At 40.1% G+C, this 72,089-nt stretch overlaps 7 non-coding genes across 7 annotated transcripts; all 7 read right to left on the minus strand.

Annotated features, from left to right (window-relative positions):
• Positions 1 to 21,348: 21,348 nt before the first annotated feature.
• TRNAH-GUG (transfer RNA histidin (anticodon GUG)) lies at positions 21,349 to 21,421 on the minus strand. The gene has a single exon. It is a non-coding gene; the product is annotated as a tRNA-His (tRNA).
• A 5,219-nt stretch (positions 21,422 to 26,640) lies between these two features.
• On the minus strand, positions 26,641 to 26,713 carry TRNAH-GUG (transfer RNA histidin (anticodon GUG)). The gene has a single exon. It is a non-coding gene; the product is annotated as a tRNA-His (tRNA).
• A 74-nt stretch (positions 26,714 to 26,787) lies between these two features.
• TRNAH-GUG (transfer RNA histidin (anticodon GUG)) lies at positions 26,788 to 26,860 on the minus strand. Its single transcript has one exon. It is a non-coding gene; the product is annotated as a tRNA-His (tRNA).
• Positions 26,861 to 27,820: 960 nt separating this feature from the next.
• On the minus strand, positions 27,821 to 27,893 carry TRNAH-GUG (transfer RNA histidin (anticodon GUG)). The gene has a single exon. It is a non-coding gene; the product is annotated as a tRNA-His (tRNA).
• Positions 27,894 to 28,555: 662 nt separating this feature from the next.
• TRNAH-GUG (transfer RNA histidin (anticodon GUG)) lies at positions 28,556 to 28,628 on the minus strand. The gene has a single exon. It is a non-coding gene; the product is annotated as a tRNA-His (tRNA).
• A 2,835-nt stretch (positions 28,629 to 31,463) lies between these two features.
• Positions 31,464 to 31,536, minus strand: TRNAH-GUG (transfer RNA histidin (anticodon GUG)). Its single transcript has one exon. It is a non-coding gene; the product is annotated as a tRNA-His (tRNA).
• A 956-nt stretch (positions 31,537 to 32,492) lies between these two features.
• Positions 32,493 to 32,565, minus strand: TRNAH-GUG (transfer RNA histidin (anticodon GUG)). Its single transcript has one exon. It is a non-coding gene; the product is annotated as a tRNA-His (tRNA).
• Between the last annotated feature and the right edge of the window lie 39,524 nt (positions 32,566 to 72,089).

Consider the following 72,089-nt stretch of genomic DNA (forward strand, 5'->3'; position numbering starts at 1 on the left):
TTTTTCTTCTTCAAGATACAAAATCCGTGACAACGATTTCTTATTGAAAAATTTAATTTTAACAGTTTTTTGATTGAATATCGTTACATTTGCTTGAATTAAAGCAAAAAGTATAAAAATAATGGTTTCCGTGAACATATTTGAAAATAGTGACGAAATACTCAAAGTAAGCTTCTTTGGCCGTGAAACGTCGATTTTGAAAATGTTATTAAAAATCGAGGTAAATTTTTAATTATTGTTCAATCGAGATGAAATCACTTTCAATGAGTGTTTTATAGGGAATTAAGCTGAATTCGGTCAAACATTTCTCCAGAAAAAAATGCATTCAAAAAAGTACCGAAAAAATCGCATGTTTTTCTTCTTCAAGATACAAAATCCGTGACAACGATTTCTTATTTAAAATTGAAATTTAACAGTTTGTTGAATGAATATCGTTACATTTGCTTGAATTAACGCAAAAATTACAAAAATAATGGTTTCAGTGGTTATATTTGAAAACAGTGAACAAATACTCAAAATGTTTTTCTTAGGCCGAGTTACGTCGATTTTGAAAATGTTATTAAAAATCGAGGTACATTTTAATTTATTGTTCAATCGAGATGAAATCACTTTTAATGAGTGTTTTATAGGCAATTAAGCTGAATTCGGTCAAAAATTTCTCCTGAAAACATGCATTCAAAAGTGTACCGAAAAAATCGCATGTTTTTTTTCTTCAAGATACAAAATCCGTGACAACGATTTCTTATTTAAAATTGAATTTTAACAGTTTGTTGAATGAATATCGTTACATTTGCTTGAATTAACGCAAAAATTTCAAAAATAATGGTTTCAGTGGTTATATTTGAAAGCAGTGAACAAATACTCAAAATGTTTTTCTTAGGCCGAGTTACGTCGATTTTGAAAATGTTATTAAAAATCGAGGTACATTTTTATTTATTGTTCAATCGAGATGAAATCACTTTCAATGAGTGTTTTATAGGGAATTAAGCTGAATTCGGTCAAAAATTTCTCCAGAAAAAAATGCATTCAAAAAAGTACCGAAAAAATCGCATGTTTTTCTTCTTCAAGATACAAAATCCGTGACAACGATTTCTTATTGAAAAATTGAATTTTAACAGTTTTTTGAATGAATATCGTTACATTTGCTTGAATTAAAGCAAAAAGTATAAAAATAATGGTTTCAGTGAATATATTTGTAAATAGTGAACAAATACTCAAAATGTTTTTCTTAGGCCGAGTTACGTCGATTTTGAAAATGTTATTAAAAATCGAGGTATATTTTTATTTATTGTTCAATCGAGATGAAATCACTTTTATTGAGTGTTTTATAGGGAATAGGGCTGAATTCGGTCAAAAATTTCTCCAGAAAAAAATGCATTCAAAAAAGTACCGAAAAAATCGCATGTTTTTTTTCTTCAAGATACAAAATCCGTGACAACGATTTCTTATTTAAAATTGAATTTTAACAGTTTGTTGAATGAATATCGTTACATTTGCTTGCATTAAAGCAAAAAGTATAAAAATAATGGTTTCAGTGGTTATTTTTGAAAATAGTGAAGAAATACTCAAAATATGCTTCTTTGGCCGTGAAACGTCGATTTTGAAAATGTTATTAAAAATCGAGGTAAATTTTTAATTATTGTTCAATCGAGATGAAATCACTTTCAATGAGTGTTTTATAGGGAATTAAGCTGAATTCGGTCAAAAATTTCTCCAGAAAAAAATGCATTCAAAAAAGTACCGAAAAAATCGCATGTATTTCTTCTTCAAGATACAAAATCCGTGACAACGATTTCTTATTGAAAAATTTAATTTTAACAGTTTTTTGATTGAATATCGTTACATTTGCTTGAATTAAAGCAAAAAGTATAAAAATAATGGTTTCAGTGAACATATTTGAAAATAGTGACGAAATACTCAAAGTAAGCTTCTTTGGCCGTGAAACGTCGATTTTGAAAATGTTATTAAAAATCGAGGTAAATTTTTAATTATTGTTCAATCGAGATGAAATCACTTTCAATGAGTGTTTTATAGGGAATTAAGCTGAATTCGGTCAAACATTTCTCCAGAAAAAAATGCATTCAAAAAAGTACCGAAAAAATCGCATGTTTTTCTTCTTCAAGATACAAAATCCGTGACAACGATTTCTTATTTAAAATTGAAATTTAACAGTTTGTTGAATGAATATCGTTACATTTGCTTGAATTAACGCAAAAATTACAAAAATAATGGTTTCAGTGGTTATATTTGAAAACAGTGAACAAATACTCAAAATGTTTTTCTTAGGCCGAGTTACGTCGATTTTGAAAATGTTATTAAAAATCGAGGTACATTTTAATTTATTGTTCAATCGAGATGAAATCACTTTTAATGAGTGTTTTATAGGCAATTAAGCTGAATTCGGTCAAAAATTTCTCCTGAAAACATGCATTCAAAAGTGTACCGAAAAAATCGCATGTTTTTTTTCTTCAAGATACAAAATCCGTGACAACGATTTCTTATTTAAAATTGAATTTTAACAGTTTGTTGAATGAATATCGTTACATTTGCTTGAATTAACGCAAAAATTTCAAAAATAATGGTTTCAGTGGTTATATTTGAAAGCAGTGAACAAATACTCAAAATGTTTTTCTTAGGCCGAGTTACGTCGATTTTGAAAATGTTATTAAAAATCGAGGTACATTTTTATTTATTGTTCAATCGAGATGAAATCACTTTCAATGAGTGTTTTATAGGGAATTAAGCTGAATTCGGTCAAAAATTTCTCCAGAAAAAAATGCATTCAAAAAAGTACCGAAAAAATCGCATGTTTTTCTTCTTCAAGATACAAAATCCGTGACAACGATTTCTTATTGAAAAATTGAATTTTAACAGTTTTTTGAATGAATATCGTTACATTTGCTTGAATTAAAGCAAAAAGTATAAAAATAATGGTTTCAGTGAATATATTTGTAAATAGTGAACAAATACTCAAAATGTTTTTCTTAGGCCGAGTTACGTCGATTTTGAAAATGTTATTAAAAATCGAGGTATATTTTTATTTATTGTTCAATCGAGATGAAATCACTTTTATTGAGTGTTTTATAGGGAATAGGGCTGAATTCGGTAAAAAATTTCTCCAGAAAAAAATGCATTCAAAAAAGTACCGAAAAAATCGCATGTTTTTTTTCTTCAAGATACAAAATCCGTGACAACGATTTCTTATTTAAAATTGAATTTTAACAGTTTGTTGAATGAATATCGTTACATTTGCTTGCATTAAAGCAAAAAGTATAAAAATAATGGTTTCAGTGGTTATTTTTGAAAATAGTGAAGAAATACTCAAAATATGCTTCTTTGGCCGTGAAACGTCGATTTTGAAAATGTTATTAAAAATCGAGGTAAATTTTTAATTATTGTTCAATCGAGATGAAATCACTTTCAATGAGTGTTTTATAGGGAATTAAGCTGAATTCGGTCAAAAATTTCTCCAGAAAAAAATGCATTCAAAAAAGTACCGAAAAAATCGCATGTTTTTCTTCTTCAAGATACAAAATCCGTGACAACGATTTCTTATTGAAAAATTTAATTTTAACAGTTTTTTGATTGAATATCGTTACATTTGCTTGAATTAAAGCAAAAAGTATAAAAATAATGGTTTCAGTGAACATATTTGAAAATAGTGAAGAAATACTCAAAGTAAGCTTCTTTGGCCGTGAAACGTCGATTTTGAAAATGTTATTAAAAATCGAGGTACATTTTTATTTATTGTTCAATCGAGATGAAATCACTTTTAATGAGTGTTTTATAGGGAATTAAGCTGAATTCGGTCAAAAATTTCTCCTGAAAAAAATGCATTCAAAAAAGTACCGAAAAAATCGCATGTTTTTCTTCTTCAAGATACAAAATCCGTGACAACGATTTCTTATTGAAAAATTTAATTTTAACAGTTTTTTGATTGAATATCGTTACATTTGCTTGAATTAAAGCAAAAAGTATAAAAATAATGGTTTCAGTGAACATATTTGAAAATAGTGAAGAAATACTCAAAATATGCTTTTTTGGCCGTGAAACGTCGATTTTGAAAATGTTATTAAAAATCGAGGTACATTTTTATTTATTGTTCAATCGGGATGAAATCACTTTTAATGAGTGTTTTATAGGGAATTAAGCTGAATTCGGTCAAAAATTTCTCCTGAAAAAAATGCATTCAAAAAAGTACCGAAAAAATCGCATGTTTTTCTTCTTCAAGATACAAAATCCGTGACAACGATTTCTTATTGAAAAATTTAATTTTAACAGTTTTTTGATTGAATATCGTTACATTTGCTTGAATTAAAGCAAAAAGTATAAAAATAATGGTTTCAGTGAACATATTTGAAAATAGTGACGAAATACTCAAAGTAAGCTTCTTTGGCCGTGAAACGTCGATTTTGAAAATGTTATTAAAAATCGAGGTAAATTTTTAATTATTGTTCAATCGAGATGAAATCACTTTCAATGAGTGTTTTATAGGGAATTAAGCTGAATTCGGTCAAACATTTCTCCAGAAAAAAATGCATTCAAAAAAGTACCGAAAAAATCGCATGTTTTTCTTCTTCAAGATACAAAATCCGTGACAACGATTTCTTATTTAAAATTGAAATTTAACAGTTTGTTGAATGAATATCGTTACATTTGCTTGAATTAACGCAAAAATTACAAAAATAATGGTTTCAGTGGTTATATTTGAAAACAGTGAACAAATACTCAAAATGTTTTTCTTAGGCCGAGTTACGTCGATTTTGAAAATGTTATTAAAAATCGAGGTACATTTTAATTTATTGTTCAATCGAGATGAAATCACTTTTAATGAGTGTTTTATAGGCAATTAAGCTGAATTCGGTCAAATATTTCTCCTGAAAACATGCATTCAAAAGTGTACCGAAAAAATCGCATGTTTTTTTTCTTCAAGATACAAAATCCGTGACAACGATTTCTTATTTAAAATTGAATTTTAACAGTTTGTTGAATGAATATCGTTACATTTGCTTGAATTAACGCAAAAATTTCAAAAATAATGGTTTCAGTGGTTATATTTGAAAGCAGTGAACAAATACTCAAAATGTTTTTCTTAGGCCGAGTTACGTCGATTTTGAAAATGTTATTAAAAATCGAGGTACATTTTTATTTATTGTTCAATCGAGATGAAATCACTTTCAATGAGTGTTTTATAGGGAATTAAGCTGAATTCGGTCAAAAATTTCTCCAGAAAAAAATGCATTCAAAAAAGTACCGAAAAAATCGCATGTTTTTCTTCTTCAAGATACAAAATCCGTGACAACGATTTCTTATTGAAAAATTGAATTTTAACAGTTTTTTGAATGAATATTGTTACATTTGCTTGAATTAAAGCAAAAAGTATAAAAATAATGGTTTCAGTGAATATATTTGTAAATAGTGAACAAATACTCAAAATGTTTTTCTTAGGCCGAGTTACGTCGATTTTGAAAATGTTATTAAAAATCGAGGTATATTTTTATTTATTGTTCAATCGAGATGAAATCACTTTTATTGAGTGTTTTATAGGGAATAGGGCTGAATTCGGTAAAAAATTTCTCCAGAAAAAAATGCATTCAAAAAAGTACCGAAAAAATCGCATGTTTTTTTTCTTCAAGATACAAAATCCGTGACAACGATTTCTTATTTAAAATTGAATTTTAACAGTTTGTTGAATGAATATCGTTACATTTGCTTGCATTAAAGCAAAAAGTATAAAAATAATGGTTTCAGTGGTTATTTTTGAAAATAGTGAAGAAATACTCAAAATATGCTTCTTTGGCCGTGAAACGTCGATTTTGAAAATGTTATTAAAAATCGAGGTAAATTTTTAATTATTGTTCAATCGAGATGAAATCACTTTCAATGAGTGTTTTATAGGGAATTAAGCTGAATTCGGTCAAAAATTTCTCCAGAAAAAAATGCATTCAAAAAAGTACCGAAAAAATCGCATGTTTTTCTTCTTCAAGATACAAAATCCGTGACAACGATTTCTTATTGAAAAATTTAATTTTAACAGTTTTTTGATTGAATATCGTTACATTTGCTTGAATTAAAGCAAAAAGTATAAAAATAATGGTTTCAGTGAACATATTTGAAAATAGTGAAGAAATACTCAAAGTAAGCTTCTTTGGCCGTGAAACGTCGATTTTGAAAATGTTATTAAAAATCGAGGTACATTTTTATTTATTGTTCAATCGAGATGAAATCACTTTTAATGAGTGTTTTATAGGGAATTAAGCTGAATTCGGTCAAAAATTTCTCCTGAAAAAAATGCATTCAAAAAAGTACCGAAAAAATCGCATGTTTTTCTTCTTCAAGATACAAAATCCGTGACAACGATTTCTTATTGAAAAATTTAATTTTAACAGTTTTTTGATTGAATATCGTTACATTTGCTTGAATTAAAGCAAAAAGTATAAAAATAATGGTTTCAGTGAACATATTTGAAAATAGTGAAGAAATACTCAAAATATGCTTTTTTGGCCGTGAAACGTCGATTTTGAAAATGTTATTAAAAATCGAGGTACATTTTTATTTATTGTTCAATCGGGATGAAATCACTTTTAATGAGTGTTTTATAGGGAATTAAGCTGAATTCGGTCAAAAATTTCTCCTGAAAAAAATGCATTCAAAAAAGTACCGAAAAAATCGCATGTTTTTCTTCTTCAAGATACAAAATCCGTGACAACGATTTCTTATTGAAAAATTTAATTTTAACAGTTTTTTGATTGAATATCGTTACATTTGCTTGAATTAAAGCAAAAAGTATAAAAATAATGGTTTCAGTGAACATATTTGAAAATAGTGACGAAATACTCAAAGTAAGCTTCTTTGGCCGTGAAACGTCGATTTTGAAAATGTTATTAAAAATCGAGGTAAATTTTTAATTATTGTTCAATCGAGATGAAATCACTTTCAATGAGTGTTTTATAGGGAATTAAGCTGAATTCGGTCAAACATTTCTCCAGAAAAAAATGCATTCAAAAAAGTACCGAAAAAATCGCATGTTTTTCTTCTTCAAGATACAAAATCCGTGACAACGATTTCTTATTTAAAATTGAAATTTAACAGTTTGTTGAATGAATATCGTTACATTTGCTTGAATTAACGCAAAAATTACAAAAATAATGGTTTCAGTGGTTATATTTGAAAACAGTGAACAAATACTCAAAATGTTTTTCTTAGGCCGAGTTACGTCGATTTTGAAAATGTTATTAAAAATCGAGGTACATTTTAATTTATTGTTCAATCGAGATGAAATCACTTTTAATGAGTGTTTTATAGGCAATTAAGCTGAATTCGGTCAAATATTTCTCCTGAAAACATGCATTCAAAAGTGTACCGAAAAAATCGCATGTTTTTTTTCTTCAAGATACAAAATCCGTGACAACGATTTCTTATTTAAAATTGAATTTTAACAGTTTGTTGAATGAATATCGTTACATTTGCTTGAATTAACGCAAAAATTTCAAAAATAATGGTTTCAGTGGTTATATTTGAAAGCAGTGAACAAATACTCAAAATGTTTTTCTTAGGCCGAGTTACGTCGATTTTGAAAATGTTATTAAAAATCGAGGTACATTTTTATTTATTGTTCAATCGAGATGAAATCACTTTCAATGAGTGTTTTATAGGGAATTAAGCTGAATTCGGTCAAAAATTTCTCCAGAAAAAAATGCATTCAAAAAAGTACCGAAAAAATCGCATGTTTTTCTTCTTCAAGATACAAAATCCGTGACAACGATTTCTTATTGAAAAATTGAATTTTAACAGTTTTTTGAATGAATATTGTTACATTTGCTTGAATTAAAGCAAAAAGTATAAAAATAATGGTTTCAGTGAATATATTTGTAAATAGTGAACAAATACTCAAAATGTTTTTCTTAGGCCGAGTTACGTCGATTTTGAAAATGTTATTAAAAATCGAGGTATATTTTTATTTATTGTTCAATCGAGATGAAATCACTTTTATTGAGTGTTTTATAGGGAATAGGGCTGAATTCGGTCAAAAATTTCTCCAGAAAAAAATGCATTCAAAAAAGTACCGAAAAAATCGCATGTTTTTTTTCTTCAAGATACAAAATCCGTGACAACGATTTCTTATTTAAAATTGAATTTTAACAGTTTGTTGAATGAATATCGTTACATTTGCTTGCATTAAAGCAAAAAGTATAAAAATAATGGTTTCAGTGGTTATTTTTGAAAATAGTGAAGAAATACTCAAAATATGCTTCTTTGGCCGTGAAACGTCGATTTTGAAAATGTTATTAAAAATCGAGGTAAATTTTTAATTATTGTTCAATCGAGATGAAATCACTTTCAATGAGTGTTTTATAGGGAATTAAGCTGAATTCGGTCAAAAATTTCTCCAGAAAAAAATGCATTCAAAAAAGTACCGAAAAAATCGCATGTTTTTCTTCTTCAAGATACAAAATCCGTGACAACGATTTCTTATTGAAAAATTGAATTTTAACAGTTTTTTGAATGAATATCGTTACATTTGCTTGAATTAAACAAAAAGTATAAAAATAATGGTTTCAGTGAATATATTTGTAAATAGTGAACAAATACTCAAAATGTTTTTCTTAGGCCGAGTTACGTCGATTTTGAAAATGTTATTAAAAATCGAGGTATATTTTTATTTATTGTTCAATCGAGATGAAATCACTTTTATTGAGTGTTTTATAGGGAATAGGGCTGAATTCGATCAAAAATTTCTCCAGAAAAAAATGCATTCAAAAAAGTACCGAAAAAATCGCATGTTTTTTTTCTTCAAGATACAAAATCCGTGACAACGATTTCTTATTTAAAATTGAATTTTAACAGTTTGTTGAATGAATATCGTTACATTTGCTTGCATTAAAGCAAAAAGTATAAAAATAATGGTTTCAGTGGTTATTTTTGAAAATAGTGAAGAAATACTCAAAATATGCTTCTTTGGCCGTGAAACGTCGATTTTGAAAATGTTATTAAAAATCGAGGTAAATTTTTAATTATTGTTCAATCGAGATGAAATCACTTTCAATGAGTGTTTTATAGGGAATTAAGCTGAATTCGGTCAAAAATTTCTCCAGAAAAAAATGCATTCAAAAAAGTACCGAAAAAATCGCATGTTTTTCTTCTTCAAGATACAAAATCCGTGACAACGATTTCTTATTGAAAAATTTAATTTTAACAGTTTTTTGATTGAATATCGTTACATTTGCTTGAATTAAAGCAAAAAGTATAAAAATAATGGTTTCAGTGAACATATTTGAAAATAGTGACGAAATACTCAAAGTAAGCTTCTTTGGCCGTGAAACGTCGATTTTGAAAATGTTATTAAAAATCGAGGTAAATTTTTAATTATTGTTCAATCGAGATGAAATCACTTTCAATGAGTGTTTTATAGGGAATTAAGCTGAATTCGGTCAAACATTTCTCCAGAAAAAAATGCATTCAAAAAAGTACCGAAAAAATCGCATGTTTTTCTTCTTCAAGATACAAAATCCGTGACAACGATTTCTTATTTAAAATTGAAATTTAACAGTTTGTTGAATGAATATCGTTACATTTGCTTGAATTAACGCAAAAATTACAAAAATAATGGTTTCAGTGGTTATATTTGAAAACAGTGAACAAATACTCAAAATGTTTTTCTTAGGCCGCGTTACGTCGATTTTGAAAATGTTATTAAAAATCGAGGTACATTTTAATTTATTGTTCAATCGAGATGAAATCACTTTTAATGAGTGTTTTATAGGCAATTAAGCTGAAATCGGTCAAAAATTTCTCCTGAAAACATGCATTCAAAAGTGTACCGAAAAAATCGCATGTTTTTTTTCTTCAAGATACAAAATCCGTGACAACGATTTCTTATTTAAAATTGAATTTTAACAGTTTGTTGAATGAATATCGTTACATTTGCTTGAATTAACGCAAAAATTTCAAAAATAATGGTTTCAGTGGTTATATTTGAAAGCAGTGAACAAATACTCAAAATGTTTTTCTTAGGCCGAGTTACGTCGATTTTGAAAATGTTATTAAAAATCGAGGTACATTTTTATTTATTGTTCAATCGAGATGAAATCACTTTCAATGAGTGTTTTATAGGGAATTAAGCTGAATTCGGTCAAAAATTTCTCCAGAAAAAAATGCATTCAAAAAAGTACCGAAAAAATCGCATGTTTTTCTTCTTCAAGATACAAAATCCGTGACAACGATTTCTTATTGAAAAATTGAATTTTAACAGTTTTTTGAATGAATATCGTTACATTTGCTTGAATTAAAGCAAAAAGTATAAAAATAATGGTTTCAGTGAATATATTTGTAAATAGTGAACAAATACTCAAAATGTTTTTCTTAGGCCGAGTTACGTCGATTTTGAAAATGTTATTAAAAATCGAGGTATATTTTTATTTATTGTTCAATCGAGATGAAATCACTTTTATTGAGTGTTTTATAGGGAATAGGGCTGAATTCGGTAAAAAATTTCTCCAGAAAAAAATGCATTCAAAAAAGTACCGAAAAAATCGCATGTTTTTTTTCTTCAAGATACAAAATCCGTGACAACGATTTCTTATTTAAAATTGAATTTTTACTGTTTGTTGAATGAATATCGTTACATTTGCTTGCATTAAAGCAAAAAGTATAAAAATAATGGTTTCAGTGGTTATTTTTGAAAATAGTGAAGAAATACTCAAAATATGCTTCTTTGGCCGTGAAACGTCGATTTTGAAAATGTTATTAAAAATCGAGGTAAATTTTTAATTATTGTTCAATCGAGATGAAATCACTTTCAATGAGTGTTTTATAGGGAATTAAGCTGAATTCGGTCAAAAATTTCTCCAGAAAAAAATGCATTCAAAAAAGTACCGAAAAAATCGCATGTTTTTCTTCTTCAAGATACAAAATCCGTGACAACGATTTCTTATTGAAAAATTGAATTTTAACAGTTTTTTGAATGAATATCGTTACATTTGCTTGAATTAAAGCAAAAAGTATAAAAATAATGGTTTCAGTGAATATATTTGTAAATAGTGAACAAATACTCAAAATGTTTTTCTTAGGCCGAGTTACGTCGATTTTGAAAATGTTATTAAAAATCGAGGTATATTTTTATTTATTGTTCAATCGAGATGAAATCACTTTTATTGAGTGTTTTATAGGGAATAGGGCTGAATTCGGTAAAAAATTTCTCCAGAAAAAAATGCATTCAAAAAAGTACCGAAAAAATCGCATGTTTTTTTTCTTCAAGATACAAAATCCGTGACAACGATTTCTTATTTAAAATTGAATTTTTACTGTTTGTTGAATGAATATCGTTACATTTGCTTGCATTAAAGCAAAAAGTATAAAAATAATGGTTTCAGTGGTTATTTTTGAAAATAGTGAAGAAATACTCAAAATATGCTTCTTTGGCCGTGAAACGTCGATTTTGAAAATGTTATTAAAAATCGAGGTAAATTTTTAATTATTGTTCAATCGAGATGAAATCACTTTCAATGAGTGTTTTATAGGGAATTAAGCTGAATTCGGTCAAAAATTTCTCCAGAAAAAAATGCATTCAAAAAAGTACCGAAAAAATCGCATGTTTTTCTTCTTCAAGATACAAAATCCGTGACAACGATTTCTTATTGAAAAATTTAATTTTAACAGTTTTTTGATTGAATATCGTTACATTTGCTTGAATTAAAGCAAAAAGTATAAAAATAATGGTTTCAGTGAACATATTTGAAAATAGTGAAGAAATACTCAAAGTAAGCTTCTTTGGCCGTGAAACGTCGATTTTGAAAATGTTATTAAAAATCGAGGTACATTTTTATTTATTGTTCAATCGAGATGAAATCACTTTTAATGAGTGTTTTATAGGGAATTAAGCTGAATTCGGTCAAAAATTTCTCCTGAAAAAAATGCATTCAAAAAAGTACCGAAAAAATCGCATGTTTTTCTTCTTCAAGATACAAAATCCGTGACAACGATTTCTTATTGAAAAATTTAATTTTAACAGTTTTTTGATTGAATATCGTTACATTTGCTTGAATTAAAGCAAAAAGTATAAAAATAATGGTTTCAGTGAACATATTTGAAAATAGTGAAGAAATACTCAAAATATGCTTCTTTGGCCGTGAAACGTCGATTTTGAAAATGTTATTAAAAATCGAGGTACATTTTTATTTATTGTTCAATCGGGATGAAATCACTTTTAATGAGTGTTTTATAGGGAATTAAGCTGAATTCGGTCAAAAATTTCTCCTGAAAAAAATGCATTCAAAAAAGTACCGAAAAAATCGCATGTTTTTCTTCTTCAAGATACAAAATCCGTGACAACGATTTCTTATTGAAAAATTTAATTTTAACAGTTTTTTGATTGAATATCGTTACATTTGCTTGAATTAAAGCAAAAAGTATAAAAATAATGGTTTCAGTGAACATATTTGAAAATAGTGACGAAATACTCAAAGTAAGCTTCTTTGGCCGTGAAACGTCGATTTTGAAAATGTTATTAAAAATCGAGGTAAATTTTTAATTATTGTTCAATCGAGATGAAATCACTTTCAATGAGTGTTTTATAGGGAATTAAGCTGAATTCGGTCAAACATTTCTCCAGAAAAAAATGCATTCAAAAAAGTACCGAAAAAATCGCATGTTTTTCTTCTTCAAGATACAAAATCCGTGACAACGATTTCTTATTTAAAATTGAAATTTAACAGTTTGTTGAATGAATATCGTTACATTTGCTTGAATTAACGCAAAAATTACAAAAATAATGGTTTCAGTGGTTATATTTGAAAACAGTGAACAAATACTCAAAATGTTTTTCTTAGGCCGAGTTACGTCGATTTTGAAAATGTTATTAAAAATCGAGGTACATTTTAATTTATTGTTCAATCGAGATGAAATCACTTTTAATGAGTGTTTTATAGGCAATTAAGCTGAATTCGGTCAAATATTTCTCCTGAAAACATGCATTCAAAAGTGTACCGAAAAAATCGCATGTTTTTTTTCTTCAAGATACAAAATCCGTGACAACGATTTCTTATTTAAAATTGAATTTTAACAGTTTGTTGAATGAATATCGTTACATTTGCTTGAATTAACGCAAAAATTTCAAAAATAATGGTTTCAGTGGTTATATTTGAAAGCAGTGAACAAATACTCAAAATGTTTTTCTTAGGCCGAGTTACGTCGATTTTGAAAATGTTATTAAAAATCGAGGTACATTTTTATTTATTGTTCAATCGAGATGAAATCACTTTCAATGAGTGTTTTATAGGGAATTAAGCTGAATTCGGTCAAAAATTTCTCCAGAAAAAAATGCATTCAAAAAAGTACCGAAAAAATCGCATGTTTTTCTTCTTCAAGATACAAAATCCGTGACAACGATTTCTTATTGAAAAATTGAATTTTAACAGTTTTTTGAATGAATATCGTTACATTTGCTTGAATTAAAGCAAAAAGTATAAAAATAATGGTTTCAGTGAATATATTTGTAAATAGTGAACAAATACTCAAAATGTTTTTCTTAGGCCGAGTTACGTCGATTTTGAAAATGTTATTAAAAATCGAGGTATATTTTTATTTATTGTTCAATCGAGATGAAATCACTTTTATTGAGTGTTTTATAGGGAATAGGGCTGAATTCGGTCAAAAATTTCTCCAGAAAAAAATGCATTCAAAAAAGTACCGAAAAAATCGCATGTTTTTTTTCTTCAAGATACAAAATCCGTGACAACGATTTCTTATTTAAAATTGAATTTTAACAGTTTGTTGAATGAATATCGTTACATTTGCTTGCATTAAAGCAAAAAGTATAAAAATAATGGTTTCAGTGGTTATTTTTGAAAATAGTGAAGAAATACTCAAAATATGCTTCTTTGGCCGTGAAACGTCGATTTTGAAAATGTTATTAAAAATCGAGGTAAATTTTTAATTATTGTTCAATCGAGATGAAATCACTTTCAATGAGTGTTTTATAGGGAATTAAGCTGAATTCGGTCAAAAATTTCTCCAGAAAAAAATGCATTCAAAAAAGTACCGAAAAAATCGCATGTTTTTCTTCTTCAAGATACAAAATCCGTGACAACGATTTCTTATTGAAAAATTTAATTTTAACAGTTTTTTGATTGAATATCGTTACATTTGCTTGAATTAAAGCAAAAAGTATAAAAATAATGGTTTCAGTGAACATATTTGAAAATAGTGACGAAATACTCAAAGTAAGCTTCTTTGGCCGTGAAACGTCGATTTTGAAAATGTTATTAAAAATCGAGGTAAATTTTTAATTATTGTTCAATCGAGATGAAATCACTTTCAATGAGTGTTTTATAGGGAATTAAGCTGAATTCGGTCAAACATTTCTCCAGAAAAAAATGCATTCAAAAAAGTACCGAAAAAATCGCATGTTTTTCTTCTTCAAGATACAAAATCCGTGACAACGATTTCTTATTTAAAATTGAAATTTAACAGTTTGTTGAATGAATATCGTTACATTTGCTTGAATTAACGCAAAAATTACAAAAATAATGGTTTCAGTGGTTATATTTGAAAACAGTGAACAAATACTCAAAATGTTTTTCTTAGGCCGAGTTACGTCGATTTTGAAAATGTTATTAAAAATCGAGGTACATTTTAATTTATTGTTCAATCGAGATGAAATCACTTTTAATGAGTGTTTTATAGGCAATTAAGCTGAATTCGGTCAAAAATTTCTCCTGAAAACATGCATTCAAAAGTGTACCGAAAAAATCGCATGTTTTTTTTCTTCAAGATACAAAATCCGTGACAACGATTTCTTATTTAAAATTGAATTTTAACAGTTTGTTGAATGAATATCGTTACATTTGCTTGAATTAACGCAAAAATTTCAAAAATAATGGTTTCAGTGGTTATATTTGAAAGCAGTGAACAAATACTCAAAATGTTTTTCTTAGGCCGAGTTACGTCGATTTTGAAAATGTTATTAAAAATCGAGGTACATTTTTATTTATTGTTCAATCGAGATGAAATCACTTTCAATGAGTGTTTTATAGGGAATTAAGCTGAATTCGGTCAAAAATTTCTCCAGAAAAAAATGCATTCAAAAAAGTACCGAAAAAATCGCATGTTTTTCTTCTTCAAGATACAAAATCCGTGACAACGATTTCTTATTGAAAAATTGAATTTTAACAGTTTTTTGAATGAATATCGTTACATTTGCTTGAATTAAAGCAAAAAGTATAAAAATAATGGTTTCAGTGAATATATTTGTAAATAGTGAACAAATACTCAAAATGTTTTTCTTAGGCCGAGTTACGTCGATTTTGAAAATGTTATTAAAAATCGAGGTATATTTTTATTTATTGTTCAATCGAGATGAAATCACTTTTATTGAGTGTTTTATAGGGAATAGGGCTGAATTCGGTCAAAAATTTCTCCAGAAAAAAATGCATTCAAAAAAGTACCGAAAAAATCGCATGTTTTTTTTCTTCAAGATACAAAATCCGTGACAACGATTTCTTATTTAAAATTGAATTTTAACAGTTTGTTGAATGAATATCGTTACATTTGCTTGCATTAAAGCAAAAAGTATAAAAATAATGGTTTCAGTGGTTATTTTTGAAAATAGTGAAGAAATACTCAAAATATGCTTCTTTGGCCGTGAAACGTCGATTTTGAAAATGTTATTAAAAATCGAGGTAAATTTTTAATTATTGTTCAATCGAGATGAAATCACTTTCAATGAGTGTTTTATAGGGAATTAAGCTGAATTCGGTCAAAAATTTCTCCAGAAAAAAATGCATTCAAAAAAGTACCGAAAAAATCGCATGTTTTTCTTCTTCAAGATACAAAATCCGTGACAACGATTTCTTATTGAAAAATTTAATTTTAACAGTTTTTTGATTGAATATCGTTACATTTGCTTGAATTAAAGCAAAAAGTATAAAAATAATGGTTTCAGTGAACATATTTGAAAATAGTGACGAAATACTCAAAGTAAGCTTCTTTGGCCGTGAAACGTCGATTTTGAAAATGTTATTAAAAATCGAGGTAAATTTTTAATTATTGTTCAATCGAGATGAAATCACTTTCAATGAGTGTTTTATAGGGAATTAAGCTGAATTCGGTCAAACATTTCTCCAGAAAAAAATGCATTCAAAAAAGTACCGAAAAAATCGCATGTTTTTCTTCTTCAAGATACAAAATCCGTGACAACGATTTCTTATTTAAAATTGAAATTTAACAGTTTGTTGAATGAATATCGTTACATTTGCTTGAATTAACGCAAAAATTACAAAAATAATGGTTTCAGTGGTTATATTTGAAAACAGTGAACAAATACTCAAAATGTTTTTCTTAGGCCGAGTTACGTCGATTTTGAAAATGTTATTAAAAATCGAGGTACATTTTAATTTATTGTTCAATCGAGATGAAATCACTTTTAATGAGTGTTTTATAGGCAATTAAGCTGAATTCGGTCAAAAATTTCTCCTGAAAACATGCATTCAAAAGTGTACCGAAAAAATCGCATGTTTTTTTTCTTCAAGATACAAAATCCGTGACAACGATTTCTTATTTAAAATTGAATTTTAACAGTTTGTTGAATGAATATCGTTACATTTGCTTGAATTAACGCAAAAATTTCAAAAATAATGGTTTCAGTGGTTATATTTGAAAGCAGTGAACAAATACTCAAAATGTTTTTCTTAGGCCGAGTTACGTCGATTTTGAAAATGTTATTAAAAATCGAGGTACATTTTTATTTATTGTTCAATCGAGATGAAATCACTTTCAATGAGTGTTTTATAGGGAATTAAGCTGAATTCGGTCAAAAATTTCTCCAGAAAAAAATGCATTCAAAAAAGTACCGAAAAAATCGCATGTTTTTCTTCTTCAAGATACAAAATCCGTGACAACGATTTCTTATTGAAAAATTGAATTTTAACAGTTTTTTGAATGAATATCGTTACATTTGCTTGAATTAAAGCAAAAAGTATAAAAATAATGGTTTCAGTGAATATATTTGTAAATAGTGAACAAATACTCAAAATGTTTTTCTTAGGCCGAGTTACGTCGATTTTGAAAATGTTATTAAAAATCGAGGTATATTTTTATTTATTGTTCAATCGAGATGAAATCACTTTTAATGAGCTGAATTCGGTCAAAAATTTCTCCTGAAAAAAAGGCATTCAAAAAAGTACCGAAAAAATCGCATGTTTTTCTTCTTCAAGATACAAAATCCGTGACAACGATTTCTTATTGAAAAATTTAATTTTAACAGTTTTTTGATTGAATATCGTTACATTTGCTTGAATTAAAGCAAAAAGTATAAAAATAATGGTTTCAGTGAACATATTTGAAAATAGTGACGAAATACTCAAAGTAAGCTTCTTTGGCCGTGAAACGTCGATTTTGAAAATGTTATTAAAAATCGAGGTAAATTTTTAATTATTGTTCAATCGAGATGAAATCACTTTCAATGAGTGTTTTATAGGGAATTAAGCTGAATTCGGTCAAACATTTCTCCAGAAAAAATTGCATTCAAAAAAGTACCGAAAAAATCGCATGTTTTTCTTCTTCAAGATACAAAATCCGTGACAACGATTTCTTATTTAAAATTGAAATTTAACAGTTTGTTGAATGAATATCGTTACATTTGCTTGAATTAACGCAAAAATTACAAAAATAATGGTTTCAGTGGTTATATTTGAAAACAGTGAACAAATACTCAAAATGTTTTTCTTAGGCCGAGTTACGTCGATTTTGAAAATGTTATTAAAAATCGAGGTACATTTTAATTTATTGTTCAATCGAGATGAAATCACTTTTAATGAGTGTTTTATAGGCAATTAAGCTGAATTCGGTCAAAAATTTCTCCTGAAAACATGCATTCAAAAGTGTACCGAAAAAATCGCATGTTTTTTTTCTTCAAGATACAAAATCCGTGACAACGATTTCTTATTTAAAATTGAATTTTAACAGTTTGTTGAATGAATATCGTTACATTTGCTTGAATTAACGCAAAAATTTCAAAAATAATGGTTTCAGTGGTTATATTTGAAAGCAGTGAACAAATACTCAAAATGTTTTTCTTAGGCCGAGTTACGTCGATTTTGAAAATGTTATTAAAAATCGAGGTACATTTTTATTTATTGTTCAATCGAGATGAAATCACTTTCAATGAGTGTTTTATAGGGAATTAAGCTGAATTCGGTCAAAAATTTCTCCAGAAAAAAATGCATTCAAAAAAGTACCGAAAAAATCGCATGTTTTTCTTCTTCAAGATACAAAATCCGTGACAACGATTTCTTATTGAAAAATTGAATTTTAACAGTTTTTTGAATGAATATCGTTACATTTGCTTGAATTAAAGCAAAAAGTATAAAAATAATGGTTTCAGTGAATATATTTGTAAATAGTGAACAAATACTCAAAATGTTTTTCTTAGGCCGAGTTACGTCGATTTTGAAAATGTTATTAAAAATCGAGGTATATTTTTATTTATTGTTCAATCGAGATGAAATCACTTTTATTGAGTGTTTTATAGGGAATAGGGCTGAATTCGGTCAAAAATTTCTCCAGAAAAAAATGCATTCAAAAAAGTACCGAAAAAATCGCATGTTTTTTTTCTTCAAGATACAAAATCCGTGACAACGATTTCTTATTTAAAATTGAATTTTAACAGTTTGTTGAATGAATATCGTTACATTTGCTTGCATTAAAGCAAAAAGTATAAAAATAATGGTTTCAGTGGTTATTTTTGAAAATAGTGAAGAAATACTCAAAATATGCTTCTTTGGCCGTGAAACGTCGATTTTGAAAATGTTATTAAAAATCGAGGTAAATTTTTAATTATTGTTCAATCGAGATGAAATCACTTTCAATGAGTGTTTTATAGGGAATTAAGCTGAATTCGGTCAAAAATTTCTCCAGAAAAAAATGCATTCAAAAAAGTACCGAAAAAATCGCATGTTTTTCTTCTTCAAGATACAAAATCCGTGACAACGATTTCTTATTGAAAAATTTAATTTTAACAGTTTTTTGATTGAATATCGTTACATTTGCTTGAATTAAAGCAAAAAGTATAAAAATAATGGTTTCAGTGAACATATTTGAAAATAGTGAAGAAATACTCAAAGTAAGCTTCGGCAACGATCCCCCAAAGTCCTTGATCCAATAAGGCGCTCTTCATGTCTACCTTCCAATCCGTATAATTGTCATCTGATAATTTCATAAATTCGAAAGCAGGCATTCCTCTACCACTATCGTACCGTTCCGCCATGATTCCACGGTCTTGTTTGGGCTTGCTTGTTGAGTGCCGCTTTGGGGGGGGGTGGCTCTTAGTTACTTCCACCGCTTGACATGAGAACTTCTTGCATGCAGCCGGGCCTTGGGTTCATTAACAACGAGGTTCCGCGCTCGAACCACGCTCTGCTACCATGTTGAAATAATCTATTCTAGTGTCGTTGTTAATGAATGAGTTTTATTTAATTCAAGTTAAATTATAATAAAGTATAACATTAGTAGAAATAAATAACAAATTAACTAAGCCTAACCATAGCCTAACCGGCAAACACCAGAACTCGGAAGCAACTACCTTACACCCCAAAATGGGAAACATCAAGTAAACAAAGGGGGCGTGGCCAACCGGGGTCAAGGGTCTAATTTCGTAGCTTATCTCTAGTCTACAAAAAAACATTATGTCTAATAAAAACCTTGACTTTTTACGTCACATCTGAGACCTCACAACACCGCTCCCGGATGGGCTCGAACCACCAACCTATTGGTTAACAGCCGAACGCGCTAACCATTGCGCCACGGAAGCCCAAAAGTTAAATGCTCGTCAGGTATTGTGTAAAAACCTTGACTTTTTACGTCAAATCTGAGACCTCACAACACCGCTCGCGGATGGGGTCGAACCACCAACCTATTGGTTCACAGCCGAACGCGCTAACCATTGCGCCACGGAAGCACAAAAGTTAAATGCTCGTCAGGTATTGTGTAAAAACCTTGACTTTTTACGTCACATCTGAGACCTCACAACACCGCTCCCGGATGGGCTCGAACCACCAACCTATTGGTTAACAGCCGAACGCGCTAACCATTGCGCCACGGAAGCCCAAAAGTTAAATGCTCGTTAGGTATTGTGTAAAAACCTTGACTTTTTACGTCACATCTGAGACCTCACAACACCGCTCCCGGATGGGCTCGAACCACCAACCTTTCGGTTAACAGCCGAACGCGCTAACCATTGCGCCACGGAAGCCCAAAAGTTAAATACTCCTCAGGTATTGTGTAAAAACCTTGACTTCTTACGTCACATCTGAGACCTCACAACACCGCCCCCGGATGGGCTCGAACCACCAACCTATTGGTTAACAGCCGAACGCGCTAACCATTGCGCCACGGAAGCACAAAAGTTAAATGCTCGTCAGGTATTGTGTAAAAACCTTGACTTTTTACGTCACATCTGAGACCTCACAACACCGCTCCCGGATGGGCTCGAACCACCAACCTATTGGTTAACAGCCGAACGCGCTAACCATTGCGCCACGGAAGCCCAAAAGTTGGTTGCTCGTTAGGTATTGTGTAAAAACCTTGACTTTTTACGTCACATCTGAGACCTCACAACACCGCTCCCGGATGGGCTCGAACCACCAACCTATTGGTTAACAGCCGAACGCGCTAACCATTGCGCCACGGAAGCCCAAAAGTTGAATGCTCGTCAGGTATTATGTAAAAACCTTGACTTTTTACGTCACATCTGAGACCTCACAACACCGCTCCCGGATGGGGTCGAACCACCAACCTATTGGTTAACAGCCGAACGCGCTAACTATTGCGCCACGGAAGCCCAAAAATTAAATGGTCGTCAGGTATTGTGGAAAAACTTTGGCTTTCTACGTTACATTTGAGATCACACAACACCGCTCCCGGATGGGCTCGAACCACCAACCTATTGGTTAACAGCCGAACGCGCTAACCATTGATCCACGGAAGCTCAGAAATTAAATGGTTGTCAGGTATTGTGGAAAAACTTTGGCTTTCTACGTTACATTTGAGACCCCACAACACCTTTCCCGGGTGGGCTCGAACCACCAACCTTTCGATTAACAGCTGAACGCGCTAACCATTATGCCACGGAAGCCCAAAAATTAAATGCTCGTCAGGTATTGTGTAAAAACCTTGACTTTTTACGTCACATCTGAGACCTCACAACACCGCTCCCGGATGGGCTCGAACCACCAACCTATTGGTTAACAGCCGAACGCGCTAACCATTGCGCCACGGAAGCCCAAAAGTTAAATGCTCGTCAGGTATTGTGTAAAAACCTTGACTTTTTACGTCAAATCTGAGACCTCACAACACCGCTCCCGGATGGGGTCGAACCACCAACCTATTGGTTCACAGCCGAACGCGCTAACCATTGCACCACGGAAGCCCAAAAATTAAATGGTCGTCATTTATTGTGCAAAAGCTTTGGCTTTCTACGTTACATTTGAGATCCCACAACACCGCTCCCGGATGGGCTCGAACCACCAACCTATTGGTTAACAGCCGAACGTGCTAACCATTGCGCCACGGAAGCCCAAAAATTAAATGGTCGTCAGGTATTGTGGAAAAACTTTGGCTTTCTACGTTACATTTGAGATCACACAACACCGCTCCCGGGTGGGCTCGAACCACCAACCTATTGGTTAACAGCCGAACGCGCTAACCATTGCGCCACGGAAGCCAAGAAATTAAAAGGTTGTCAGGTATTGTGGAAAAGTTTTGACTTTTCACGCTACGTCTGAGAACCCACAACACCTCTCTCGGGTGGGCTCGAACCACCAACCTTTTGAATAACAGTTGAGCGCGCTAACCATTGCGCCACGGAAGCCCAAAAGTTAAATGCTCGTCAGGTATTATGTAAAAACCTTGACTTTTTACGTCACATCTGAGACCTCACAACACCGCTCCCGGATGGGCTCGAACCACCAACCTATTGGTTAACAGCCGAACGCGCTAACCATTGCGCCACGGAAGCCCAAAAGTTAAATGCTCGTCAGGTATTGTGTAAAAACCTTGACTTTTTACGTCACATCTGAGACCTCACAACACCGCTCCCGGATTGGCTCGAACCACCAACCTATTGGTTAACAGCCGAACGCGCTAACCATTGCGCCACGGAAGCCCAAAAGTTAAATGCTCGTTAGGTATTGTGTAAAAACCATGACTTTTTACGTCACATCTGAGACCTCACAACACCGCTCCCGGATGGGCTCGAACCACCAACCTATTGGTTAACAGCCGAACGCGCTAACCATTGCGCCACGGAAGCCCAAAAGTTAAATGCTCGTCAGGTATTATGTAAAAACCTTGACCTTTTACGTCACATCTGAGACCTCACAACACCGCTCCCGGATGGGCTCGAACCACCAACCTATTGGTTAACAGCCGAACGCGCTAACCATTGCGCCACGGAAGCACAAAAGTTAAATGCTCGTCAGGTATTGTGTAAAAACCTTGACTTTTTACGTCACATCTGAGACCTCACAACACCGCTCCCGGATGGGCTCGAACCACCAACCTATTGGTTAACAGCCGAACACGCTAACCATTGCGCCACGGAAGCCCAAAAGTTAAATGCTCGTTAGGTATTGTGTAAAAACCTTGACTTTTTACGTCACATCTGAGACCTCACAACACCGCTCCCGGATGGGCTCGAACCACCAACCTATTGGTTAACAGCCGAACGCGCTAACCATTGCGCCACGGAAGCACAAAAGTTAAATGCTCGTCAGGTATTGTGTAAAAACCTTGACTTTTTACGTCACATCTGAGACCTCACAACACCGCTCCCGGATGGGCTCGAACCACCAACCTATTGGTTAACAGCCGAACGCGCTAACCATTGCGCCACGGAAGCCCAAAAGTTAAATGCTCGTTAGGTATTGTGTAAAAACCTTGACTTTTTACGTCACATCTGAGACCTCACAACACCGCTCCCGGATGGGCTCGAACCACCAACCTTTCGGTTAACAGCCGAACGCGCTAACCATTGCGCCACGGAAGCCCAAAAGTTAAATACTCGTCAGGTATTGTGTAAAAACCTTGACTTCTTACGTCACATCTGAGACCTCACAACACCGCCCCCGGATGGGCTCGAACCACCAACCTATTGGTTAACAGCCGAACGCGCTAACCATTGCGCCACGGAAGCCCAAAAGTTAAATGCTCGTTAGGTATTGTGTAAAAACCTTGACTTTTTACGTCACATCTGAGACCTCACAACACCGCTCCCGGATGGGCTCGAACCACCAACCTTTCGGTTAACAGCCGAACGCGCTAACCATTGCGCCACGGAAGCCCAAAAGTTAAATACTCGTCAGGTATTGTGTAAAAACCTTGACTTCTTACGTCACATCTGAGACCTCACAACACCGCCCCCGGATGGGCTCGAACCACCAACCTATTGGTTAACAGCCGAACGCGCTAACCATTGCGCCACGGAAGCCCAAAAGTTAAATGCTCGTCAGGTATTGTGTAAAAACCTTGACTTTTTACGTCAAATCTGAGACCTCACAACACCGCTCGCGGATGGGGTCGAACCACCAACCTATTGGTTCACAGCCGAACGCGCTAACCATTGCGCCACGGAAGCACAAAAGTTAAATGCTCGTCAGGTATTGTGTAAAAACCTTGACTTTTTACGTCACATCTGAGACCTCACAACACCGCTCCCGGATGGGCTCGAACCACCAACCTATTGGTTAACAGCCGAACGCGCTAACCATTGCGCCACGGAAGCCCAAAAGTTAAATGCTCGTTAGGTATTGTGTAAAAACCTTGACTTTTTACGTCACATCTGAGACCTCACAACACCGCTCCCGGATGGGCTCGAACCACCAACCTTTCGGTTAACAGCCGAACGCGCTAACCATTGCGCCACGGAAGCCCAAAAGTTAAATACTCGTCAGGTATTGTGTAAAAACCTTGACTTCTTACGTCACATCTGAGACCTCACAACACCGCCCCCGGATGGGCTCGAACCACCAACCTATTGGTTAACAGCCGAACGCGCTAACCATTGCGCCACGGAAGCACAAAAGTTAAATGCTCGTCAGGTATTGTGTAAAAACCTTGACTTTTTACGTCACATCTGAGACCTCACAACACCGCTCCCGGATGGGCTCGAACCACCAACCTATTGGTTAACAGCCGAACGCGCTAACCATTGCGCCACGGAAGCCCAAAAGTTGGATGCTCGTTAGGTATTGTGTAAAAACCTTGACTTTTTACGTCACATCTGAGACCTCACAACACCGCTCCCGGATGGGCTCGAACCACCAACCTATTGGTTAACAGCCGAACGCGCTAACCATTGCGCCACGGAAGCCCAAAAGTTGAATGCTCGTCAGGTATTATGTAAAAACCTTGACTTTTTACGTCACATCTGAGACCTCACAACACCGCTCCCGGATGGGCTCGAACCACCAACCTTTCGGTTAACAGCCGAACGCGCTAACCATTGCGCCACGGAAGCCCAAAAGTTAAATACTCGTCAGGTATTGTGTAAAAACCTTGACTTCTTACGTCACATCTGAGACCTCACAACACCGCCCCCGGATGGGCTCGAACCACCAACCTATTGGTTAACAGCCGAACGCGCTAACCATTGAGCCACGGAAGCTCAGAAATTAAATGGTTGTCACGTATTGTGGAAAAGTTTTGACTTTTTACGCTACATCTGAGACCCCACAACACCTCTCCCGCGTGGGCTCGAACCTTCAACCTTTCGATTAACAGCTGAACGCGCTAATCATTGCGCCACGGAAGCCCAAAAATTAAATGTTCGTCAGGTATTGTGGACAAACTCTGACATTTTACGTTACATCTGAGACCCCACAACACCTCTTCCGGGTGGGCTCGAACCACCAGCCTTTCGATTAACAGTTGAACGCGATAATAATTGCGCCACGGAAGCCCGAAAATTAAATGTTCTTCAGGTATTGTGGAAAAGCTCTGAAATTTTACGTTACATCTGAGACGTCACAACACCGCTCCCGGATGGGCTCGAACCACCAACCTTTCGGTTAACAGCCGAACGCGCTAACCATTGCGCCACGGAAGCCCAAAAGTTAAATGCTCGTCAGGTATTGTGTAAAAACCTTGACTTTTTACGTCAAATCTGAGACCTCACAACACCGCTCGCGGATGGGGTCGAACCACCAACCTATTGGTTCACAGCCGAACGCGCTAACCATTGCGCCACGGAAGCACAAAAGTTAAATGCTCGTCAGGTATTGTGTAAAAACCTTGACTTTTTACGTCACATCTGAGACCTCACAACACCGCTCCCGGATGGGCTCGAACCACCAACCTATTGGTTAACAGCCGAACGCGCTAACCATTGCGCCACGGAAGCCCAAAAGTTAAATGCTCGTTAGGTATTGTGTAAAAACCTTGACTTTTTACGTCACATCTGAGACCTCACAACACCGCTCCCGGATGGGCTCGAACCACCAACCTTTCGGTTAACAGCCGAACGCGCTAACCATTGCGCCACGGAAGCCCAAAAGTTAAATACTCGTCAGGTATTGTGTAAAAACCTTGACTTCTTACGTCACATCTGAGACCTCACAACACCGCCCCCGGATGGGCTCGAACCACCAACCTATTGGTTAACAGCCGAACGCGCTAACCATTGCGCCACGGAAGCACAAAAGTTAAATGCTCGTCAGGTATTGTGTAAAAACCTTGACTTTTTACGTCACATCTGAGACCTCACAACACCGCTCCCGGATGGGCTCGAACCACCAACCTATTGGTTAACAGCCGAACGCGCTAACCATTGCGCCACGGAAGCCCAAAAGTTGGATGCTCGTTAGGTATTGTGTAAAAACCTTGACTTTTTACGTCACATCTGAGACCTCACAACACCGCTCCCGGATGGGCTCGAACCACCAACCTATTGGTTAACAGCCGAACGCGCTAACCATTGCGCCACGGAAGCCCAAAAGTTGAATGCTCGTCAGGTATTATGTAAAAACCTTGACTTTTTACGTCACATCTGAGACCTCACAACACCGCTCCCGGATGGGGTCGAACCACCAACCTATTGGTTAACAGCCGAACGCGCTAACTATTGCGCCACGGAAGCCCAAAAATTAAATGGTCGTCAGGTATTGTGGAAAAACTTTGGCTTTCTACGTTACATTTGAGATCACACAACACCGCTCCCGGATGGGCTCGAACCACCAACCTATTGGTTAACAGCCGAACGCGCTAACCATTGATCCACGGAAGCTCAGAAATTAAATGGTTGTCAGGTATTGTGGAAAAACTTTGGCTTTCTACGTTACATTTGAGACCCCACAACACCTTTCCCGGGTGGGCTCGAACCACCAACCTTTCGATTAACAGCTGAACGCGCTAACCATTATGCCACGGAAGCCCAAAAATTAAATGCTCGTCAGGTATTGTGTAAAAACCTTGACTTTTTACGTCACATCTGAGACCTCACAACACCGCTCCCGGATGGGCTCGAACCACCAACCTATTGGTTAACAGCCGAACGCGCTAACCATTGCGCCACGGAAGCCCAAAAGTTAAATGCTCGTCAGGTATTGTGTAAAAACCTTGACTTTTTACGTCAAATCTGAGACCTCACAACACCGCTCCCGGATGGGGTCGAACCACCAACCTATTGGTTCACAGCCGAACGCGCTAACCATTGCACCACGGAAGCCCAAAAATTAAATGGTCGTCATTTATTGTGCAAAAGCTTTGGCTTTCTACGTTACATTTGAGATCCCACAACACCGCTCCCGGATGGGCTCGAACCACCAACCTATTGGTTCACAGCCGAACGCGCTAACCATTGCACCACGGAAGCCCAAAAATTAAATGGTCGTCATTTATTGTGCAAAAGCTTTGGCTTTCTACGTTACATTTGAGATCACACAACACCGCTCCCGGGTGGGCTCGAACCACCAACCTATTGGTTAACAGCCGAACGCGCTAACCATTGCGCCACGGAAGCCAAGAAATTAAAAGGTTGTCAGGTATTGTGGAAAAGTTTTGACTTTTCACGCTACGTCTGAGACCCCACAACACCTCTCTCGGGTGGGCTCGAACCACCAACCTTTTGAATAACAGCTGAGCGCGCTAACCATTGCGCCACGGAAGCCCAAAAATTAAATGTTCGTCAGGTATTGTGGAAAAACTCTGACATTTTACGTTACATCTGAGACGTCACAACACCGCTCCAGGGAGGGCTCAAACAACCAGTCTTCTGAATTGCAGCTGAACGCGCTAACCATTGCGCCACGGAAGCCCATAAATTAAATGGTTGTCAGGTATTGTGGAAAAACCTTGACTTTTTACGTTACATCTGAGACCTCACAACACCGCTCCCAGATGGGCTCGAACCACCAACCTTTCAGTCGGTTAACAGCCGAACGCGCTAACCATTGCGCCACGGAAGCCCAAATATTAAATGGTCGTCAGGTATAGTGGAAAAACCTTGACTTCTTACGTCACATCTGAGACCTCACAACACCGCTCCCGGGTGGGCTCGAACCTTCAACCTTTTGTATAACAGTTGAGCGCGCTAACCATTGCGCCACGGAAGCCCAAAAGTTAAATGCTCGTCAGGTATTATGTAAAAACCTTGACTTTTTACGTCACATCTGAGACCTCACAACACCGCTCCCGGATGGGCTCGAACCACCAACCTATTGGTTAACAGCCGAACGCGCTAACCATTGCGCCACGGAAGCCCAAAAGTTAAATGCTCGTCAGGTATTGTGTAAAAACCTTGACTTTTTACGTCAAATCTGAGACCTCACAACATCGCTCCCGGATGGGGTCGAACCACCAACCTATTGGTTCACAGCCGAACGCGCTAACCATTGCGCCACGGAAGCACAAAAGTTAAATGCTCGTCAGGTATTGTGTAAAAACCTTGACTTTTTACGTCACATCTGAGACCTCACAACACCGCTCCCGGATGGGCTCGCACCACCAACCTATTTGTTAACAGCCGAACGCGTTAACTATTGCGCCACGGAAGCCCAAAAAATAAATGGTCGTCAGGTATTGTGGAAAAACTTTGGCTTTCTACGTTACATTTGAGATCACACAACACCGCTCCCGGATGGGCTCGAACCACCAACCTATTGGTTAACAGCCGAACGCGCTAACCATTGATCCACGGAAGCTCAGAAATTAAATGGTTGTCAGGTATTGTGGAAAAACTTTGGCTTTCTACGTTACATTTGAGACCCCACAACACCTTTCCCGGGTGGGCTCGAACCACCAACCTTTCGATTAACAGCTGACCGCGCTAACCATTATGCCACGGAAGCCCAAAAATTAAATGCTCGTCAGGTATTGTGTAAAAACCTTGACTTTTTACGTCACATCTGAGACCTCACAACACCGCTCCCGGATGGGCTCGAACCACCAACCTATTGGTTAACAGCCGAACGCGCTAACCATTGCGCCACGGAAGCCCAAAAGTTAAATGCTCGTCAGGTATTGTGTAAAAACCTTGACTTTTTACGTCAAATCTGAGACCTCACAACACCGCTCCCGGATGGGGTCGAACCACCAACCTATTGGTTCACAGCCGAACGCGCTAACCATTGCACCACGGAAGCCCAAAAATTAAATGGTCGTCATTTATTGTGCAAAAACTTTGGCTTTCTACGTTACATTTGAGATCCCACAACACCGCTCCCGGATGGGCTCGAACCACCAACCTATTGGTTAACAGCCGAACGTGCTAACCATTGCGCCACGGAAGCCCAAAAATTAAATGGTCGTCAGGTATTGTGGAAAAACTTTGGCTTTCTACGTTACATTTGAGATCACACAACACCGCTCCCGGGTGGGCTCGAACCACCAACCTATTGGTTAACAGCCGAACGCGCTAACCATTGCGCCATGGAAGCCAAGAAATTAAAAGGTTGTCAGGTATTGTGGAAAAACTCTGACATTTTACGTTACATCTGAGACGTCACAACACCGCTCCAGGGAGGGCTCAAACAACCAGTCTTCTGAATTGCAGCTGAACGCGCTAACCATTGCGCCACGGAAGCCCATAAATTAAATGGTCGTCAGGTATTGTGGAAAAACCTTGACTTTTTACGTTACATCTGAGACCTCACAACACCGCTCCCAGATGGGCTCGAACCACCAACCTTTCAGTCGGTTAACAGCCGAACGCGCTAACCATTGCGCCACGGAAGCCCAAATATTAAATGGTCGTCAGGTATTGTGGAAAAACCTTGACTTCTTACGTCACATCTGAGACCTCACAACACCGCTCCCGGGTGGGCTCGAACCTTCAACCTTTTGTATAACAGTTGAGCGCGCTAACCATTGCGCCACGGAAGCCCAAAAATAAAATGTTCGTCAGGTATTGTGGAAAAACCTTGATTTTACTTCACATCTGAGACGTCACAACACCGCTCCCGGATGGGCTCGAACCACCAACCTATTGGTTAACAGCCGAACGCGCTAACCATTGAGCCACGGTAGCTCAGAAATTAAATCGTTGTCAGGTATTGTGGAAAAACCTTGATTTTACGTCACATCTGAGACGTCACAACACCGCTCCTGGATTGGCTCGAACCACCAACCTATTTGTTAACAGCCAAACGCGCTAACCATTGAGCCACGGAAGCTCAGAAATTAAATGTTTGTCAGGTATTGTGGAAAAGTTATGACTTTTTACGTTACATCTGAGACCCTACAACACCTCTCCCGGGTGGGCTCGAACCACCAACCTTTCGGTTAACAGCCGAACGCGCTAACCATTGAGCCACGGAAGCTCAGAAATTAAATGGTTGTCACGTAATGTGTAAAAGTTTTGACTTTTTGCGCTACATCTGAGACCACACAACACCTCTCCCGGTTGGGCTCGAACCAACAATCTTTCGATTAACAGCTGAACGCGCTAACCATTGCGCCACGGAAGCCCAAAAATGAAATGTCCGTCAGGTATTGTGGAAAAACTTTGGCTTTCTACGTTACATTTGAGACCCCACAACACCGCTCCTGGGTGGGCCGAACGCGCTAACCATTGAGCCACAGAAGCTCAGAAATTAAATGGTTGTCACGTATTGTGGAAATGTTTTGACTTTTTACGCTACATCTGAGACCCCACAACACCTCTCCCGGGTGGGCCCGAACCACCAAATTTTCGATTAACAGCTGAAAGCGCTAACCAATTGCGCCACGGACGCCCAAAAATTAAATGTTCGTCAGGTATTTTGGAAAAACTAACATTTTACGTTACATCTGAGACGTCACAACACCGCTCCCGGGTGGGCTCAAACCACCAGTCTTTTGAATAGCAGCTGAACGCGCTAACCATTGCGCCACGGAAGCCCAAAAATTAATTGGTCGTCAGGTATTGTGGAAAACCTTGACTTTTGACGTCATCTTGAGACGTCACAACACCTCTCCCGGATGGGCTCGAACCACCAATCTTTCGGTTAACAGCCGAACGCGCTAACCATTGAGCCACGGACGCCCAAAAATTAAATGTTCGTCAGGTATTTTGGAAAAACTCTAACATTTTACGTTACATCTGAGACGTCACAACACCGCTCCCGGGTGGGCTCAAACCACCAGTCTTTTGAATAGCAGCTGAACTTGCTAACCATTGCGCCACGGAAGCCCAAAAATTAAATGGTCGTCAGGTATTGTGGAAAAACCTTGACTTTTGACGTCGTCTTGAGACGTCACAACACCGCTCCCGGATGGGCTCGAACCACCAACCTATTTGTTAACAGCCGAACGCGCTAACCATTGAGCCACGGAAGCTCTGAAATTAAATGGTTGTCAAGTATTGTGGAAAAGTTTTGACTTTTTACGCTACATCTGAGACCACACAACACCTCTCCCGGATGGGCTCGAACCACCAACCTTTCGATTAACAGCTGAACGCGCTAACCAATTGCGCCACGGACGCCCAAAAATTAAATGTTCGTCAGGTATTTTGGAAAAACTCTAACATTTTACGTTACATCTGAGACGTCACAACACCGCTCCCGGGTGGGCTCAAACCACCAGTCTTTTGAATAGCAGCTGAACGCGCTAACCATTGCGCCACGGAAGCCCAAAAATTAATTGGTCGTCAGGTATTGTGGAAAAACCTTGACTTTTGACGTCATCTTGAGACGTCACAACACCGCTCCCGGATGGGCTCGAACCACCAACCTATTTGTTAACAGCCGAACGCGCTAACCATTGAGCCACGGAAGCTCTGAAATTAAATGGTTGTCACGTATTGTGGAAATGTTTTGACTTTTTCCGCTACATCTGAGACCGTACAACACCTCTCCCGGGTGGGCTCGAACCACCAACCTTTCGATTAACAGCTGAACGCGCTAACCATTGCGCCACGGAAGCCCAAAAATTAAATGCTCGTCAGGTATTGTGTAAAAACCTTGACTTTTTACGTCAAATCTGAGACCTCACAACACCGCTCCCGGATGGGGTCGAACCACCAACCTATTGGTTCACAGCCGAACGCGCTAACCATTGCGCCACGGAAGCCCAAAAGTTAAATACTCGTCAGGTATTGTGTAAAAACCTTGACTTCTTACGTCACATCTGAGACCTCACAACACCGCTCCCGGATGGGCTCGAACCACCAACCTATTGGTTAACAGCCGAACGCGCTAACCATTGCGCCACGGAAGCACAAAAGTTAAATGCTCGTCAGGTATTGTGTAAAAACCTTGACATTTTACGTCACATCTGAGACCTCACAACACCGCTCCCGGATTGGCTCGAACCACCAACCTATTGGTTAACAGCCGAACGCGCTAACCATTGCGCCACGGAAGCCCAAAAGTTAAATGCTCGTTAGGTATTGTGTAAAAACCTTGACTTTTTACGTCACATCTGAGACCTCAGAACACCGCTCCCGGATGGGCTCGAACCACCAACCTATTGGTTAACAGCCGAACGCGCTAACCATTGCGCCACGGAAGCCCAAAAGTTAAATGCTCGTCAGGTATTATGTAAAAACCTTGACTTTTTACGTCACATCTGAGACCTCACAACACCGCTCCCGGATGGGCTCGAACCACCAACCTATTGGTTAACAGCCGAACGCGCTAACCATTGCGCCACGGAAGCACAAAAGTTAAATGCTCGTCAGGTATTGTGTAAAAACCTTAACTTTTTACGTCACATCTGAGACCTCACAACACCGCTCCCGGATGGGCTCGAACCACCAACCTATTGGTTAACAGCCGAACGCGCTAACCATTGCGCCACGGAAGCCCAAAAGTTAAATGCTCGTTAGGTATTGTGTAAAAACCTTGACTTTTTACGTCACATCTGAGACCTCACAACACCGCTCCCGGATGGGCTCGAACCACCAACCTATTGGTTAACAGCCGAACGCGCTAACCATTGCGCCACGGAAGCCCAAAAGTTAAATGCTCGTCAGGTATTGTGTAAAAACCTTGACTTTTTACGTCAAATCTGAGACCTCACAACACCGCTCCCGGATGGGGTCGAACCACCAACCTATTGGTTCACAGCCGAACGCGCTAACCATTGCGCCACGGAAGCACAAAAGTTAAATGCTCGTCAGGTATTGTGTAAAAACCTTGACTTTTTACGTCACATCTGAGACCTCACAACACCGCTCCCGGATGGGCTCGAACCACCAACCTATTGGTTAACAGCCGAACGCGCTAACCATTGCGCCACGGAAGCCCAAAAGTTAAATACTCGTCAGGTATTGTGTAAAAACCTTGACTTCTTACGTCACATCTGAGACCTCACAACACCGCTCCCGGATGGGCTCGAACCACCAACCTATTGGTTAACAGCCGAACGCGCTAACCATTGCGCCACGGAAGCCCAAAAGTTAAATGCTCGTTAGGTATTGTGTAAAAACCTTGACTTTTTACGTCACATCTGAGACCTCACAACACCGCTCCCGGATGGGCTCGAACCACCAACCTATTGCTTAACAGCCGAACGCGCTAACTATTGCGCCACGGAAGCCCAAAAATTAAATGGTCGTCAGGTATTGTGGAAAAACTTTGGCTTTCTACGTTACATTTGAGATCACACAACACCGCTCCCGGATGGGCTCGAACCACCAACCTATTGGTTAACAGCCGAACGCGCTAACCATTGATCTACGGAAGCTCAGAAATTAAATGGTTGTCAGGTATTGTGGAAAAACTTTGGCTTTCTACGTTACATTTGAGAACCCACAACACCTTTCCCGGGTGGGCTCGAACCACCAACCTTTCGATTAACAGCTGAACGCGCTAACCATTATGCCACGGAAGCCCAAAAATTAAATGCTCGTCAGGTATTGTGTAAAAACCTTGACTTTTTACGTCACATCTGAGACCTCACAACACCGCTCCCGGATGGGCTCGAACCACCAACCTATTGGTTAACAGCCGAACGTGCTAACCATTGTGCCACGGAAGCCCAAAAATTAAATGGTCGTCAGGTATTGTGGAAAAACTTTGGCTTTCTACGTTACATTTGAGATCACACAACACCGCTCCCGGGTGGGCTCGAACCACCAACCTATTGGTTAACAGCCGAACGCGCTAACCATTGCGCCACGGAAGCCAAGAAATTAAAAGGTTGTCAGGTATTGTGGAAAAGTTTTGACTTTTCACGCTACGTCTGAGACCCCACAACACCTCTCTCGGGTGGGCTCGAACCACCAACCTTTTGAATAACAGCTGAGCGCGCTAACCATTGCGCCACGGAAGCCCATAAATTAAATGGTCGTCAGGTATTGTGGAAAAACCTTGACTTTTTACGTTACATCTGAGACCTCACAACACCGCTCCCAGATGGGCTCGAACCACCAACCTTTCAGTCGGTTAACAGCCGAACGCGCTAACCATTGCGCCACGGAAGCCCAAATATTAAATGGTCGTCAGGTATTGTGGAAAAACCTTGACTTCTTACGTCACATCTGAGACCTCACAACACCGCTCCCGGGTGGGCTCGAACCTTCAACCTTTTATATAACAGTTGAGCGCGCTAACCATTGCGCCACGGAAGCCCAAAAATAAAATGTTCGTCAGGTATTGTGGAAAAACCTTGATTTTACTTCACATCTGAGACGTCACAACACCGCTCCCGGATGGGCTCGAACCACCAACCTATTGGTTAACAGCCGAACGCGCTAACCATTGAGCCACGGAAGCTCAGAAATTAAATCGTTGTCAGGTATTGTGGAAAAACCTTGATTTTTTACGTCACATCTGAGACGTCACAACACCGCTCCTGGATTGGCTCGAACCACCAACCTATTTGTTAACAGCTAAACGCGCTAACCATTGAGCCACGGAAGCTCAGAAATTAAATGTTTGTCAGGTATTGTGGAAAAGTTATGACTTTTTACGTTACATCTGAGACCCTACAACACCTCTCCCGGGTGGGCTCGAACCACCAACCTTTCGGTTAACAGCCGAACGCGCTAACCATTGAGCCACGGAAGCTCAGAAATTAAATGGTTGTCACGTAATGTGTAAAAGTTTTGACTTTTTGCGCTACATCTGAGACCACACAACACCTCTCCCGGTTGGGCTCGAACCAACAATCTTTCGATTAACAGCTGAACGCGCTAACCATTGCGCCACGGAAGCCCAAAAATGAAATGGTCGTCAGGTATTGTGGAAAAACTTTTACTTTCTACGTTACATTTGAGACCCCACAACACCGCTCCTGGGTGGGCCGAACGCGCTAACCATTGAGCCACAGAAGCTCGGAAATTAAATGGTTGTCACGTATTGTGGAAATGTTTTGACTTTTTACGCTACATCTGAGACCCCACAACACCTCTCCCGGGTGGGCTCGAACCACCAAATTTTCGATTAACAGCTGAAAGCGCTAACCAATTGCGCCACGGACGCCCAAAAATTAAATGTTCGTCAGGTATTTTGGAAAAACTCTAACATTTTACGTTACATCTGAGACGTCACAACACCGCTCCCGGGTGGGCTCAAACCACCAGTCTTTTGAATAGCAGCTGAACTTGCTAACCATTGCGCCACGGAAGCCCAAAAATTAAATGGTCGTCAGGTATTGTGGAAAAACCTTGACTTTTGACGTCGTCTTGAGACGTCACAACACCGCTCCCGGATGGGCTCGAACCACCAACCTATTTGTTAACAGCCGAACGCGCTAACCATTGAGCCACGGAAGCTCTGAAATTAAATGGTTGTCAAGTATTGTGGAAAAGTTTTGACTTTTTACGCTACATCTGAGACCACACAACACCTCTCCCGGATGGGCTCGAACCACCAACCTTTCGATTAACAGCTGAACGCGCTAACCAATTGCGCCACGGACGCCCAAAAATTAAATGTTCGTCAGGTATTTTGGAAAAACTCTAACATTTTACGTTACATCTGAGACGTCACAACACCGCTCCCGGGTGGGCTCAAACCACCAGTCTTTTGAATAGCAGCTGAACGCGCTAACCATTGCGCCACGGAAGCCCAAAAATTAATTGGTCGTCAGGTATTGTGGAAAAACCTTGACTTTTGACGTCATCTTGAGACGTCACAACACCGCTCCCGGATGGGCTCGAACCACCAACCTATTTGTTAACAGCCGAACGCGCTAACCATTGAGCCACGGAAGCTCTGAAATTAAATGGTTGTCACGTATTGTGGAAATGTTTTGACTTTTTCCGCTACATCTGAGACCGTACAACACCTCTCCCGGGTGGGCTCGAACCACCAACCTTTCGATTAACAGCTGAACGCGCTAACCATTGCGCCACGGAAGCCAAAAAATTAAATGTTCGTCAGGGATTGTGGAAAAACTCTGACATTTTACGTTACATCTGAGACGTCACAACAACGCTCCCGGGAGGGCTCAAACCACCAGTCTTTTGAATAGCAGCTGAACGCGCTAACCATTGCGCCACGGAAGCCCAAAAATTAAATGGTCGTCAGGTATTTTGGAAAAACCTTGACTTTTACGTCACATCTGACACGTCACAACACCGCTCCCGGATGGGCTCGAACCACCAACCTATTAGTTAACAGCCGAACGCGCTAACCATTGAGCCACGGAAGCTCTGAAATTAAATGGTTGTCACGTATTGTGGAAAAGTTTTGACTTTTTACGCTACATCTGAGACCACACAACACCTCTCCCGGGTGTGCTCGAACCACCAATCTTTCGATTAACAGCTGAACGCGCTAAACATTGCGCCACGGAAGCCCAAAAATTAAATGTTCGTCAGGTATTGTGGAAAAACTCTGATATTTTACGTTACATCTGAGACGTCACAACACCGCTCCCGGGAGGGCTCAACGATTTTGAAAATGTTATTAAAAATCGAGGTACATTTTTAATTAAATAATGGTTTCAGTGAACATATTTGAAAATAGTGAAGAAATACTCAAAGTAAGCTTCTTTGGCCGTGAAACGTCGATTTTGAAAATGTTATTAAAAATCGAGGTACATTTTTATTTATTGTTCAATCGAGATGAAATCACTTTTAATGAGTGTTTTATAGGGAATTAAGCTGAATTCGGTCAAACATTTCTCCAGAAAAAAATGCATTCAAAAAAGTACCGAAAAAATCGCATGTTTTTCTTCTTCAAGATACAAAATCCGTGACAACGATTTCTTATTTAAAATTGAAATTTAACAGTTTGTTGAATGAATATCGTTACATTTGCTTGAATTAACGCAAAAATTACAAAAATAATGGTTTCAGTGGTTATATTTGAAAACAGTGAACAAATACTCAAAATGTTTTTCTTAGGCCGAGTTACGTCGATTTTGAAAATGTTATTAAAAATCGAGGTACATTTTAATTTATTGTTCAATCGAGATGAAATCACTTTTAATGAGTGTTTTATAGGCAATTAAGCTGAATTCGGTCAAAAATTTCTCCTGAAAAAATGCATTCAAAAGTGTACCGAAAAAATCGCATGTTTTTTTTCTTCAAGATACAAAATCCGTGACAACGATTTCTTATTTAAAATTGAATTTTAACAGTTTGTTGAATGAATATCGTTACATTTGCTTGAATTAACGCAAAAATTTCAAAAATAATGGTTTCAGTGGTTATATTTGAAAGCAGTGAACAAATACTCAAAATGTTTTTCTTAGGCCGAGTTACGTCGATTTTGAAAATGTTATTAAAAATCGAGGTACATTTTTATTTATTGTTCAATCGAGATGAAATCACTTTCAATGAGTGTTTTATAGGGAATTAAGCTGAATTCGGTCAAAAATTTCTCCAGAAAAAAATGCATTCAAAAAAGTACCGAAAAAATCGCATGTTTTTCTTCTTCAAGATACAAAATCCGTGACAACGATTTCTTATTGAAAAATTGAATTTTAACAGTTTTTTGAATGAATATCGTTACATTTGCTTGAATTAAAGCAAAAAGTATAAAAATAATGGTTTCAGTGGTTATTTTTGAAAATAGTGAAGAAATACTCAAAATATGCTTCTTTGGCCGTGAAACGTCGATTTTGAAAATATTATTAAAAATCGAGGTACATTTTTATTTATTGTTCAATCGAGATGAAATCACTTTTAATGAGTGTTTTATAGGGAATTAAGCTGAATTCGGTCAAAAATTTCTCCTGAAAAAAATGCATTCAAAAAAGTACCGAAAAAATCGCATGTTTTTCTTCTTCAAGATACAAAATCCGTGACAACGATTTCTTATTGAAAAATTTAATTTTAACAGTTTTTTGATTGAATATCGTTACATTTGCTTGAATTAAAGCAAAAAGTATAAAAATAATGGTTTCAGTGAACATATTTGAAAATAGTGAAGAAATACTCAAAGTAAGCTTCTTTGGCCGTGAAACGTCGATTTTGAAAATGTTATTAAAAATCGAGGTACATTTTTATTTATTGTTCAATTGAGATGAAATCACTTTTAATGAGTGTTTTATAGGGAACTAAGCTGAATTCGGTCAAAAATTTCTCCTGAAAAAAATGCATTCAAAAAAGTACCGAAAAAATCGCATGTTTTTCTTCTTCAAGATACAAAATCCGTGACAACGATTTCTTATTGAAAAATTTAATTTTAACAGTTTTTTGATTGAATATCGTTACATTTGCTTGAATTAAAGCAAAAAGTATAAAAATAATGGTTTCAGTGAACATATTTGAAAATAGTGAAGAAATACTCAAAATATGCTTCTTTGGCCGTGAAACGTCGATTTTGAAAATGTTATTAAAAATCGAGGTACATTTTTATTTATTGTTCAATCGAGATGAAATCACTTTCAATGAGTGTTTTATAGGGAATTAAGCTGAATTCGGTCAAAAATTTCTCCAGAAAAAAATGCATTCAAAAAAGTACCGAAAAAATCGCATGTTTTTCTTCTTCAAGATACAAAATCCGTGACAACGATTTCTTATTGAAAAATGGAATTTTAACAGTTTTTTGAAAGAATATCGTTACATTTGCTTGAATTAAAGCAAAAAGTATAAAAATAATGGTTTCAGTGAATATATTTGTAAATAGTGAACAAATACTCAAAATGTTTTTCTTAGGCCGAGTTACGTCGATTTTGAAAATGTTATTAAAAATCGAGGTATATTTTTATTTATTGTTCAATCGAGATGAAATCACTTTTATTGAGTGTTTTATAGGGAATTAAGCTGAATTCGGTCAAAAATTTCTCCAGAAAAAAATTCATTCAAAAAAGTACCGAAAAAATCGCATGTTTTTTTTCTTCAAGATACAAAATCCGTGACAACGATTTCTTATTTAAAATTGAATTTTAACAGTTTGTTGAATGAATATCGTTACATTTGCTTGCATTAAAGCAAAAAGTAAAAAAATAATGGTTTCAGTGGTTATTTTTGAAAATAGTGAAGAAATACTCAAAGTAAGCTTCTTTGGCCGTGTAACGTCGATTTTGAAAATGTTATTAAAAATCGAGGTACATTTTTATTTATTGTTCAATCGAGATGAAATCACTTTTAATGAGTGTTTTATAGGGAATTAAGCTGAATTCGGTCAAAAATTTCTCCTGAAAAAAATGCATTCAAAAAAGTACCGAAAAAATCGCATGTTTTTCTTCTTCAAGATACAAAATCCGTGACAACGATTTCTTATTGAAAAATTTAATTTTAACAGTTTTTTGATTGAATATCGTTACATTTGCTTGAATTAAAGCAAAAAGTATAAAAATAATGGTTTCAGTGAACATATTTGAAAATAGTGAAGAAATACTCAAAATATGCTTCTTTGGCCGTGAAACGTCGATTTTGAAAATGTTATTTAAAATCGAGGTACATTTTTATTTATTGTTCAATCGAGATGAAATCACTTTCAATGAGTGTTTTATAGGCAATTAAGCTGAATTCGGTCAAAAATTTCTCCTGAAAAAAATGCATTCAAAAGTGTACCGAAAAAATCGCATGTTTTTTATCTTCAAGATCAAAAATCCGTGACAACGATTTCTTATTTAAAATTGAATTTTAACAGTTTGTTGAATGAATATCGTTACATTTGCTTGAATTAACGCAAAAATTACAAAAATAATGGTTTCAGTGGTTATATTTGAAAACAGTGAACAAATACTCAAAATGTTTTTCTTAGGCCGAGTTACGTCGATTTTGAAAATGTTATTAAAAATCGAGGTACATTTTTATTTATTGTTCAATCGAGATGTAATCACTTTCAATGTGTGTTTTATAGGGAATTAAGCTGAATTCGGTCAAAAATTTCTCCAGAAAAAAATGCATTCAAAAAAGTACCGAAAAAATAGCATGTTTTTCTTCTTCAAGATACAAAATCCGTGACAACGATTTCTTATTGAAAAATGGAATTTTAACAGTTTTTTGAATGAATATCGTTACATTTGCTTGAATTAAAGCAAAAAGTATAAAAATAATGGTTTCAGTGAATATATTTGTAAATAGTAAACAAATACTCAAAATGTTTTTCTTAGGCCGAGTTACGTCGATTTTGAAAATGTTATTAAAAATCGAGGTATATTTTTATTTATTGTTCAATCGAGATGAAATCACTTTTATTGAGTGTTTTATAGGGAATTAAGCTGAATTCGGTCAAAAATTTCTCCAGAAAAAAATTCATTCAAAAAAGTACCGAAAAAATCGCATGTTTTTTTTCTTCAAGATACAAAATCCGTGACAACGATTTCTTATTTAAAATTGAATTTTAACAGTTTGTTGAATGAATATCGTTACATTTGCTTGCATTAAAGCAAAAAGTAAAAAAATAATGGTTTCAGTGGTTATTTTTGAAAATAGTGAAGAAATACTCAAAATATGCTTCTTTGGCCGTGAAACGTCGATTTTGAAAATGTTATTAAAAATTGAGGTACATTTTTATTTATTGTTCAATCGGGATGAAATCACTTTTAATGAGTGTTTTATAGGGAATTAAGCTGAATTCGGTCAAAAATTTCTCCTGAAAAAAATGCATTCAAAAAAGTACCGAAAAAATCGCATGTTTTTCTTCTTCAGATACAAAATCCGTGACAACGATTTCTTATTGAAAAATTTAATTTTAACAGTTTTTTGATTGAATATCGTTACATTTGCTTGAATTAAAGCAAAAAGTATAAAAATAATGGTTTCAGTGAACATATTTGAAAATAGTGACGAAATACTCAAAGTAAGCTTCTTTGGCCGTGAAACGTCGATTTTGAAAATGTTATTAAAAATCGAGGTAAATTTTTAATTATTGTTCAATCAAGATGAAATCACTTTCAATGAGTGTTTTATAGGGAATTAAGCTGAATTCGGTCAAACATTTCTCCAGAAAAAAATGCATTCAAAAAAGTACCGAAAAAATCGCATGTTTTTCTTCTTCAAGATACAAAATCCGTGACAACGATTTCTTATTTAAAATTGAAATTTAACAGTTTGTTGAATGAATATCGTTACATTTGCTTGAATTAACGCAAAAATTACAAAAATAATGGTTTCAGTGGTTATATTTGAAAACAGTGAACAAATACTCAAAATGTTTTTCTTAGGCCGAGTTACGTCGATTTTGAAAATGTCATTAAAAATCGAGGTACATTTTAATTTATTGTTCAATCGAGATGAAATCACTTTTAATGAGTGTTTTATAGGCAATTAAGCTGAATTCGGTCAAAAATTTCTCCTGAAAAAATGCATTCAAAAGTGTACCGAAAAAATCGCATGTTTTTTTTCTTCAAGATACAAAATCCGTGACAACGATTTCTTATTTAAAATTGAATTTTAACAGTTTGTTGAATGAATATCGTTACATTTGCTTGAATTAACGCAAAAATTTCAAAAATAATGGTTTCAGTGGTTATATTTGAAAGCAGTGAACAAATACTCAAAATGTTTTTCTTAGGCCGAGTTACGTCGATTTTGAAAATGTTATTAAAAATCGAGGTACATTTTTATTTATTGTTCAATCGAGATGAAATCACTTTCAATGAGTGTTTTATAGGGAATTAAGCTGAATTCGGTCAAAAATTTCTCCAGAAAAAAATGCATTCAAAAAAGTACCGAAAAAATCGCATGTTTTTCTTCTTCAAGATACAAAATCCGTGACAACGATTTCTTATTGAAAAATTGAATTTTAACAGTTTTTTGAATGAATATCGTTACATTTGCTTGAATTAAAGCAAAAAGTATAAAAATAATGGTTTCAGTGAATATATTTGTAAATAGTGAACAAATACTCAAAATGTTTTTCTTAGGCCGAGTTACGTCGATTTTGAAAATGTTATTAAAAATCGAGGTATATTTTTATTTATTGTTCAATCGAGATGAAATCACTTTTATTGAGTGTTTTATAGGGAATTAAGCTGAATTCGGTCAAAAATTTCTCCAGAAAAAAATGCATTCAAAAAAGTACCGAAAAAATCGCATGTTTTTTTTCTTCAAGATACAAAATCCGTGACAACGATTTCTTATTTAAAATTGAATTTTAACAGTTTGTTGAATGAATATCGTTACATTTGCTTGCATTAAAGCAAAAAGTATAAAAATAATGGTTTCAGTGGTTATTTTTGAAAATAGTGAAGAAATACTCAAAATATGCTTCTTTGGCCGTGAAACGTCGATTTTGAAAATGTTATTAAAAATCGAGGTACATTTTTATTTATTGTTCAATCGAGATGAAATCACTTTTAATGAGTGTTTTATAGGGAATTAAGCTGAATTCGGTCAAAAATTTCTCCTGAAAAAAATGCATTCAAAAAAGTACCGAAAAAATCGCATGTTTTTCTTCTTCAAGATACAAAATCCGTGACAACGATTTCTTATTGAAAAATTTAATTTTAACAGTTTTTTGATTGAATATCGTTACATTTGCTTGAATTAAAGCAAAAAGTATAAAAATAATGGTTTCAGTGAACATATTTGAAAATAGTGAAGAAATACTCAAAGTAAGCTTCTTTGGCCGTGAAACGTCGATTTTGAAAATGTTATTAAAAATCGAGGTACATTTTTATTTATTGTTCAATCGAGATGAAATCACTTTTAATGAGTGTTTTATAGGGATTTAAGCTGAATTCGGTCAAAACTTTCTCCTGAAAAAAATGCATTCAAAAAAGTACCGAAAAAATCGCATGTTTTTCTTCTTCAAGATACAAAATCCGTGACAACGATTTCTTATTGAAAAATTTAATTTTAACAGTTTTTTGATTGAATATCGTTACATTTGCTTGAATTAAAGCAAAAAGTATAAAAATAATGGTTTCAGTGAACATATTTGAAAATAGTGAAGAAATACTCAAAATATGCTTCTTTGGCCGTGAAACGTCGATTTTGAAAATGTTATTAAAAATCGAGGTACATTTTTATTTATTGTTCAATCGAGATGAAATCACTTTCAATGAGTGTTTTATAGGCAATTAAGCTGAATTCGGTCAAAAATTTCTCCTGAAAAAAATGCATTCAAAAGTGTACCGAAAAAATCGCATGTTTTTTATCTTCAAGATCAAAAATCCGTGACAACGATTTCTTATTTAAAATTGAATTTTAACAGTTTGTTGAATGAATATCGTTACATTTGCTTGAATTAACGCAAAAATTACAAAAATAATGGTTTCAGTGGTTATATTTGAAAACAGTGAACAAATACTCAAAATGTTTTTCTTAGGCCGAGTTACGTCGATTTTGAAAATGTTATTAAAAATCGAGGTACATTTTTATTTATTGTTCAATCGAGATGAAATCACTTTCAATGAGTGTTTTATAGGGAATTAAGCTGAATTCGGTCAAAAATTTCTCAAGAAAAAAATGCATTCAAAAAAGTACCGAAAAATCGCATGTTTTTCTTCTTCAAGATACAAAATCCGTGACAACGATTTCTTATTGAAAAATGGAATTTTAACAGTTTTTTGAATGAATATCGTTACATTTGCTTGAATTAAAGCAAAAAGTATAAAAATAATGGTTTCAGTGAATATATTTGTAAATAGTGAACAAATACTCAAAATGTTTTTCTTAGGCCGAGTTACGTCGATTTTGAAAATGTTATTAAAAATCGAGGTATATTTTTATTTATTGTTCAATCGAGATGAAATCACTTTAATTGAGTGTTTTATAGGGAATTAAGCTGAATTCGGTCAAAAATTTCTCCAGAAAAAAATGCATTCAAAAAAGTACCGAAAAAATCGCATGTTTTTTTTCTTCAAGATACAAAATCCGTGACAACGATTTCTTATTGAAAAATTGAATTTTAACAGTTTTTTGAATGAATATCGTTACATTTGCTTGAATTAAAGCAAAAAGTATAAAAATAATGGTTTCAGTGAATATTTTTGTAAATAGTGAAGAAATACTCAAAATATGCTTCGTTGGCGGTGAAACGTCGATTTTTAAAATGTTATTAAAAATCGAGGTACATTTTTAGTTATTGTTCAATCGAGATGAAATCATTTTTAATGAGTGTTTTATAGGGAATTAAGCTGAATTCGGTCAAACATTTCTCCAGAAAAAAATGCATTTAAAAGTGTACCGAAAAAATCGCATGTTTTTTTTCTTCAAGATACAAAATCCGTGACAACGATTTCTTATTTAAAATTGAATTTTAACAGTTTGTTGAATGAATATCGTTACATTTGCTTGAATTAACGCAAAAATTACAAAAATAATGGTTTCAGTGGTTATATTTGAAAACAGTGAACAAATACTCAAAATGTTTTTCTTAGGCCGAGTTACGTCGATTTTGAAAATGTTATTAAAAATCGAGGTACCTTTTTATTTATTGTTCAATCGAGATGAAATCACTTTCAATGAGTGTTTTATAGGGAATTAAGCTGAATTCGGTCAAAAATTTCTCCAGAAAAAAATGCATTCAAAAAAGTACCGAAAAAATCGCATGTTTTTCTTCTTCAAGATACAAAATCCGTGACAACGATTTCTTATTGAAAAATTGAATTTTAACAGTTTTTTGAATGAATATCGTTACATTTGCTTGAATTATAGCAAAAAGTATAAAAATAATGGTTTCAGTGAATATATTTGTAAATAGTGAACAAATACTCAAAATGTTTTTCTTAGGCCGAGTTACGTCGATTTTGAAAATGAGCCCGGGAGGGCTCGAACCACCAACCTATTGGTTAACAGCCGAACGCGCTAACCATTGAGCCACGGAAGCCCAAAAATTAAATGTTCGTCAGGTATTGTGGAAAAACTCTGACATTTTACGTTACATCTGAGACGTCACAACACTTCTCCCGGATGGGCTCGAACCACCAACCTATTGGTTAACAGCCGAACGCGCTAACCATTGAGCCACGGAAGCTCAGAAAATAAATGGTTATCACGTATTATGGAAAAACTTTGGCTATTTACGTTACATTTGAGATCCCAAAACACCGCTCCCGGGTGGGCTCGAACCACCAACCTTTCGATTAACAGCTGGACGCGCTAATTATTGCGCCACGGAAGCCCAAAAATGAAATGTTCGTCAGGTATTGTAGAAAAACTCTGACATTTTACGTAACATCTGAGACGTCACAACACCGCTCCCGGATGGGCTCGAACCACCAACCTTTCGGTTAACAACCGAACGCGCTAACCATTGCGCCACGGAAGCCCAGAAATTAAATGTTCGTCAGTTATTGTGGAAAAACTCTGACATTTTACGTTACATCTGAGACGTCACAACACCGCTCCCGGATGGGCTCGAACCACCAACCTTTCGGTTAACAACCGAACGCGCTAACCATTGCGCCACGGAAGCCCAGAAATTAAATGTTCGTCAGTTATTGTGGAAAAACTCTGACATTTTACGTTACATCTGAGACCTCACAGCACCGCTCCCGGGAGGGCTCAAACCACCAGTCTTTTGAATAACAGCTGAACGCAATAACCATTGCGCCACGGAAGCCCAAAATTTAAATGGTCGTCAGGTGCTGTGGAAAAACTATGACATTTATGTTACATCTGAGACCTCACAACACCGCTCCCGGATGGGCTCGAACCACCAACCTATTGGTTAACAGCCGAACGCGCTAACAATTGAGCCACGGAAGCTCAGTAATTAAATGGATGTTTGGTATTGTGGAGAAACTCTGACTTTTTACGTTACATCTGAGACCCCACAAAACGCTCCCGGAGAGGCTCGAACCACCAACCTTTTGAATAACAGCTGAGCGCACTAACCATTGCGCCACGGAAGCCCAAAAATTAAATGTTCGTCAGGTATTGTGGAAAAACTCTGACTTTTCACGTTACATCTGAGACACCACAAAACCCTCCCGGATGGGCTCGAACCACCAAACTTTCGGTTCGTCAGTTATTGTGGAAAACGTTTTACCTCAATACCTGACGACCATTTAATATTTGGGCTTCCGTTGCGCTATGGTTAGCGCGTTCGGCTGTTAACCGAAAGGTTGGTGGTTCGAGCCCACCCGGGAGCGATGTTGTGGGATCTCTAATGTAACGTAAAAACCCAAAGTTTTCCCACAATACTTGACGACCATTTCATTTTTGGGCTTCCGTGGCGCAATAATTAGCGCGTCCAGCTGTTAATCGAAAGGTTGGTGGTTCAAGCCCACCCGGGAGCGGTGTTTTGGGATCTCAAATGTAACGTAAATAGCCAAAGTTTTTCCATAATACGTGATAACCATTTATTTTCTGAGTTTCGTGGCTCAATGGTTAGCGCGTTCGGCTGTTAATCGAAAGGTTGGTGGTTCGAGCCGATCCGGGAGCGGTGTTGTGAGGTCTCAGATGTAGCGTGAAAAGTCAAACTTTTTCCATAATACGTGATAACCTTTCATTTTCTGAGCTTCCGTGGCTCAATTGTTAGCGCGTTCGGCTGTTAACCAATAGGTTGGTGGTTCGAGCCCATCCGGGAGAAGTGTTGTGACGTCTCAGATGTAACGTAAAATGTCAGAGTTTTTCCACAATACCAGACGAACATTTAATTTCTGGGCTTCCGTGGCTCAATGGTTAGCGCGTTCGGCTGTTAATCGAAAGGTTGGTGGTTCGAGCCGATCCGGGAGCGGTGTTGTGAGGTCTCAGATGTAGCGTGAAAAGTCAAACTTTTTCCATAATACGTGATAACCATTTATTTTCTGAGCTTCCGTGGCTCAATTGTTAGCGCGTTGGGCTGTTAACCAATAGGTTGGTGGTTCGAGCCCATCCGGGAGAAGTGTTGTGACGTCTCAGATGTAACGTAAAATGTCAGAGGTTTTCCAAAATACCTGCCGAATATTTAATTTTTGGGCTTCCGTGGCTCAATGGTTAGAGCGTTCGGCTGTTAACCAATAGGTTGGTGGTTCGAGCCCTCCCGGGAGCGGTGTTGTGACGTCTCAGATGTAACGTAAAATGTCAGAGTTTTCCACAATACTTGACGAGCATTTAATTTTTGGGCTTCCGTGGCGCAATGGTTAGCGCGTTCAGCTGTTAATCGAAAGGTTGGTGGTTCGAGCCCATCCGGGAGCGGTGTTGAGAGGTCTCAGATGTGAAGTAAAAACTCAAAGTTTTACCTCAATACCTGACGAAAATTAAATTTTAGGGCTTCAGAGGCGCAATGGTCAGCGCGTTCAGCTGTTAACCGAAAAGTTGGTGGTTCGAGCCCATCCGGGAGAAGTGTTGTGACGTCTCAGATGTAACGTAAAATGTCAGAGTTTTTCCACAATACCTGACGAACATTTAATTTTTGGGCTTCCGTGGCTCAATGGTTAGAGCGTTCGGCTGTTAACCAATAGGTTGGTGGTTCGAGCCCATCCGGGAGAAGTGTTGTGACGTCTCAGATGTAACGTAAAATGTCAGAGTTTTTCCACAATACCTGACGAACATTTAATTTTTGGGCTTCCGTGGCTCAATGGTTAGCGCGTTCGGCTGTTAACCAATTGGTTGGTGGTTCGAGCCCATCCGGGAGCGGTGTTGTGAGGTCTCAGATGTGACGTAAAAAGTCAAGGTTTTTCCACAATACCTGACGACCATTTAGCTTTTGGGCTTCCGTGGCGCAATGGATAGCGCGTTCGGCTGCAAACCAATAGGTTGGTGGTTCGAGCCCACCCGGGAGCGGTGATGTGGGATTTCAAATGTAACGTAGAAAACCAAAGTTTTTCCACAATACCTCACGACCATTTATTTTTCTGGCTTCCTTGGCGCAATGGTTAGCGCGTTCGGCTGTTAACCGAAAGGTTGGTGGTTCGAGCCCAACCGGGAGAGGTGTTGTATGGTCTCAGATGTAACGTAATAAGTCATAACTTATCCACAATACCTGACAACCATTTAATTTCTGAGCTTCCATGGCTCAATGGTTAGCGCGTTCGGCTGTTAACCAATAGGTTGGTGGTTCGAGCCCATCCGGGAGCGGTGTTGTGAGGTCTCAGATGTAACGTAAAATGTCAGATTTTTTCCACAATACCTGACGAACATTTAATTTTTGGGCTTCCGAGGCGCAATGATTAGCGCGTTCAGCTGTTAATCGAAAGGTTGAAGGTTCGAGCACACCCGGGAGAGGTGTTGTGGGGTCTCAGATGTAGCGTAAAAAGTCAAAACTTTTCCACAATACGTGACAACCATTTAATTTCTGAGCTTCCGTGGCTCAATGGTTAGCGCGTTCGGCTGTTAACCAATAGGTTGGTGGTTCGAGCCCATCCGGGAGCGGTGTTGTGAGGTCTCAGATGTGACGTAAAAAGTCAAGGTTTTTACACAATACCTGACGAGCATTTAATTTTTGGGCTTCCGTGGCGCAATGATTAGCGCGTTCAGCTGTTAATCGAAAGGTTGAAGGTTCGAGCCCACCCGGGAGAGGTGTTGTGGGGTCTCAGATGTAGCGTCAAAAGTCAAAACTTTTCCACAATACGTGACAACCATTTAATTTCTGAGCTTCCGTGGCTCAATGGTTAGCGCGTTCGGCTGTTAACCAATAGGTTGGTGGTTCGAGCCCATCCGGGAGCGGTGTTGTGAGGTCTCAGATGTGACGTAAAAAGTCAAGGTTTTTACACAATACCTGACGAGCATTTAATTTTTGGGCTTCCGTGGCGCAATGATTAGCGCGTTCAGCTGTTAATCGAAAGGTTGAAGGTTCGAGCCCACCCGGGAGAGGTGTTGTGGGGTCTCAGATGTAGCGTCAAAAGTCAAAACTTTTCCACAATACGTGACAACCATTTAATTTCTGAGCTTCCGTGGCTCAATGGTTAGCGCGTTCAGCTGTTAACCGAAAGGTTGGTGGTTCGAGCCCATCCGGGAGCGGTGTTGTGACGTCTCAGATGTAACGTAAAATGTCAGAGTTTTTCCACAATACCTGACGAACATTTAATTTTCGGGCTTCCGTGGCGCAATTATTAGCGCGTTCAACTGTTAATCGAAAGGCTGGTGGTTCGAGCCCACCCGGAAGAGGTGTTGTGGGGTCTCAGATGTAACGTAAAATGTCAGAGTTTGTCCACAATACCTGACGAACATTTAATTTTTGGGCTTCCGTGGCGCAATGATTAGCGCGAACAGCTGTTAATCGAAAGGTTGAAGGTTCGAGCCCACCCGGGAGAGGTGTTGTGGGGTCTCAGATGTAGCGTAAAAAGTCAAAACTTTTCCACAATACGTGACAACCATTTAATTTCTGAGCTTCCGTGGCTCAATGGTTAGCGCGTTCGGCTGTTAACCAATAGGTTGGTGGTTCGAGCCCATCCGGGAGCGGTGTTGTGAGGTCTCAGATGTGACGTAAAAAGTCAAGGTTTTTACACAATATCTGACGAGCATTTAACTTTTGGGCTTCCGTGGCTCAATGGTTAGCGCGTTCGGCTGTTAACCAATAGGTTGGTGGTTCGAGCCCATCCGGGAGCGGTGTTGTGACGTCTCAGATGTGACGTAAAAAGTCAAGGTTTTTTCCACAACACCTGACGACCATTTAATTTTTGGGCTTCCGTGGCGCAATGGTTAGCGCGTTAGGCTGTTAACCAATAGGTTGGTGGTTCGAGCCCATCCGGGAGCGGTGTTGTGAGGTCTCAGATGTAACGTAAAATGTCAGAGTTTTTCCACAATAACTGACGAACATTTAATTTTTGGGCTTCCGTGGCTCAATGGTTAGAGCGTTCGGCTGTTAACCAATAGGTTGGTGGTTCGAGCCCATCCGGGAGAAGTGTTGTGACGTCTCAGATGTAACGTAAAATGTCAGAGTTTTTCCACAATACCTGACGAACATTTATTTTTGGGCTTCCGTGGCTCAATGGTTAGCGCGTTCGGCTGTTAACCAATTGGTTGGTGGTTCGAGCCCATCCGGGAGCGGTGTTGTGAAGTCTCAGATGTGACGTAAAAAGTCAAGGTTTTTACACAATACCTGACGAGCATTTAATTTTTGGGCTTCCGTGGCGCAATGGTTAGCGCGTTTAGCTGTTAACCAATAGGTTGGTGGTTCGATCCCACCCGGGAGCGGTGTTGTGGGATCTCAAATGTAACGTAGAAAGCCAAAGTTTTTCCACAATACCTGACGACCATTTAGCTTTTGGGCTTCCGTGGCGCAATGGATAGCGCGTTCGGCTGCAAACCAATAGGTTGGTGGTTCGAGCCCACCCGGGAGCGGTGATGTGGGATTTCAAATGTAACGTAGAAAGCCAAAGTTTTTCCACAATACCTGACGACCATTTATTTTTCTGGCTTCCTTGGCGCAATGGTTAGCGCGTTCGGCTGTTAACCGAAAGGTTGGTGGTTCGAGCCCAACCGGGAGAGGTGTTGTAGGGTCTCAGATGTAACGTAATAAGTCATAACTTATCCACAATACCTGACAACCATTTAATTTCTGAGCTTCCATGGCTCAATGGTTAGCGCGTTCGGCTGTTAACCAATAGGTTGGTGGTTCGAGCCCATCCGGGAGCGGTGTTGTGAGGTCTCAGATGTAACGTAAAATGTCAGATTTTTTCCACAATACCTGACGAACATTTAATTTTTGGGCTTCCGAGGCGCAATGATTAGCGCGTTCAGCTGTTAATCGAAAGGTTGAAGGTTCGAGCACACCCGGGAGAGGTGTTGTGGGGTCTCAGATGTAGCGTAAAAAGTCAAAACTTTTCCACAATACGTGACAACCATTTAATTTCTGAGCTTCCGTGGCTCAATGGTTAGCGCGTTCGGCTGTTAACCAATAGGTTGGTGGTTCGAGCCCATCCGGGAGCAGTGTTGTGAGGTCTCAGATGTGACGTAAAAAGTCAAGGTTTTTACACAATACCTGACGAGCATTTAATTTTTGGGCTTCCGTGGCGCAATGATTAGCGCGTTCAGCTGTTAATCGAAAGGTTGAAGGTTCGAGCCCACCCGGGAGAGGTGTTGTGGGGTCTCAGATGTAGCGTCAAAAGTCAAAACTTTTCCACAATACGTGACAACCATTTAATTTCTGAGCTTCCGTGGCTCAATGGTTAGCGCGTTCGGCTGTTAACCAATAGGTTGGTGGTTCGAGCTCATCCGGGAGCGGTGTTGTGAGGTCTCAGATGTGACGTAAAAAGTCAAGGTTTTTCCACAATACCTGACGAGCATTTAGCTTTTGGGCTTCCGTGGCGCAATGGTCAGCGCGTTCAGCTGTTAACCGAAAGGTTGGTGGTTCGAGCCCATCCGGGAGCGGTGTTGTGACGTCTCAGATGTAACGTAAAATGTCAGAGTTTTTCCACAATACCTGACGAACATTTAATTTTTGGGCTTCCGTGGCGCAATTATTAGCGCGTTCAACTGTTAATCGAAAGGCTGGTGGTTCGAGCCCACCCGGAAGAGGTGTTGTGGGGTCTCAGATGTAACGTAAAATGTCAGAGTTTGTCCACAATACCTGACGAACATTTAATTTTTGGGCTTCCGTGGCGCAATGATTAGCGCGAACAGCTGTTAATCGAAAGGTTGAAGGTTCGAGCCCACCCGGGAGAGGTGTTGTGGGGTCTCAGATGTAGCGTAAAAAGTCAAAACTTTTCCACAATACGTGACAACCATTTAATTTCTGAGCTTCCGTGGCTCAATGGTTAGCGCGTTCGGCTGTTAACCAATAGGTTGGTGGTTCGAGCCCATCCGGGAGCGGTGTTGTGAGGTCTCAGATGTGACGTAAAAAGTCAAGGTTTTTACACAATACCTGACGAGCATTTAACTTTTGGGCTTCCGTGGCGCAATGGTTAGCGCGTTTAGCTGTTAACCAATAGGTTGGTGGTTCGATCCCACCCGGGAGCGGTGTTGTGGGATCTCAAATGTAACGTAGAAAGCCAAAGTTTTTCCACAATACCTGACGACCATTTAGCTTTTGGGCTTCCGTGGCGCAATGGATAGCGCGTTCGGCTGCAAACCAATAGGTTGGTGGTTCGAGCCCACCCGGGAGCGGTGATGTGGGATTTCAAATGTAACGTAGAAAGCCAAAGTTTTTCCACAATACCTGACGACCATTTATTTTTCTGGCTTCCTTGGCGCAATGGTTAGCGCGTTCGGCTGTTAACCGAAAGGTTGGTGGTTCGAGCCCAACCGGGAGAGGTGTTGTAGGGTCTCAGATGTAACGTAATAAGTCATAACTTATCCACAATACCTGACAACCATTTAATTTCTGAGCTTCCATGGCTCAATGGTTAGCGCGTTCGGCTGTTAACCAATAGGTTGGTGGTTCGAGCCCATCCGGGAGCGGTGTTGTGAGGTCTCAGATGTAACGTAAAATGTCAGATTTTTTCCACAATACCTGACGAACATTTAATTTTTGGGCTTCCGAGGCGCAATGATTAGCGCGTTCAGCTGTTAATCGAAAGGTTGAAGGTTCGAGCACACCCGGGAGAGGTGTTGTGGGGTCTCAGATGTAGCGTAAAAAGTCAAAACTTTTCCACAATACGTGACAACCATTTAATTTCTGAGCTTCCGTGGCTCAATGGTTAGCGCGTTCGGCTGTTAACCAATAGGTTGGTGGTTCGAGCCCATCCGGGAGCAGTGTTGTGAGGTCTCAGATGTGACGTAAAAAGTCAAGGTTTTTACACAATACCTGACGAGCATTTAATTTTTGGGCTTCCGTGGCGCAATGATTAGCGCGTTCAGCTGTTAATCGAAAGGTTGAAGGTTCGAGCCCACCCGGGAGAGGTGTTGTGGGGTCTCAGATGTAGCGTCAAAAGTCAAAACTTTTCCACAATACGTGACAACCATTTAATTTCTGAGCTTCCGTGGCTCAATGGTTAGCGCGTTCGGCTGTTAACCAATAGGTTGGTGGTTCGAGCTCATCCGGGAGCGGTGTTGTGAGGTCTCAGATGTGACGTAAAAAGTCAAGGTTTTTCCACAATACCTGACGAGCATTTAGCTTTTGGGCTTCCGTGGCGCAATGGTCAGCGCGTTCAGCTGTTAACCGAAAGGTTGGTGGTTCGAGCCCATCCGGGAGCGGTGTTGTGACGTCTCAGATGTAACGTAAAATGTCAGAGTTTTTCCACAATACCTGACGAACATTTAATTTTTGGGCTTCCGTGGCGCAATTATTAGCGCGTTCAACTGTTAATCGAAAGGCTGGTGGTTCGAGCCCACCCGGAAGAGGTGTTGTGGGGTCTCAGATGTAACGTAAAATGTCAGAGTTTGTCCACAATACCTGACGAACATTTAATTTTTGGGCTTCCGTGGCGCAATGATTAGCGCGAACAGCTGTTAATCGAAAGGTTGAAGGTTCGAGCCCACCCGGGAGAGGTGTTGTGGGGTCTCAGATGTAGCGTAAAAAGTCAAAACTTTTCCACAATACGTGACAACCATTTAATTTCTGAGCTTCCGTGGCTCAATGGTTAGCGCGTTCGGCTGTTAACCAATAGGTTGGTGGTTCGAGCCCATCCGGGAGCGGTGTTGTGAGGTCTCAGATGTGACGTAAAAAGTCAAGGTTTTTACACAATACCTGACGAGCATTTAACTTTTGGGCTTCCGTGGCTCAATGGTTAGCGCGTTCGGCTGTTAACCAATAGGTTGGTGGTTCGAGCCCATCCGGGAGCGGTGTTGTGACGTCTCAGATGTGACGTAAAAAGTCAAGGTTTTTTCCACAACACCTGACGACCATTTAATTTTTGGGCTTCCGTGGCGCAATGGTTAGCGCGTTAGGCTGTTAACCAATAGGTTGGTGGTTCGAGCCCATCCGGGAGCGGTGTTGTGAGGTCTCAGATGTAACGTAAAATGTCAGAGTTTTTCCACAATACCTGACGAACATTTAATTTTTGAGCTTCCGTGGCGCAATGATTAGCGCGTTCAGCAGTTAATCGAAAGGTTGAAGGTTCGAGCCCACCCGGGAGAGGTGTTGTGGGGTCTCAGATGTAGCGTAAAAAGTCAAAACTTTTCCACAATACGTGACAACCATTTAATTTCTGAGCTTCCGTGGCTCAATGGTTAGCGCGTTCGGCTGTTAACCAATAGGTTGGTGGTTCGTGCCCATCCGGGAGTGGTGTTGTGACGTCTCAGATGTGACGTAAAAAGTCAAGGTTTTTTCCACAACACCTGACGACCATTTAATTTTTGGGCTTCCGTGGCGCAATGGTTAGCGCGTTAGGCTGTTAACCAATAGGTTGGTGGTTCGAGCCCATCCGGTAGCGGTGTTGTGAGGTCTCAGATGTAACGTAAAATGTCAGAGTTTTTCCACAATACCTGACGAACATTTAATTTTTGAGCTTCCGTGGCGCAATGATTAGCGCGTTCAGCAGTTAATCGAAAGGTTGAAGGTTCGAGCCCACCCGGGAGAGGTGTTGTGGGGTCTCAGATTTAGCGTAAAAAGTCAAAACTTTTCCACAATACGTGACAACCATTTAATTTCTGAGCTTCCGTGGCTCAATGGTTAGCGCGTTCGGCTGTTAACCAATAGGTTGGTGGTTCGAGCCCATCCGGGAGCGGTGTTGTGACGTCTCAGATGTGACGTAAAAAGTCAAGGTTTTTTCCACAACACCTGACGACCATTTAATTTTTGGGCTTCCGTGGCGCAATGGTTAGCGCGTTAGGCTGTTAACCAATAGGTTGGTGGTTCGAGCCCATCCGGGAGCGGTGTTGTGAGGTCTCAGATGTGACGTAAAAAGTCAAGGTTTTTACACAATACCTGACGAGCATTTAATTTTTGGGCTTCCGTGGCGCAATGGTTAGCGCGTTTAGCTGTTAACCAATAGGTTGGTGGTTCGAGCCCATCCGGGAGCGGTGTTGTGAGGTCTCAGATGTAACGTAAAATGTCAGAGTTTTTCCACAATACCTGACGAACATTTAATTTTTGGGCTTCCGTGGCTCAATGGTTAGAGCGTTCGGCTGTTAACCAATAGGTTGGTGGTTCGAGCCCATCCGGGAGAAGTGTTGTGACGTCTCAGATGTAACGTAAAATGTCAGAGTTTTTCCACAATACCTGACGAACATTTATTTTTGGGCTTCCGTGGCTCAATGGTTAGCGCGTTCGGCTGTTAACCAATTGGTTGGTGGTTCGAGCCCATCCGGGAGCGGTGTTGTGAGGTCTCAGATGTGACGTAAAAAGTCAAGGTTTTTACACAATACCTGACGAGCATTTAATTTTTGGGCTTCCGTGGCGCAATGGTTAGCGCGTTTAGCTGTTAACCAATAGGTTGGTGGTTCGATCCCACCCGGGAGCGGTGTTGTGGGATCTCAAATGTAACGTAGAAAGCCAAAGTTTTTCCACAATACCTGACGACCATTTAGATTTTGGGCTTCCGTGGCGCAATGGATAGCGCGTTCGGCTGCAAACCAATAGGTTGGTGGTTCGAGCCCACCCGGGAGCGGTGATGTGGGATTTCAAATGTAACGTAGAAAGCCAAAGTTTTTCCACAATACCTGACGACCATTTATTTTTCTGGCTTCCTTGGCGCAATGGTTAGCGCGTTCGGCTGTTAACCGAAAGGTTGGTGGTTCGAGCCCAACCGGGAGAGGTGTTGTAGGGTCTCAGATGTAACGTAATAAGTCATAACTTATCCACAATACCTGACAATCATTTAATTTCTGAGCTTCCATGGCTCAATGGTTAGCGCGTTCGGCTGTTAACCAATAGGTTGGTGGTTCGAGCCCATCCGGGAGCGGTGTTGTGAGGTCTCAGATGTAACGTAAAATGTCAGATTTTTTCCACAATACCTGACGAACATTTAATTTTTGGGCTTCCGGGGCGCAATGATTAGCGCGTTCAGCTGTTAATCGAAAGGTTGAAGGTTCGAGCACACCCGGGAGAGGTGTTGTGGGGTCTCAGATGTAGCGTGAAAAGTCAAAACTTTTCCACAATACGTGACAACCATTTAATTTCTGAGCTTCCGTGGCTCAATGGTTAGCGCGTTCGGCTGTTAACCAATAGGTTGGTGGTTCGAGCCCATCCGGGAGCAGTGTTGTGAGGTCTCAGATGTGACGTAAAAAGTCAAGGTTTTTACACAATACCTGACGAGCATTTAATTTTTGGGCTTCCGTGGCGCAATGATTAGCGCGTTCAGCTGTTAATCGAAAGGTTGAAGGTTCGAGCCCACCCGGGAGAGGTGTTGTGGGGTCTCAAATGTAGCGTCAAAAGTCAAAACTTTTCCACAATACGTGACAACCATTTAATTTCTGAGCTTCCGTGGCTCAATGGTTAGCGCGTTCGGCTGTTAACCAATAGGTTGGTGGTTCGAGCTCATCCGGGAGCGGTGTTGTGAGGTCTCAGATGTGACGTAAAAAGTCAAGGTTTTTCCACAATACCTGACGAGCATTTAGCTTTTGGGCTTCCGTGGCGCAATGGTCAGCGCGTTCAGCTGTTAACCGAAAGGTTGGTGGTTCGAGCCCATCCGGGAGCGGTGTTGTGACGTCTCAGATGTAACGTAAAATGTCAGAGTTTTTCCACAATACCTGACGAACATTTAATTTTCGGGCTTCCGTGGCGCAATTATTAGCGCGTTCAACTGTTAATCGAAAGGCTGGTGGTTCGAGCCCACCCGGAAGAGGTGTTGTGGGGTCTCAGATGTAACGTAAAATGTCAGAGTTTGTCCACAATACCTGACGAACATTTAATTTTTGGGCTTCCGTGGCGCAATGATTAGCGCGAACAGCTGTTAATCGAAAGGTTGAAGGTTCGAGCCCACCCGGGAGAGGTGTTGTGGGGTCTCAGATGTAGCGTAAAAAGTCAAAACTTTTCCACAATACGTGACAACCATTTAATTTCTGAGCTTCCGTGGCTCAATGGTTAGCGCGTTCGGCATTTAACCAATAGGTTGGTGGTTCGAGCCCATCCGGGAGCGGTGTTGTGAGGTCTCAGATGTGACGTAAAAAGTCAAGGTTTTTACACAATACCTGACGAGCATTTAACTTTTGGGCTTCCGTGGCTCAATGGTTAGCGCGTTCGGCTGTTAACCAATAGGTTGGTGGTTCGAGCCCATCCGGGAGCGGTGTTGTGACGTCTCAGATGTGACGTAAAAAGTCAAGGTTTTTTCCACAACACCTGACGACCATTTAATTTTTGGGCTTCCGTGGCGCAATGGTTAGCGCGTTAGGCTGTTAACCAATAGGTTGGTGGTTCGAGCCCATCCGGGAGCGGTGTTGTGAGGTCTCAGATGTAACGTAAAATGTCAGAGTTTTTCCACAATACCTGACGAACATTTAATTTTTGAGCTTCCGTGGCGCAATGATTAGCGCGTTCAGCAGTTAATCGAAAGGTTGAAGGTTCGAGCCCACCCGGGAGAGGTGTTGTGGGGTCTCAGATGTAGCGTAAAAAGTCAAAACTTTTCCACAATACGTGACAACCATTTAATTTCTGAGCTTCCGTGGCTCAATGGTTAGCGCGTTCGGCTGTTAACCAATAGGTTGGTGGTTCGTGCCCATCCGGGAGTGGTGTTGTGACGTCTCAGATGTGACGTAAAAAGTCAAGGTTTTTTCCACAACACCTGACGACCATTTAATTTTTGGGCTTCCGTGGCGCAATGGTTAGCGCGTTAGGCTGTTAACCAATAGGTTGGTGGTTCGAGCCCATCCGGTAGCGGTGTTGTGAGGTCTCAGATGTAACGTAAAATGTCAGAGTTTTTCCACAATACCTGACGAACATTTAATTTTTGAGCTTCCGTGGCGCAATGATTAGCGCGTTCAGCAGTTAATCGAAAGGTTGAAGGTTCGAGCCCACCCGGGAGAGGTGTTGTGGGGTCTCAGATTTAGCGTAAAAAGTCAAAACTTTTCCACAATACGTGACAACCATTTAATTTCTGAGCTTCCGTGGCTCAATGGTTAGCGCGTTCGGCTGTTAACCAATAGGTTGGTGGTTCGAGCCCATCCGGGAGCGGTGTTGTGACGTCTCAGATGTGACGTAAAAAGTCAAGGTTTTTTCCACAACACCTGACGACCATTTAATTTTTGGGCTTCCGTGGCGCAATGGTTAGCGCGTTAGGCTGTTAACCAATAGGTTGGTGGTTCGATCCCACCCGGGAGCGGTGTTGTGGGATCTCAAATGTAACGTAGAAAGCCAAAGTTTTTCCACAATACCTGACGACCATTTAGCTTTTGGGCTTCCGTGGCGCAATGGATAGCGCGTTCGGCTGCAAACCAATAGGTTGGTGGTTCGAGCCCACCCGGGAGCGGTGATGTGGGATTTCAAATGTAACGTAGAAAGCCAAAGTTTTTCCACAATACCTGACGACCATTTATTTTTCTGGCTTCCTTGGCGCAATGGTTAGCGCGTTCGGCTGTTAACCGAAAGGTTGGTGGTTCGAGCCCAACCGGGAGAGGTGTTGTAGGGTCTCAGATGTAACGTAATAAGTCATAACTTATCCACAATACCTGACAACCATTTAATTTCTGAGCTTCCATGGCTCAATGGTTAGCGCGTTCGGCTGTTAACCAATAGGTTGGTGGTTCGAGCCCATCCGGGAGCGGTGTTGTGAGGTCTCAGATGTAACGTAAAATGTCAGATTTTTTCCACAATACCTGACGAACATTTAATTTCTGGGCTTCCGAGGCGCAATGATTAGCGCGTTCAGCTGTTAATCGAAAGGTTGAAGGTTCGAGCCCACCCGGGAGAGGTGTTGTGGGGTCTCAGATGTAGCGTCAAAAGTCAAAACTTTTCCACAATACGTGACAACCATTTAATTTCTGAGCTTCCGTGGCTCAATGGTTAGCGCGTTCGGCTGTTAACCAATAGGTTGGTGGTTCGAGCTCATCCGGGAGCGGTGTTGTGAGGTCTCAGATGTGACGTAAAAAGTCAAGGTTTTTCCACAATACCTGACGAGCATTTAGCTTTTGGGCTTCCGTGGCGCAATGGTCAGCGCGTTCAGCTGTTAACCGAAAGGTTGGTGGTTCGAGACCATCCGGGAGCGGTGTTGTGACGTCTCAGATGTAACGTAAAATGTCAGAGTTTTTCCACAATACCTGAAGAACATTTAATTTTCGGGCTTCCGTGGCGCAATTATTAGCGCGAACAGCTGTTAATCGAAAGGTTGAAGGTTCGAGCCCACCCGGGAGAGGTGTTGTGGGGTCTCAGATGTAGCGTAAAAAGTCAAAACTTTTCCACAATACGTGACAACCATTTAATTTCTGAGCTTCCGTGGCTCAATGGTTAGCGCGTTCGGCTGTTAACCAATAGGTTGGTGGTTCGAGCCCATCCGGGAGCGGTGTTGTGAGGTCTCAGATGTGACGTAAAAAGTCAAGGTTTTTACACAATACCTGACGAGCATTTAACTTTTGGGCTTCCGTGGCTCAATGGTTAGCGCGTACAGCTGTTAATCGAAAGGTTGAAGGTTCGAGCCCACCCGGGAGAGGTGTTGTGGGGTCTCAGATGTAGCGAAAAAAGTCAAAACTTTTCCACAATACGTGACAACCATTTAATTTCTGAGCTTCCGTGGCTCAATGGTTAGCGCGTTCGGCTGTTAACCGAAAGGTTGGTGGTTCGAGCACAACCGGGAGAGGTGTTGTAGGGTCTCAGATGTAACGTAATAAGTCATAACTTATCCACAATACCTGACAACCATTTTGTTTCTGAGCTTTCGTGGCTCAATGGTTAGCGCGTTCGGCTGTTAACCAATAGGTTGGTGGTTCGAGCCCATCCGGGAGCGGTGTTGTGAGGTCTCAGATGTAACGTAAAATGTCAGAGTTTTTCCACAACACCTGACGAACATTTAATTTTTGGGCTTCCGTGGCGCAATGATTAGCGCGTACAGCTGTTAATCGAAAGGTTGAAGGTTCGAGCCCACCCGGGAGAGGTGCTGTGGGGTCTCAGATGTTGCGTAAAAAGTCAAAACCTTTCCACAATACGTGACAACCATTTAATTTCTGAGCTTCCGTGGCTCAATGGTTAGCGCGTTCGGCTGTTAACCAATAGGTTGGTGGTTCGAGCCCATCCGGGAGCGGTGTTGTGAGGTCTCAGATGTAACGTAAAAAGTCAAGGTTTTTTCCACAACACCTGACGAACATTTAATTTTTGGGCTTCCGTGGCGCAATGATTAGCGCGTTCAGCTGTTAATCGAAAGGTTGAAGGTTCGAGCCCAATCGGGAGAGGTGTTGTGGGGTCTCAGATGTAGCGTAAAAAGTCAAAACCTTTCCACAATACGTGACAACCATTTAATTTCTGAGCTTCCGTGGCTCAATGGTTAGCGCGTTCGGCTGTTAACCGAAAGGTTGGTGGTTCGAGCCAAACCGGGAGAGGTGTTGTAGGGTATCAGATGTGACGTAAAAAGTCAAGGTTTTTTCCACAACACCTGACGACCATTTAATTTTTGGGCTTCCGTGGCGAAATGGTTAGCGCGTTCGGCTGTTAACCAATAGGTTGGTGGTTCGAGCCCATCCGGGAGCGGTGTTGTGAGGTCTCAGATGTAACGTAAAATGTCAGAGTTTTTCCACAATACCTGACGAACATTTAATTTTTGAGCTTCCGTGGCGCAATGATTAGCGCGTTCAGCTGTTAATCGAAAGGTTGAAGGTTCGAGCCCACCCGGGAGAGGTGTTGTGGGGTCTCAGATGTAGCGTAAAAAGTCAAAACTTTTCCACAATACGTGACAACCATTTAATTTCTGAGCTTCCGTGGCTCAATGGTTAGCGCGTTCGGCTGTTAACCAATAGGTTGGTGGTTCGAGCCCATCCGGGAGCGGTGTTGTGAGGTCTCAGATGTAACGTAATAAGTCATTACTTATCCACAATACCTGACAACCATTTAATTTCTGAGCTTCCGTGGCTCAATGGTTAGCGCGTTCGGCTGTTAACCAAGAGGTTGGTGGTTCGAGCCCATCCGGGAGCGGTGTTGTGACGTCTCAGATGTGACGTAAAAAGTCAAGGTTTTTTCCACAACACCTGACGACCATTTAATTTTTGGGCTTCCGTGGCGAAATGGTTAGCGCGTTCGGCTGTTAACCAATAGGTTGGTGGTTCGAGCCCATCCGGGAGCGGTGTTGTGAGGTCTCAGATGTAACGTAAAATGTCAGAGTTTTTCCACAATACCTGACGAACATTTAATTTTTGAGCTTCCGTGGCGCAATGATTAGCGCGTTCAGCTGTTAATCGAAAGGTTGAAGGTTCGAGCCCACCCGGGAGAGGTGTTGTGGGGTCTCAGATGTAGCGTAAAAAGTCAAAACTTTTCCACAATACGTGACAACCATTTAATTTCTGAGCTTCCGTGGCTCAATGGTTAGCGCGTTCGGCTGTTAACCAATAGGTTGGTGGTTCGAGCCCATCCGGGAGCGGTGTTGTGAGGTCTCAGATGTAACGTAAAATGTCAGAGTTTTTCCACAACACCTGACGAACATTTAATTTTTGGGCTTCCGTGGCGCAATGATTAGCGCGTACAGCTGTTAATCGAAAGGTTGAAGGTTCGAGCCCACCCGGGAGAGCTGTTGTGGGGTCTCAGATGTAGCGAAAAAAGTCAAAACTTTTCCACAATACGTGACAACCATTTAATTTCTGAGCTTCCGTGGCTCAATGGTTAGCGCGTTCGGCTGTTAACCGAAAGGTTGGTGGTTCGAGCCCATCCGGGAGCGGCGTTGTGACGTCTCAGATGTAACGTAAAATGTCAGAGTTTTTCCACAATACCTGAAGAACATTTAATTTTCGGGCTTCCGTGGCGCAATTATTATCGCGTTCAACTGTTAATCGAAAGGCTGGTGGTTCGAGCCCACCCGGAAGAGGTGTTGTGGGGTCTCAGATGTAACGTAAAATGTCAGAGTTTGTCCACAATACCTGACGAACATTTAATTTTTGGGCTTCCGTGGCGCAATGATTAGCGCGTTCAGCTGTTAATCGAAAGGTTGAAGGTTCGAGCCCACCCGGGAGAGGTGTTGTGGGGTCTCAGATGTAGCGTAAAAAGTCAAAACTTTTCCACAATACGTGACAACCATTTAATTTCTGAGCTTCCGTGGCTCAATGGTTAGCGCGTTCGGCTGTTAACCAATAGGTTGGTGGTTCGAGCCCATCCGGGAGCGGTGTTGTGAGGTCTCAGATGTGACGTAAAAAGTCAAGGTTTTTACACAATACCTGACGAGCATTTAACTTTTGGGCTTCCGTGGCTCAATGGTTAGCGCGTTCGGCTGTTAACCAATAGGTTGGTGGTTCGAGCCCATCCGGGAGCGGTGTTGTGACGTCTCAGATGTAACGTAAAATGTCAGAGTTTTTCCACAACACCTGACGAACATTTAATTTTTGGGCTTCCGTGGCGCAATGATTAGCGCGTACAGCTGTTAATCGAAAGGTTGAAGGTTCGAGCCCACCCGGGAGAGGTGTTGTGGGGTCTCAGATGTAGCGAAAAAAGTCAAAACTTTTCCACAATACGTGACAACCATTTAATTTCTGAGCTTCCGTGGCTCAATGGTTAGCGCGTTCGGCTGTTAACCGAAAGGTTGGTGGTTCGAGCACAACCGGGAGAGGTGTTGTAGGGTCTCAGATGTAACGTAATAAGTCATAACTTATCCACAATACCTGACAACCATTTTGTTTCTGAGCTTTCGTGGCTCAATGGTTAGCGCGTTCGGCTGTTAACCAATAGGTTGGTGGTTCGAGCCCATCCGGGAGCGGTGTTGTGAGGTCTCAGATGTAACGTAAAATGTCAGAGTTTTTCCACAACACCTGACGAACATTTAATTTTTGGGCTTCCGTGGCGCAATGATTAGCGCGTACAGCTGTTAATCGAAAGGTTGAAGGTTCGAGCCCACCCGGGAGAGGTGTTGTGGGGTCTCAGATGTAGCGAAAAAAGTCAAGACTTTTCCACAATACGTGACAACCATTTAATTTCTGAGCTTCCGTGGCTCAATGGTTAGCGCGTTCGGCTGTTAACCGAAAGGTTGGTGGTTCGAGCCCATCCGGGAGCGGTGTTGTGACGTCTCAGATGTAACGTAAAATTTCAGAGCTTTTCCACAATACCTGAAGAACATTTAATTTTCGGGCTTCCGTGGCGCAATTATTATCGCGTTCAACTGTTAATCGAAAGGCTGGTGGTTCGAGCCCACCCGGAAGAGGTGTTGTGGGGTCTCAGATGTAACGTAAAATGTCAGAGTTTGTCCACAATACCTGACGAACATTTAATTTGTGGGCTTCCGTGGCGCAATGATTAGCGCGTTCAGCTGTTAATCGAAAGTTTGAAGGTTCGAGCCCACCCGGGAGAGGTGTTGTGGGGTCTCAGATGTAGCGTAAAAAGTCAAAACTTTTCCACAATACGTGACAACCATTTAATTTCTGAGCTTCCGTGGCTCAATGGTTAGCGCGTTCGGCTGTTAACCAATAGGTTGGTGGTTCGAGCCCATCCGGGAGCGGTGTTGTGAGGTCTCAGATGTAACGTAAAATGTCAGAGTTTTTCCACAACACCTGACGAACATTTAATTTTTGGGCTTCCGTGGCGCAATGATTAGCGCGTACAGCTGTTAATCGAAAGGTTGAAGGTTCGAGCCCACCCGGGAGAGGTGTTGTGGGGTCTCAGATGTAGCGTAAAAAGTCAAAACTTTTCCACAATACGTGACAACCATTTAATTTCTGAGCTTCCGTGGCTCAATGGTTAGCGCGTTCGGCTGTTAACCAATAGGTTGGTGGTTCGAGCCCATCCGGGAGCGGTGTTGTGAGGTCTCAGATGTAACGTAAAATGTCAGAGTTTTTCCACAACACCTGACGAACATTTAATTTTTGGGCTTCCGTGGCGCAATGATTAGCGCGTACAGCTGTTAATCGAAAGGTTGAAGGTTCGAGCCCACCCGGGAGAGCTGTTGTGGGGTCTCAGATGTAGCGAAAAAAGTCAAAACTTTTCCACAATACGTGACAACCATTTAATTTCTGAGCTTCCGTGGCTCAATGGTTAGCGCGTTCGGCTGTTAACCGAAAGGTTGGTGGTTCGAGCCCATCCGGGAGCGGCGTTGTGACGTCTCAGATGTAACGTAAAATGTCAGAGTTTTTCCACAATACCTGAAGAACATTTAATTTTCGGGCTTCCGTGGCGCAATTATTATCGCGTTCAACTGTTAATCGAAAGGCTGGTGGTTCGAGCCCACCCGGAAGAGGTGTTGTGGGGTCTCAGATGTAACGTAAAATGTCAGAGTTTGTCCACAATACCTGACGAACATTTAATTTTTGGGCTTCCGTGGCGCAATGATTAGCGCGTTCAGCTGTTAATCGAAAGGTTGAAGGTTCGAGCCCACCCGGGAGAGGTGTTGTGGGGTCTCAGATGTAGCGTAAAAAGTCAAAACTTTTCCACAATACGTGACAACCATTTAATTTCTGAGCTTCCGTGGCTCAATGGTTAGCGCGTTCGGCTGTTAACCAATAGGTTGGTGGTTCGAGCCCATCCGGGAGCGGTGTTGTGAGGTCTCAGATGTGACGTAAAAAGTCAAGGTTTTTACACAATACCTGACGAGCATTTAACTTTTGGGCTTCCGTGGCTCAATGGTTAGCGCGTTCGGCTGTTAACCAATAGGTTGGTGGTTCGAGCCCATCCGGGAGCGGTGTTGTGACGTCTCAGATGTAACGTAAAATGTCAGAGTTTTTCCACAACACCTGACGAACATTTAATTTTTGGGCTTCCGTGGCGCAATGATTAGCGCGTACAGCTGTTAATCGAAAGGTTGAAGGTTCGAGCCCACCCGGGAGAGGTGTTGTGGGGTCTCAGATGTAGCGAAAAAAGTCAAAACTTTTCCACAATACGTGACAACCATTTAATTTCTGAGCTTCCGTGGCTCAATGGTTAGCGCGTTCGGCTGTTAACCGAAAGGTTGGTGGTTCGAGCACAACCGGGAGAGGTGTTGTAGGGTCTCAGATGTAACGTAATAAGTCATAACTTATCCACAATACCTGACAACCATTTTGTTTCTGAGCTTTCGTGGCTCAATGGTTAGCGCGTTCGGCTGTTAACCAATAGGTTGGTGGTTCGAGCCCATCCGGGAGCGGTGTTGTGAGGTCTCAGATGTAACGTAAAATGTCAGAGTTTTTCCACAACACCTGACGAACATTTAATTTTTGGGCTTCCGTGGCGCAATGATTAGCGCGTACAGCTGTTAATCGAAAGGTTGAAGGTTCGAGCCCACCCGGGAGAGGTGTTGTGGGGTCTCAGATGTAGCGAAAAAAGTCAAGACTTTTCCACAATACGTGACAACCATTTAATTTCTGAGCTTCCGTGGCTCAATGGTTAGCGCGTTCGGCTGTTAACCGAAAGGTTGGTGGTTCGAGCCCATCCGGGAGCGGTGTTGTGACGTCTCAGATGTAACGTAAAATTTCAGAGCTTTTCCACAATACCTGAAGAACATTTAATTTTCGGGCTTCCGTGGCGCAATTATTATCGCGTTCAACTGTTAATCGAAAGGCTGGTGGTTCGAGCCCACCCGGAAGAGGTGTTGTGGGGTCTCAGATGTAACGTAAAATGTCAGAGTTTGTCCACAATACCTGACGAACATTTAATTTGTGGGCTTCCGTGGCGCAATGATTAGCGCGTTCAGCTGTTAATCGAAAGTTTGAAGGTTCGAGCCCACCCGGGAGAGGTGTTGTGGGGTCTCAGATGTAGCGTAAAAAGTCAAAACTTTTCCACAATACGTGACAACCATTTAATTTCTGAGCTTCCGTGGCTCAATGGTTAGCGCGTTCGGCTGTTAACCAATAGGTTGGTGGTTCGAGCCCATCCGGGAGCGGTGTTGTGAGGTCTCAGATGTAACGTAAAATGTCAGAGTTTTTCCACAACACCTGACGAACATTTAATTTTTGGGCTTCCGTGGCGCAATGATTAGCGCGTACAGCTGTTAATCGAAAGGTTGAAGGTTCGAGCCCACCCGGGAGAGGTGTTGTGGGGTCTCAGATGTAGCGTAAAAAGTCAAAACTTTTCCACAATACGTGACAACCATTTAATTTCTGAGCTTCCGTGGCTCAATGGTTAGCGCGTTCGGCTGTTAACCAATAGGTTGGTGGTTCGAGCCCATCCGGGAGCGGTGTTGTGACGTCTCAGATGTAACGTAAAATGTCAGAGTTTTTCCACAACACCTGACGAACATTTAATTTTTGGGCTTCCGTGGCGCAATGATTAGCGCGTACAGCTGTTAATCGAAAGGTTGAAGGTTCGAGCCCACCCGGGAGAGGTGTTGTGGGGTCTCAGATGTAGCGAAAAAAGTCAAAACTTTTCCACAATACGTGACAACCATTTAATTTCTGAGCTTCCGTGGCTCAATGGTTAGCGCGTTCGGCTGTTAACCGAAAGGTTGGTGGTTCGAGCCCATCCGGGAGCGGTGTTGTGACGTCTCAGATGTAACGTAAAATTTCAGAGCTTTTCCACAATACCTGAAGAACATTTAATTTTCGGGCTTCCGTGGCGCAATTATTATCGCGTTCAACTGTTAATCGAAAGGCTGGTGGTTCGAGCCCACCCGGAAGAGGTGTTGTGGGGTCTCAGATGTAACGTAAAATGTCAGAGTTTGTCCACAATACCTGACGAACATTTAATTTTTGGGCTTCCGTGGCGCAATGATTAGCGCGTTCAGCTGTTAATCGAAAGGTTGAAGGTTCGAGCCCACGCGGGAGAGGTGTTGTGGGGTCTCAGATGTAGCGTAAAAAGTCAAAACTTTTCCACAATACGTGACAACCATTTAATTTCTGAGCTTCCGTGGCTCAATGGTTAGCGCGTTCGGCTGTTAACCAATAGGTTGGTGGTTCGAGCCCATCCGGGAGCGGTGTTGTGAGGTCTCAGATGTAACGTAAAATGTCAGAGTTTTTCCACAACACCTGACGAACATTTAATTTTTGGGCTTCCGTGGCGCAATGATTAGCGCGTACAGCTGTTAATCGAAAGGTTGAAGGTTCGAGCCCACCCGGGAGAGGTGTTGTGGGGTCTCAGATGAAGCGAAAAAAGTCAAAACTTTTCCACAATACGTGACAACCATTTAATTTCTGAGCTTCCGTGGCTCAATGGTTAGCGCGTTCGGCTGTTAACCGAAAGGTTGGTGGTTCGAGCCCATCCGGGAGCGGTGTTGTGACGTCTCAGATGTAACGTAAAATGTCAGAGTTTTTCCACAATACCTGAAGAACATTTAATTTTCGGGCTTCCGTGGCGCAATTATTATCGCGTTCAACTGTTAATCGAAAGGCTGGTGGTTCGAGCCCACCCGGAAGAGGTGTTGTGGGGTCTCAGATGTAACGTAAAATGTCAGAGTTTGTCCACAATACCTGACGAACATTTAATTTTTGGGCTTCCGTGGCGCAATGATTAGCGCGAACAGCTGTTAATCGAAAGATTGAAGGTTCGAGCCCACCCGGGAGAGGTGTTGTGGGGTCTCAGATGTAGCGTAAAAAGTCAAAACTTTTCCACAATACGTGACAACCATTTAATTTCTGAGCTTCCGTGGCTCAATGGTTAGCGCGTTCGGCTGTTAACCGAAAGGTTGGTGGTTCGAGCACAACCGGGAGAGGTGTTGTAGGGTCTCAGATGTAACGTAATAAGTCATAACTTATCCACAATACCTGACAACCATTTTGTTTCTGAGCTTTCGTGGCTCAATGGTTAGCGCGTTCGGCTGTTAACCAATAGGTTGGTGGTTCGAGCCCATCCGGGAGCGGTGTTGTGAGGTCTCAGATGTAACGTAAAATGTCAGAGTTTTTCCACAACACCTGACGAACATTTAATTTTTGGGCTTCCGTGGCGCAATGATTAGCGCGTACAGCTGTTAATCGAAAGGTTGAAGGTTCGAGCCCACCCGGGAGAGGTGTTGTGGGGTCTCAGATGTTGCGTAAAAAGTCAAAACCTTTCCACAATACGTGACAACCATTTAATTTCTGAGCTTCCGTGGCTCAATGGTTAGCGCGTTCGGCTGTTAACCGATAGGTTGGTGGTTCGAGCCCATCCGGGAGCGGTGTTGTGACGTCTCAGATGTGACGTAAAAAGTCAAGGTTTTTCCACAATACCTGAAGACCATTTAATTTTTGGGCTTCCGTAGCGCAATGGTTAGCGCGTTGGGCTGTTAACCAATAGGTTGGTGGTTCGAGCCCATCCGGGAGTGGTGTTGTGAGGTCTCAGATGTAACGTAAAAAGTCAAGGTTTTTTCCACAACACCTGACGAACATTTAATTTTTGGGCTTCCGTGGCGCAATGATTAGCGCGTTCAGCTGTTAATCGAAAGGTTGAAGGTTCGAGCCCAATCGGGAGAGGTGTTGTGGGGTCTCAGATGTAGCGTAAAAAGTCAAAACTTTTCCACAATACGTGACAACCATTTAATTTCTGAGCTTCCGTGGCTCAATGGTTAGCGCGTTCGGCTGTTAACCGAAAGGTTGGTGGTTCGAGCCAAACCGGGAGAGGTGTTGTAGGGTATCAGATGTAACGTAATAAGTCATTACTTATCCACAATACCTGACAACCATTTAATTTCTGAGCTTCCGTGGCTCAATGGTTAGCGCGTTCGGCTGTTAACCAAGAGGTTGGTGGTTCGAGCCCATCCGGGAGCGGTGTTGTGACGTCTCAGATGTGACGTAAAAAGTCAAGGTTTTTTCCACAACACCTGACGACCATTTAATTTTTGGGCTTCCGTGGCGAAATGGTTAGCGCGTTCGGCTGTTAACCAATAGGTTGGTGGTTCGAGCCCATCCGGGAGCGGTGTTGTGAGGTCTCAGATGTAACGTAAAATGTCAGAGTTTTTCCACAATACCTGAAGAACATTTAATTTTTGAGCTTCCGTGGCGCAATGATTAGCGCGTTCAGCTGTTAATCGAAAGGTTGAAGGTTCGAGCCCACCCGGGAGAGGTGTTGTGGGGTCTCAGATGTAGCGTAAAAAGTCAAAACTTTTCCACAATACGTGACAACCATTTAATTTCTGAGCTTCCGTGGCTCAATGGTTAGCGCGTTCGGCTGTTAACCAATAGGTTGGTGGTTCGAGCCCATCCGGGAGCGGTGTTGTGAGGTCTCTGATGTAACGTAAAATGTCAGAGTTTTTCCACAACACCTGACGAACATTTAATTTTTGGGCTTCCGTGGCGCAATGATTAGCGCGTACAGCTGTTAATCGAAAGGTTGAAGGTTCGAGCCCACCCGGGAGAGGTGTTGTGGGGTCTCAGATGTAGCGAAAAAAGTCAAAACTTTTCCACAATACGTGACGACCATTTAATTTCTGAGCTTCCGTGGCTCAATGGTTAGCGCGTTCGGCTGTTAACCGAAAGGTTGGTGGTTCGAGCACAACCGGGAGAGGTGTTGTAGGGTCTCAGATGTAACGTAATAAGTTATAACTTATCCACAATACCTGACAACCATTTTGTTTCTGAGCTTTCGTGGCTCAATGGTTAGCGCGTTCGGCTGTTAACCAATAGGTTGGTGGTTCGAGCCCATCCGAGAGCGGTGTTGTGAGGTCTCAGATGTAACGTAAAATGTCAGAGTTTTTCCACAACACCTGACGAACATTTAATTTTTGGGCTTCCTTGGCGCAATGGTTAGCGCGTTCGGCTGTTAACCGAAAGGTTGGTGGTTCGAGCCAAACCGGGAGAGGTGTTGTAGGGTCTCAGATGTAACGTAATAAGTCATTACTTATCCACAATACCTGACAACCATTTAATTTCTGAGCTTCCGTGGCTCAATGGTTAGCGCGTTCGGCTGTTAACCAAGAGGTTGGTGGTTCGAGCCCATCCGGGAGCGGTGTTGTGACGTCTCAGATGTGACGTAAAAAGTCAAGGTTTTTTCCACAACACCTGACGACCATTTAATTTTTGGGCTTCCGTGTTGCAATGGTTAGCGCGTTCGGCTGTTAACCAATAGGTTGGTGGTTCGAGCCCATCCGGGAGCGGTGTTGTGAGGTCTCAGATGTAACGTAAAATGTCAGAGTTTTTCCACAATACCTGACGAACATTTAATTTTTGAGCTTCCGTGGCGCAATGATTAGCGCGTTCAGCTGTTAATCGAAAGGTTGAAGGTTCGAGCCCACCCGGGAGAGGTGTTGTGGGGTCTCAGATGTAGCGTAAAAAGTCAAAACTTTTCCACAATACGTGACAACCATTTAATTTCTGAGCTTCCGTGGCTCAATGGTTAGCGCGTTCGGCTGTTAACCAATAGGTTGGTGGTTCGAGCCCATCCGTGAGCGGTGTTGTGAGGTCTCAGATGTAACGTAAAATGTCAGAGTTTTTCCACAACACCTGACGAACATTTAATTTTTGGGCTTCCGTGGCGCAATGATTAGCGCGTACAGCTGTTAATCGAAAGGTTGAAGGTTCGAGCCCACCCGGGAGAGGTGTTGTGGGGTCTCAGATGTAGCGAAAAAAGTCAAAACTTTTCCACAATACGTTACAACCATTTAATTTCTGAGCTTCCGTGGCTCAATGGTTAGCGCGTTCAGCTGTTAACCGAAAGGTTGGTGGTTCGAGCACAACCGGGAGAGTTGTTGTAGGGTCTCAGATGTAACGTAATAAGTCATAACTTATCCACAATACCTGACAACCATTTTGTTTCTGAGCTTTCGTGGCTCAATGGTTAGCGCGTTCGGCTGTTAACCAATAGGTTGGTGGTTCGAGCCCATCCGGGAGCGGTGTTGTGAGGTCTCAGATGTAACGTAAAATGTCAGAGTTTTTCCACAACACCTGACGAACATTTAATTTTTGGGCTTCCGTGGCGCAATGATTAGCGCGTTCAGCTGTTAATCGAAAGGTTGCAGGTTCGAGCCCACCCGGGAGAGGTGTTGTGGGGTCTCAGATGTAGCGTAAAAAGTCAAAACTTTTCCACAATACGTGACAACCATTTAATTTCTGAGCTTCCGTGGCTCAATGGTTAGCGCGTTCGGCTGTTAACCAATAGGTTGGTGGCTCGAGCTCATCCGGGAGCGGTGTTGTGAGGTCTCAGATGTGACGTAAAAAGTCAAGGTTTTTCCACAATACCTGACGAACATTTAATTTTTGGGCTTCCTTGGCGCAATGGTTAGCGCGTTCGGCTGTTAACCGAAAGGTTGGTGGTTCGAGCACAACCGGGAGAGGTGTTGTAGGGTCTCAGATGTAACGTAATAAGTCATAACTTATCCACAATACCTGACAACCATTTTGGTTCTGAGCTTTCGTGGCTCAATGGTTAGCGCGTTCGGCTGTTAACCAATAGGTTGGTGGTTCGAGCCCATCCGGGAGCGGTGTTGTGAGGTCTCAGATGTAACGTAAAATGTCAGAGTTTTTCCACAACACCTGACGAACATTTAATTTTTGGGCTTCCGTGGCGCAATGATTAGCGCGTACAGCTGTTAATCGAAAGGTTGAAGGTTCGAGCCCACCCGGGAGAGCTGTTGTGGGGTCTCAGATGTTGCGTAAAAAGTCAAAACTTTTCCACAATACGTGACAACCTTTTAATTTCTGAGCTTCCGTGGCTCAATGGTTAGCGCGTTCGGCTGTTAACCGATAGGTTGGTGGTTCGAGCCCATCCGGGAGCGGTGTTGTGACGTCTCAGATGTGACGTAAAAAGTCAAGGTTTTTCCACAATACCTGAAGACCATTTAATTTTTGGGCTTCCGTGGCGCAATGGTTAGCGCGTTGGGCTGTTAACCAATAGGTTGGTGGTTCGAGCCCATCCGGGAGCGGTGTTGTGAGGTCTCAGATGTAACGTAAAAAGTCAAGGTTTTTTCCACAACACCTGACGAACATTTAATTTTTGGGCTTCCGTGGCGCAATGATTAGCGCGTTCAGCTGTTAATTGAAAGGTTGCAGGTTCGAGCCCACCCGGGAGAGGTGTTGTGGGGTCTCAGATGTAGCGTAAAAAGTCAAAACGTTTCCACAATACGTGACAACCATTTAATTTCTGAGCTTCCGTGGCTCAATGGTTAGCGCGTTCGGCTGTTAACCAATAGGTTGGTGGTTCGAGCCCATCCGGGAACGGTGTTGTGAGGTCTCAGATGTGACGTAAAAAGTCAAGGTTTTTACACAATACCTGACAAGCATTTAACTTTTGGGCTTCCGTGGCTCTATGGTTAGCGCGTTCGGCTGTTAACCAATAGGTTGGTGGTTCGAGCCCATCCGGGAGCGGTGTTGTGACGTCTCAGATGTGACGTAAAAAGTCAAGGTTTTTTCCAAAACACCTGACGACCATTTAATTTTTGGGCTTCCGTGGCGCAATGGTTAGCGCGTTCGGCTGTTAACCAATAGGTTGGTGGTTCGAGCCCAACCGGGAGAGGTGTTGTAGGGTCTCAGATGTAACGTAATAAGTCATTACTTATCCACAATACCTGACAACCATTTAATTTCTGAGCTTCCGTGGCTCAATGGTTAGCGCGTTCGGCTGTTAACCAATAGGTTGGTGGTTCGAGTCCATCCGGGAGCGGTGTTGTGAGGTCTCAGATGTAACGTAAAATGTCAGAGTTTTTCCACAATACCT

This window comes from Phalangium opilio, unplaced genomic scaffold (assembly GCF_054372755.1).
Source record: "Phalangium opilio isolate 3A_F unplaced genomic scaffold, DU_Popi_V2 ptg000101l_1, whole genome shotgun sequence".
NCBI classification, from domain to species: Eukaryota; Metazoa; Arthropoda; class Arachnida; order Opiliones; family Phalangiidae; genus Phalangium; species Phalangium opilio.